The 72089-nt window shown below is 47.5% G+C and overlaps 1 protein-coding gene across 5 annotated transcripts; it reads right to left on the bottom strand.

Moving 5' to 3' along the window:
- Positions 1-11296: 11296 nt before the first annotated feature.
- On the bottom strand, positions 11297-30327 carry LOC119268014 (transcription factor HBP-1b(c38)-like). 5 transcript variants are annotated; one of them, XM_037549505.1, is made up of 9 exons: positions 30029-30327; positions 28517-28656; positions 26940-27017; positions 26801-26860; positions 26198-26275; positions 26063-26114; positions 25644-25915; positions 14628-14833; positions 11297-11825 (listed from the first exon to the last, which is right to left on the bottom strand). In XM_037549505.1, exons 2-9 carry the CDS (start codon positions 28574-28576, stop codon positions 11777-11779), a joined length of 855 nt encoding a protein of 284 aa, XP_037405402.1. In that variant the 5' UTR covers positions 28577-28656; positions 30029-30327; the 3' UTR covers positions 11297-11776. The 5 variants fall into 5 exon arrangements, with proteins under 5 accessions (XP_037405402.1, XP_037405400.1, XP_037405399.1 ...); XM_037549503.1 differs by having other exon boundaries at positions 14628-14879; positions 28517-28635; positions 30029-30326; XM_037549502.1 differs by having other exon boundaries at positions 14628-14879; positions 28517-28649; positions 30029-30326.
- Between the last annotated feature and the right edge of the window lie 41762 nt (positions 30328-72089).

Raw genomic sequence — 72089 nt, forward strand, 5'->3', positions numbered from 1 at the left:
CATGTGGATTGGCAGCCTCTGTTGGACCAAGCTAGGAAATCGGTGCCAGCTTCGCAGAGAGGACTTATTCAGAAGTCTGGAAGACTGATCTTAGCCAAAACTATGATCGCAGCTAGGCCAATCCACCAGCTCGTGGTCCTCGACGCGCCTAATTGGGTTCTCGACGAGATCGAGAAGTGGATGCGCTCTTTCTTTTGGGTCGGCAAGGAAAGAGTTAATGGTGGACAATGCCTTGTAGCCCGGGATACCATAGCCCGTCCCACTTGCCTTGGAGGGCTTGGAGTGAAAAACCTCCAGTTGTAAGCGCTGGCTTTACTTGTAAGGTAGGAATGGCTGCGGAGAGTGGACCACAGTAGGCTCTGGAAAGGTATCCCGGTGATTGAAGACAAGGAAGCCAAGATGGTATTCGACAGCTTGGTGAAAATTGAGGTGGGCAATGGAGAGAGGATCTTATTCTGGAAGGATAGATGGATACATGATTTCACGGTTGGGGAGATCGCTCCATCTATCCTTGAGCTGGTCAGCACCCGCGCTCGTAACACCAGGACTGTGCAACAGGCTCTCATCAACAACGCTTGGTCTCAGGACGTGCATGGCAACATCTCTTTTACGGCCCACATTCAAGTGGCTAGTCTTTGCCACGCGATCACGACTGTGGACAGGAACGAGGAGCAAACTGACATGTTTCACTGGCCTGCGGATGTTAAAGGTATCTACACGGCTAAATCGACCTACTCAAGATTGTGCATGGGATTAACCAGATCCCCAACGGCGCATGGCATCTGGAGGAGTTGGGCGCCGTTGCGTTGCAAAATCTTTGCTTGGATCACCGTGCAGTATCGATTGTGGACTTCGGATCGAAGGGCAAGGTACGGGTTACAGGATGATCCTTCACCTTGTTTCACCTGTTTACAGGAAGAGGATAACGTGGATCACATCCTCACGCAATGCCCGTATGCCAGAGAAGTGTGGCACAGGTGCTTCGAGGCCTTGCAGGTTAACATCCAGCCACCCATTCAGACAGACACATTCACAGATTGGTGGCTCGATAAGAGAAGAAACTGTTGGAAATATGCCCTAGAGGCAATAATAAATTGGTTATTATTATATTTCCTTGTTCATGATAATCGTTTATTATCCATGCTAGAATTGTATTGATAGGAAACTCAGATACATGTGTGGATACATAGACAACACCATGTCCCTAGTAAGCCTTTAGTTGACTAGCTCGTTCATCAATAGATGGTTACGGTTTCCTGACCATGGACATTGGATGTCGTTGATAACGGGATCACATCATTAGGAGAATGATGTGATGGACAAGACCCAATCCTAAGCCTAGCACAAGATCATGTAGTTCGTATGCTAAAGCTTTTCGAATGTCAAGTATCATTTCCTTAGACCATGAGATTGTGCAACTCCCGGATACCGTAGGAGTGCTTTGGGTGTGCCAAACGTCACAACGTAACTGGGTGGCTATAAAGGTACACTACAGGTATCTCCGAAAGTGTCTGTTGGGTTGGCACGAATCGAGACTGGGATTTGTCACTCCCTGTAAACGGAGAGGTATCTCTGGGCCCACTCGGTAGGACATCATCATAATGTGCACAATGTGATCAAGGAGTTGATCATGGGATGATGTGTTACGGAACGAGTAAAGAGACTTGCCGGTAATGAGATTGAACAAGGTATCGGGATACCGACGATCGAATCTCGGGCAAGTATCGTACCGCTAGACAAAGGGAATTGTATACGGGATTGATTAAGTCCTTGACATCGTGGTTCATCCGATGAGATCATCGTGGAACATGTGGGAGCCAACATGGGTATCCAGATCCCGCTGTTGGTTATTGACCGGAGAGTTATCCCGGTCATGTCTGCATGGTTCCCGAACCCGTAGGGTCTACACACTTAAGGTTTGATGACGCTAGGGTTATAGGGAATAGATATACGTGGTTACCGAATGTTGTTCGGAGTCCCGGATGAGATCCCGGACATCACGAGGAGTTCCGAAATGGTCCAGAGGTAAAGATTTATATATGGGAAGTCCTGTTTTGGTCGCCGGAAAAGTTTCGGGTTTATCGGTAATGTACCGGGACCACCGGGAGGGTCCCGGTGGTCCACCAAGTGGGGCCACCAGCCCCGGAGGGCTGCATGGGCTAAGTGTGGGAGGGGACCAGCCCCAGGTGGGCTGGTGCACCCCCCCCCCCCACCACCACCAAGGCCCAAGGCGCAAGGGAGAGTGGAAGGGGGCAAACCCTAGGCTCAGATGGGCCTAAGGCCCACCTAGTGGTGCGCCCCCCTCTCTCCCCCCTTGGCCGCCCCCCTAGATGGGATCTAGGGATGGCCGCCACCCCTAGGGGTGGAAACCTAGGTGGGGGCGCAGCCCCTCCCCTCCCCCTATATATATTTGAGGTTTTGGGCTGCCATAGACACGATTCAATCTCCTTCTTGGCGCAGCCCTACCCCTCTCCCTCCTCGTCTTTTGCGGTGCTTGGCGAAGCCCTGCTGGAGTACCACGCTCCTCCACCACCACCACGCCGTCGTGCTGCTCCTGGATGGAGTCTTCCCCAACCTCTCCTTCTCCCCTTGCTGGATCAAGGCGTAGGAGACGTCACCGGGCTGTACGTGTGTTGAACACGGAGGTGCCGTCCGTTAGGCACTAGGATCATCGGTGATTTGGATCACGACGAGTACGGCTCCATCAACCCCGTTCACTTGAACGCTTCCGCTTAGCGATCTACAAGGGTATGTAGATGCACTCTCCTTCCCCTCGTTGCTAGATTACTCCATAGATTGATCTTGGTGATGCGTAGAAAATTTTGAATTTCTGCTACGTTCCCCAACAGTGGCATCATGAGCTAGGTCTATGCGTAGTTACTATGCACGAGTAGAACACAAAGTAGTTGTGGGCGTTGATATTGTCAATTATCTTGCTGTTACTAGTCTTATCTTGATTCGGCGGCATCGTGGGATGAAGCGGCCCAGACCAACCTTACACGTACACTTACGTGAGACCGGTTCCACCGACTGACATGCACTAATTGCATAAGGTGGCTGGCGGGTGTCTGTCTCTCCCACTTTAGTCGGATCGGATTCGATGAAAAGGGTCCTTATGAAGGGTAAATAGCAATTGGCATATCACGTTGTGGTTTTTGCGTAGGTAAGAAACATTCTTGCTAGAAACCCATAGCAGCCATGTAAAACATGCAAACAACAATTAGAGGACGTCTAACTTGTTTTTGCAGGGTATGCTATGTGATGTGATATGGCCAAGAAGAATGTGATGAATGATATGTGATGTATGAGATTGATCATGTTCTTGTAATAGGAATCACGACTTGCATGTCGATGAGTATGACAACCGGCAGGAGCCATAGGAGTTGTCTTTATTTATTGTATGACCTGCGTGTCATTGAACAACGCCATGTAATTACTTTACTTTATTGCTAACCGGTAGCCATAGTAGTAGAAGTAATAAGTTGGCGAGACAACTTCATGGAGACACAATGATGGAGATCATGATGATGGAGATCATGGTGTCATGCCGGTGACGATGATGATCATGGAGCCCCGAAGATGGAGATCAAAAGGAGCAATATGATATTGGCCATATCATGTCACTATTTGATTGCATGTGATGTTTATCATGTTTATACATCTTATTTGCTTAGAACGACGATAGCTTAAATAAGATGATCCCTCACTAAAATTTCAAGAGAAGTGTTCTCCCTAACTGTGCACCATTGCGAAAGTTCGTCGTTTCGAAGCACCACATGATGATCGGGTGTGATAGATTCTTACGTTCGAATACAACGGGTGTTGACGAGCCTAGCATGTACAGACATGGCCTCGGAACACATGCGAAACACTTAGGTTAACTTGACGAACCTAGCATGTACAGACATGGCCTCGGAACACAAGAGACCAAAAGGTCGAGCATGAGTCGTATGGTAGATACGATCAACATGAAGATGTTCACCGATGATGACTAGTCCGTCTCACGTGATGATCGGACACGGCTTAGTTGACTCGGATCATGTAATCACTTAGATGACTAGAGGGATGTCTATCTGAGTGGGAGTTCATAAGATGAACTTAATTATCCTGAACATAGTCAAAAGGTCTTCGCAAATTATGTCGTAGCTCGCGCTTCAGTTCTAATGTTTAGATATGTTCCTAGAGAAAATTTAGTTGAAAGATGATAGTAGCAATTATGCGGACTAGGTCCGTAAACTGAGGATTGTCCTCATTGCTTCATAGAAGGCTTATGTCCTTAATGCACCGCTCAGTGTGCTGAACCTCGAACGTCGTTTGTGGATGTTGCGAACATTTGACATACACGTTTTGATGACTACATGATAGTTCAGTGCGTAATGCTAAATGGTTTAGAATTGAGGCACCAAAGACGTTTTTTGAAACATCGCAGAACATATGAGATGTTTCGAGGGCTGAAATTGGGATTTCAGGCTCGTGCCCACGTCAAGAGGTATAAGACCTCCGACGATTTTCTTAGCCTGCAAACTAAGGGAGAAAAAGTTCAATTGTTGAGCTTGTGCTCAGATTGTCTGAGTACAACAATCATTTGAATTGAGTGGGAGTTGATCTTCCAGATGAGATAGTGATGTGTCTCCGAAGTCATTACCACCAAGCTGCTAGAGCTTCGTGATGAACTATAATATATCAGGGACATATATGATGACCCTTGAGATATTCGCGATGTTTGACACCGTGAAAGTAGAAATCAAAAGGGAGCATCAATCGTTGATGGTTAGTAAAACCACTAGTTTCAAGAAGGGCAAGGGCAAGAAAGGGATACTTCATGGAACAACAAATCAGTTGCTGTTCTAGTGAAGAAACCCAAAGTTGAACCCAAGCCCGAGACTAAGTGCTTCTGTAATAAGGGGAATAGTCACTGAAGCAGAACCATCCTAGATACTTGGTAGATGAGAAGGCTGGCAAGGTCGACAGAAGTATATTGGATATGCATTATAATGTGTACTTTACTAGTACTCCTAGTAGCACCAGGGTATTAGATACCGGTTCGGTTGCTAAATGTTAGTAAACTCGAAATAAAAAGTTGCGGAGTAAAGGGAGACTAGCTAAAGGTGAGCTGGCGATATGTGTTGGAAGTTTTTCCCAAGCTTGATGTGATCAAGCATCGCACGCTCCCTCTACCATCGAGATTGGTGTTTGCGTTGAGCATAGACTTGATTGGATTATGTCTGTCACAATACGGTTATTCATTTAAGGAGAATAATGATTACTCTGTTTATTTGAATAATACCTTCAATGGTCTTGCACCTAAAATGAATGGTTTATTGAATCTCGATCGTAGTGATACACATGTTCATGCCAAAAGATATAAGATAGTAATGATAGTACCACCTACTTGTGGCACTGCCACGTAAGTCATATCGGTATAAAACGCATGAAGAAGCTCCATGTTGATGGATCTTTGGGCTCACTCGTTTTGAAAAGTTTGAGACATGCGAACCATGTCTATTGGTGTATATGCATGAAGAAACTCCATGCAAATGGACCGTTTGGACTCACTTGATTTTGAATCACTTGAGACATGCAAATCATACCACATGGGCAAGATGACTGAAAGCCTCGTTTTCAGTAAAATGGAACTAGAAAGCAACTTGTTGGAAGTAATACATTTTGATGTGTGCAGTCCAATGAGTGCTGAGGTGTGTAGTGGATATCGTTATGTTCTTACTTTACAGATGATTTGAGTAGATGTTGAGTATATTTACTTGATGAAACACAAGTCTGAATTATTGAATGGTTCAAGTAATTTCAGAGTGAAGTTGAAGATCTTCGTGACAAGAGGATAAAATGTCTATGATATGATCATAGAAATGAATATCTGAGTTACGAGTTTGGCACACAATTAAGACACTGTGGAAATTGTTTCACAACTAATACCGCCTGGAACACCATAGTGTGATGGTGTGTCCGAACATCGTAGTTGCACCCTATTGGATATGGTGCGTACCATGATGTCTCTTATCGAATTACCACTATCGTTCATGGGTTAGGCATTAGAGACAACCGCACTCACTTTGATAGGGCACCATGTAATTCCGTTGAGACGAAACCGTTTGAACTATGGTTTGGAGAAACCTGAGTTGTCGTTTCTTAAAAGTTTGGGGCTGCGACGCTTATGTGAAAAGTTTCAGGCTGATAAGCTCGAACCCAAAGCGGATAAATGCATCTTCATAGGACACCCAAAACAGTTGGGTATACCTCCTGTCTCAGATCCGAAAGCAATAAGGGATTGTTTCTGGAATTGGGTCTTTTCTCGAGGAAAAGTTTCTCTCGAAAGAATTGAGTGGGAGGATGGTGGAGACTTGATGAGGTTATTGAACCGTCTCTTCAACTAGTGTGTGGCAGGGGACAGGGAGTTGTTCCTGTGGCACCTACACCAATTGAAGTGGAAGCTTATGATAGTGATCATGAAACTTCAGATCAAGTCACTACCAAACCTTGTGGGATGACAAGGATGCGTACTACTTCAGAGTGGTACGTAATCATGTCTTGGAAGTCATGTTGCTAGACAACAATGAACCTACGAGCTATGGAGAAGCGATGGTGGGCCTGGATTCCAAAATGGCTCGAGGCCATATAATTCGAGAGAGGATCCATATATGAAAACAAAGTGTAGACTTTGGAAGAACTACCTGATGGTCGTAAGGCTGTTAGGTACATATGGATTTTAAAAGGAAGACGGACAATGATGGTAAGTATCACCATTAAGAAAGCTCGACTTGTCGTTAAGATGTTTTCTGACAAGTTCAAGGAGTTGACTACGATGAGACTTTCTCACTCGTAGCGATGCTAAGAGTCTGTTGGAATTATATTAGCGGTTACTGCATTATTTATGAAATCTTGCAGATAGGATGTCAAAACATTGTTTCCTCGACGATTTTCTTGAGGAAAGGTTGTATGTGATACAACCGCAAGGTTTTGTCAATCCTGAAAGATGCTAATAAGTATGCAAAGCTCCAGCAATCCTTCTAAGGACTGGAGTAAGCATCTCAGAGTTGGAATGTATGCTTTGATAAGATGATCAAAGATTTTGGGTGTATACAAAGTTTATGAGAAACTTGTATTTCCAAAGAAGTGAGTGGGAGCACTATAGAATTTCTGATGAATATATGTTGTTGACATATTGTTGATCAGAAATGACGTAGAATTTCTGGAAAGCATATAGGGTTATTTGGAAAGTGTTTTTCAATGGAAAGCCTGGATTAAGCTACTTGAACATTGAGCATCAAGATCTATAAGGATAGATCAAGACGCTTAATGGTACTTTCAAATGAGCACATACCTTGACATGATCTTGAAGGTGTTCAAGATGGATCAGTCAAAGAAGGAGTTCCTGCCTGAGTTGTAAGGTATGAAGTTAAGACTTAAAGCTCGATCACGGCAGAAGAAAGAGGAAGGACGAAGGTCGTCCCCTATGCTTTTGTCATAGGCTCTATACGGTATGCCATGCTGAGTACCGCACCTGATGTGTGCCTTGCCATATGTCTGGCAAGAGGGTACAAAGGTGATTTAGGAGTAGATCACCAGATAGCGGTCTAAATTATCCTTAGAGGAATAAGGATATGTTTCTCGGTTATGGAGGTGATAAAGAGTTCGACGTAAAGAGTTACGTCGATGCAAGCTTAACACCTATCCGGATAGCTCTGACTAGAGATACCGGATACGTATAATGGAGCAACAATTTAGAATAGCTCCAAGTAGAACAGTTATTTTAAATGGCACCAAATATAGCGTAGTAGTTGCGTCTACAAGATGACATAGAAATTTGCGAAGTACATACGGGTCTGAATGCTGCAGACCCGTTGACTGAAACCTCTCTCACAAGCATAACATGATCAAACCCAGAACTCTTTGGGTGTTAGTCACATGGGGATGTGACCTTGAGTGGTAATCACATATCGATGTGAACTGGATTATTGACTCTAGTGCAAGTGGGAGACTGTTGGAAATATGCCCTAGAGGCACTAATAGATTAGTTATTATTATGTTTCCTTGTTCATGATAATCGTTTATTATCCATGCTAGAATTGTATTGATAGGAAACTCAGATACATGTGTGGATACATAGACAACACCATGTCCCTAGTAAGCCTCTAGTTGACTAGCTCGTTGATCAATAGATGGTTACAGTTTCCTGACCATGGACATTGGATGTCGTTGATAACGGGATCACATCATTAGGAGAATGATGTGATGGACAAGACCCAATCCTAAGCCTAGCACAAGATCATGTAGTTCGTATGCTAAAGCTTTTCGAATGTCAAGTATCATTTCCTTAGACCATGAGATTGTGCAACTCTCGGATACCGTAGGAGTGCTTTGGGTGTGCCAAACGTCACAACGTAACTTGGTGGCTATAAAGGTACACTACAGGTATCTCTGAAAGTGTCTGTTGGGTTGGCACGAATCGAGACTGGGATTTGTCACTCCGTGTAAACGGAGAGGTATCTCTGGGCCCACTCGGTAGGACATCATCATGATGTGCACAATGTGATCAAGGTGCCGAACCCGTAGGGTCTACACACTTAAGGTTCGATGACGCTAGGGTTATAGGGAATAGATATACGTGGTTACCGAATGTTGTTCAGAGTCCCGAATGAGATCCCGGACGTCACGAGGAGTTCCGGAATGGTCCGGAGGTAAAGATTTATATATGGGAAGTCCTGTTTTGGTCGCCGGAAAAGTTTCGGGTTTATCGGTAATGTACCGGGACCACCAGGAGGGTCCCGGTGGTCCACCAAGTGGGGCCACCAGCCCCGGAGGGCTGCATGGGCTAAGTGTGGGAGGGGACCAGCCCCAGGTGGACTGGTGCCCCCCCCCCACCAAGGCCCAAGGCGCAAGGGAGAGTGGAAGGGGGCAAACCCTAGGCTCAGATGGGCCTAAGGCCCACCTAGTGGTGCGCCCCCCTCTCTCCCCCCTTGGCCGCCCCCCTAGATGGGATCTAGGTCTGGCCGCCACCCCTAGGGGTGGAAACCTAGGTGGGGGCGCAGCCCCTCCCCTCCCCCTATATATACTTGAGGTTTTGGGCTGCCATAGACACGATTCAATCTCCTTCTTGGCGCAGCCCTACCCCTCTCCCTCCTCGTCTCTTGCGGTGCTTGGCGAAGCCCTGCTAGAGTACCACGCTCCTCCACCACCACCACGCCGTCGTGCTGCTGCTGGATGGAGTCTTCCCCAACCTCTCCTTCTCCCCTTGCTGGATCAAGGCGTAGGAGACGTCACCGGGCTGTACGTGTGTTGAACACGGAGGTGCCGTCCGTTCGGCACTAGGATCATCGGTGATTTGGATCACGACGAGTACGACTCCATCAACCCCGTTCACTTGAACGCTTCCGCTTAGCGATCTACAAGGGTATGTAGATGCACTATCCTTCCCCTCCTTGCTAGATTACTCCATAGATTGATCTTGGTGATGCGTAGAAAATTTTGAATTTCTGCTACGTTCCCCAACAAAAACTTCACAGGCAGAACAAAGCATGGTTTCGATTCTTTCATGATTGCGACCGCTTGGTTGTTGTGGAAGCAACGGAATGCCAGGGTGTTCCCTAGATTGCACGAGCATAGGCCTCCACCGCAGCTAGCAGACCAGGTGCTGCTTGAGGTGAAGGATTGGAGGCTAGCTGGCTTTGGTGTTGGAGGTTTAGACCCTTTTGTGAGAGAGTGACCTAGCGTGTTGTAGCTGGTGTGGGTGTGGGGTTTCTACCCGTCAGGATGTTCGCATCTCGGCTTGGTATCTTGTGATTATAACTTTCTGTCTTCTATAAAAATATGGTACGCCATTAGCGTACTCTAGAAAAAACATTTTTTGTATAAACTCGATCAAAATTTACAAAGTTTGACTTGTGACAAAACTAACATACAAAGTAAATAAATACGGGACCAACTAGGGGCAGACGTGACTCTAACTCTCGAATAGATCGGATCTCGTAGACAGGCAACAGGAGGCGACCACGGCTTCCCTTTGAGTGTTGCCAGTGCCACCGCTGGTTCCCTCTCCCTCTGTCAGCTGCTCCACCGGCGGGAGGAATGGGAACCTTGGAGTTATGCATCGGGTGGGTTCTCGGTAGGGTTAGGGTCAAGGGAAAAATTGTCGAGGCCGTTGCGGCGGCGGCACGTCTAAATAAGTTCCCCGGGCTCCATTCACGGTCAGGCAGGGCTCTTGCCTTCATCTAGGAGCCGGTGGGATGGGGGATCCCGGATCTCGTCGAGGTCGCGGGCTTTGGTGTGTGGAGGTCGACCAGCACTGGCCGGTTCGGTCCTCAGATGGGTGGTGGTTGTGTGGAAACGGAGATCCTTCTTCCTCCTCGACGGTACGATCTTCTGTTGGTGTTCATCCTCTTTCTTTGTGCTGCTGCAGGAGGAATGTCCTACTTTGCCCGGACGGTTGGCCCGACCGCGGTGTCAGAACCAAATCCTAGTTCTCTTCCATCTGGAAGGGGCACATATAGCGGTACTCAAAACCACAGATGACGAAGGCCAGTGCAGGCGTGTCAAATGCACATGTATGTCCTTGTCTCATCGGCGTCGGAGCCAAGAAAAGGGCGAGCGACGTGGTGACGATTATGTCATGGTTGAAGATGGACCTGCTTGGTCTCATTGCAGATTCTTGTGTGGCAATGTGGCACTGTCTTCTCACAAGGTTCTTCAGGGATGACGATACAAAGCTCCAAAGATCTTTGTGTTTTACTGGTTGTTTGTTTGAGGATGCTCTTTGTTTTTCTGGTCTTTTGTGAGTGTCAGGGTGTAGCTCCAAGGATCTTTGTGTTTTACTGGTTGTTTGTTTTGGGATGCTCTTTGTTTTTCTGGTCTTTTGTGAGTGTCACGGTGTGCTTGTACGAGTCTAACGACTTTGTATTTATTTTATGATCTTTATACAAGCATACTTTCTCAAAAAAAGTAAACAAAAACGGAGGGAGTGCTACACTCCGTCTGGAAATAACGTGTTTTCCAACATTTGGTTGACCAACAATATGTGCAGCAAAACAAAAACAAAAAATATTCAGTGCTTTAAAATACAAAAAAAAAACATCTGTATCAAACTTTCATGACATAATACACATACATGTAAATCAACATCGCAACTTGCATTTTCGGATGAAAGCTGCCTGTTAAGCCCTGTCCTAACAGAGCACACGCTCAAAAAGTGGATGCGAGGAATAATTCCAATCTCACCATAATCCACAAGTCTATACATAATGGTACAAATAGAAACATACAGTATCAATCACCGCACTCAAAATTAAGGCAACCAAATGGTAATATACAGTCGTTAGATGATTAGCCTGGCATTGTACAACATGATGTCAAATGTACCCAGCAGTCAATAAAACCGATTAGCAACAAAAGAGTTGTAAATGCACATCTAAAGGGATGGCTCTCTGCAAATTAGGATCTTAAAGATTACTTGGCAACCATTGGATGCCAATTTTACAGCGGTTAACGGTACAACAAGGATCCGGCCCTAATGCACTCAACTTCACTATATGGCTAAGCTACCTGAACACAACATCTCTTTGGATTATAGTATGTGCAAGTTTCTCTGAATCAAGTCTGTTGCATGACTGCCACCACCATCACCCCCAAACTCCGAAAATGTATTGCAGTCAAATCGCACGCGCTTGTTATTCCTTCGGTCGAGCAAGCCAGAGAGAACTTAGGGCACGAAGCCGGGATGAGTAATCACTTATCACAAGAAGTGCACGGGCAGACTGCCTTGTGGTCAGGATCCTTTGCATCTGCTGAAGAGTCTGCTGCCGCAGGTTGTCAGCCTTGATAGTATTAAAACAAGAAAGGATGTCATAAACACACCGGTCATAAAAGCATATAGTTAAACAGGACTTTGCAGATCATTTTGAATTGAGAAAAGTCTATTTTTCGTCCCTCAACTCTTCGCAAATTGCAGACTTCGTCCCTCGGCTCTCAAACCAGACATCTTGCGCCCTTAACTCTTTAAACCAGACAACTTTGGTCCCTCTCCAGAACCGAAGCGGTTTGTTTCATAACATGGTGCGGCTTTGACCGGGCCGTGTCCACATAGCAATATATCTACTTCCTCCCATCTATCTCCAGTGCGGACATTTAGTCGACCATTTGGCGTGAGTTGTCTGCCGCAGCCAGCAGCATGCCTTCCACAACGTACACAGCCACAGAAAGCTAGAAGCTAACCAAAGGGGTAATTTTGACAGCAGCTTTTGTAAAAGCTACAGCTTTCACGTCGAAGCCAGCCTACCCCAACTTCTCCGGCTTCTCAACCGGCCGTTTTCAGCTGTCCCCTAGAAGTTGGATAGTATTTACCCATCTTTGCCACTCCCAAGTGAACGTAACCCTTCAATCTGTTCCTCTCAGCAGCCTCGGAGGAACGAAGGGGACCCCCTAGTCGCACTCCGGCACGACCGAGCAGCCGCCAGCCCCATGCAGGAGCTAGGGTTGGCCGCCGCCAGCCGCTGCAGCCGGACTCCGGTGACCCTCCAACCCCCGCCTACGCCCGGAGCAGCGCTCCACTGCCGGCCCAAGTACACTCTCGTCCCCTCCCTCCTTCCTCCCTCTTCTATCCCCGTTCCCCGCGGCCCTGGTCCAGCCGGCCGTCCGGCATCGCCGGCGCACCGGCCCTCCTTTCTCCTCCCCCCTACTCCCTCCTCCCTCCACCCTTCTCCTCCCTCTCCTTGAATCAGCCAGATCTGGCCTGACCCTTACCTTGCTCGCTGCAGGCCGTTCCTCCGGTGCAGACGGCCACATCTGGGCTGACCCTCTTCCATCCTCACTCCTTTCGCATCCTCCTCCCCTCCCCTGTTATGTTAATTATTTTTGCCTAATTTTGTGTATGCACTGTTGTTCAAAACAAATTGATGGGAGTTGTATTGGATGAGTAATTGCTGTATACTTGATATTTTGAGGGTGTGATGATGATGGTTTGACAGTACTTGCTGCATATTGTTGTATATTGCTGTACAGTGGATGATATTTTGATAGTATTGCTGCATATTGTTGTACATTGGATGATTTTTTGAGATTATGTAAGTGGATTGTTCTTGATTTTTTTTTTGTCATATCGCTTGATTGAAGTATACTGAGAAGGCGGTGTGGGATGATGCACATCTGAAGAAACTCATCGAAATCTTGAAAGTGGTTGAAAATGCGAATAGACCCTTTAGGTCATTTAGATAAGGGTTGGATAACGTTTTGGAGAAATGGGAAGCAAGAACGGAAAAGAAGTATCCCAAGGATAAATTCAAGAACAAATGGGATGCAATAAAAAATGAGTATGTTCTTTCAAGGAGTTGAACAATGAAGCAACTAGGCTTGGATGGATGATGAAAAGAGAACTGCTTATTGCTCTAAGGAATGGTGGGATGAAGTAAGAGTATCAACAAAGGTTCATTTTGCATGGTTTTATATGATTGCACTACCTAACTTGTACATTTATTTTCAGATATGCCAGAAGAAGACAGGAAAGAAATGCATCATTTCAAGTTCAAACGACAGGGGCCGAAGCACCTTGAAGTACACATCATATTTGACAAAGTAAATGTCACAGGGGCTAGTGCTTCTTGTGCTGGAGATATACCCTCTGATGAATCAAGTGATGATAATGCGGTTCCTATGGAGAAACCCGATGATAGTGCTGAAATGACGTTGGCATCTTTGAAAACACCAAAAGCAAGCAAGAAGCGCAAGCAAACCTCTAATGCAAACGAGGAGAAGGATGGGAAGAGTCCCTTCTTACAATTGTACAAGCAGATATGTGAGAAGATAGAAAGTGGACTGCAGAAGATAACCTCTAGTGTTGAAGCATCATCCGCTCCTCCTCCCTACCATTTCAGAGATCATAAAGATAACGGTGGCTGAGGCTACCGAGCACCTCCAGCTTGGCACTGAACTCGCGATTGCCACCACCAGTGGCATGGTCCGCGGAGAGGTGCTTCACGGCTTGTGCACGTCCACGGCATGAACTCTGCGTTGACCATGCCGGCCCCCGTGACGCGTACTGCGCCACAATCGAGCATCGGCAACACGGACAAAGCTAGCGAACCTAGGCGCCTCCGCCACAGCTACGACGGCGACCATCTTCGACGTGACGAGAGGCCAAGCCCTGGGCCCGGCGGCCGTCGTTGACGACCAGCCAAGACGTGTAGGTCAGGCCAGTGGTGCTGGTGGCGTGCTTCTAGCTGATGTTGCCTAGTCGGACGACGAGGTGGTGCCGGTGGCGAAAGTGCATGCGTGTGAGTTGCTTGATCAAATGCCCACTAGAGATGGGAGGAAGATATATGATTAATAGAAGAGAAATTTTGCCACGTCAGCGAAGACCGGTCACAACAGGGTCAAGTCAGCAGCTATACCGGGTCGGCTGAGACGAGGGAGTAAACTTGTCTGGTTTGAAGAGTTAACGGTGCAGAGTACGGTTTTGACGCTGAGGGGCCAAATGTAGACTTCCGGAAGAGTTGTGGGATGAAAAATCAACTTTTCTCTTTTGAATTATATAGCCTACAGAGATCTATATACTCCTGCCCAGCTCCTCCGGTATCATATCATAGTACTCTCTACTAACCATACATTCGGAGTAAAGTAAATACCTGGCGAAGGAAATTTTCAAGGGTTCCAAGCTTTCCCATGGCCATGGCCATTTGCCCCATGTAGTTTGCCACATTTCCTGTTGATCCAGATCCAGAAGAGCCGATAGACCCAGCCAACGTTTCTGCCAAAGACTGCTGAAGAGCCTCCATTCCTTGTGAAAGAGCATCCTCAGCTTGTTGTGATGATTGCTGAAGGTTGCATATCCCTGACAGCTGCTGCTCAGTTAGGGGTTCAAGTTGGGTCGAAAGAAGCTGCAGTTTCTTAGTTTATTAGTAACTCATCAATAAATACATCAGCATTTCAAACAAATAAAGGAGACAAAGGAAGTATCAAAGAGATGCAAAACAAGACGCATGATATTGCGTTCTCAAAATCCATAATTTGCCTACATCCCCATATATTATTTAGTGTAACCTGATAACATACAGCACAGAGAAAGATGCATAGATACTCCCTAACAACAACAACAACAAAGCCTTTAGTCCCAAACAAGTTGGGGTAGGCGCATAGATACTCCCTCTGTTCTAAAATAAATGCCCTTCTAGAGTTGGGCACAAGAATTAAGAGTAAGGTGTCTATATTGCCCTCCATTTATTTTCATGTTTATCGCTTTCTTCTCACCAAGGCATTAAAATGCCCCAATTTTCCTCCTCAAATTAAGGCACGCAAGCATGAGTTAATTAGTTCCCGTTTTTATGACACTGATAAAGGGTAAGGGCGTGTACAATAGACCTATACAAGCTGTATTTAACAGGAGCCACATAAGAATTTTGATGATGTGGCGGAAAGAGAAAAGGGAGAAAGAGTGTCACAGCCAAACGAGTTTTTACAGACAAGACTGAGTTTTTTCTATTGTCTGAATGTTCTTTCTATCTTTTAATCAAAATTACCTATGAGTAGAAAGACAACTAACAGACGGATCATTGTATAGGCTATCAATACAACATGGTCCATATTTGACATGGAGGGGTATATTATGGACAGCACCTGTCTGTACTATTGTACAGGGGCGGACGCACGTTATAGGTTGTGGGGGCAACTGCCCCCACTCGTTTTTTTCATCCGCGTATGCATTTTTTTTGAGACACTCATCCGCGTATGCATAGTCTTCCATATACGTGTGTGCCCCCACTAGGCCGAAATACTTTGCCCCCACTTGGCACAATTTCTTTTGTATTTTCAGAAGCCCACGTACTTTAAACTATGAAGAAGCAGCCCGCTATTTGCTGTAGCATGTAGCCCGCAGCCTGCGTTTGCATCGTTTCCTGGCTAACTCGATCGCAGTGGCCTTGCGGCTAGGTGCCTCGCCCCAGATTTCAGCGTACACACACGCACCTGACGCACGCACGAGACGGCCGAAGCCCTAATCTCTTACCCGAAGCGATCATGCAGCCGCCGGCTCACTGTGACGTTGCCTACAGGCAATCGCAGCCTTGCCGTCGTCTGTCCCTCTCGACCTTGCACAAAAAGATGCCACAAAACAGCCCCGTTTATTCTGCAACTCCGTAATTCTACATGACACGAAGGTATGCCATATAAGTCATCTAGGGTTTTTTCTTTGCAATTTTTTTTGTTTGTGATTTCGGGTGAAGAGATGGCTCCGCTCCCACCCCCTAGCCCCGCCGAGCCCTCCCCTGCCTGCCACCGACGCTCCCCGCCGGTCGCCCGCCCCTAGCCCCCTCCCCCAGCCATGGAAGCCCCTGGTGCCGCCCCTGCTGACCGCCGGGCGACCCTCTCCGGCGAGCGCGTGTCCTCCAGTGACCGCTGGCTTAGCTCAGAGAGCGAGTCCTCGGCGCGCTCCTACAAGGACGTCGCACTCACCCCGCCGGCCTCTGCTGCGTCGCCGGCAGCGAGGGCCCCTGGCCGCACCTCGCCGGCCGCCCACGTGCCCGCCAGGCAACGCCTCGGCCCCCGCTCGGAGGTCCACCGTGTCACCGGCGGAGCCGTGCTCGACACTGATGGGTTCCAGCAGCCGCGGCGCGAAACCGCCGCCCAGGCCAGGACGGCACCCCCAGCCCCTCGCCTCCACGCCGCGCAGCCCGTCTCCGGAGGAGATTGTTGGGTTGTGCTTTCGCTGCCTCGACCACCGCCACCGGGTACGCGACCGCACCAACGACGTCCGGTGCAGGCGCTGCCTCACCTCAGGCCACGAGTCTCGCGACTGCGACTTCCGGCGCAACGACGACGCGCGGCCTCGCCGTGACGCCCCTGGCAGAGACGGCCCGGCCCTGGCCCTCCTGCGCTTCGTCGCGCCACCACCCCACCGGCACCTCCTGCGCTCCTGCCGCCAGCCCCCGTTCCCCAGTCACGCCGCGACGTGCCCGCGCGGGTCATCATGGCGCAGTCCACGGAGATGGAGGAGGCTGAGCGGGCCCTTGGCCGCGCCATGGTGGCCTCCATCACCGGCAACAGGCCGTAGGTGGCCGCGGCCGAGGTGGCCGAGCTGCTCTACCGCTCCCTCGAGCTCTCCGAGGGCGACTTCACCGTGCACGAGCACCACCCCGAGGACTTCCTCATCCTCTTCTCCTCCCTGGACACCATGCGTCCTCTCAATGGCAAGCACTTCATCAACTCGCCACGGTTCGCGCTGTCGCTGCAGCCATGGTGCAAGCTTGCGCATGCTAGCGCCGGCGGGTTTGAACACCATGTCGAGCTCAAGCTCCGCGGCATCCCCGCCCAAGCATGGCATCTCTCCACCGCCGAGCACATCCTCGGGGAGAGTTGCTGGATCGAGAGGCTGCATCCTCGCACGCGCTCTCGTGAGGACCTAGTCGTCTTCCGCCTGTCCGGCCGCGTGCACGACCCAGCCGACATCCGCCGTGTCACCATTTTGGAGATCTTGAACTGCTTCCAGCCCGCGTCCCCTGGAGGCGCCGGAGGTCAGGACGCTCACATACCCCGTCTCCATCGCGCTCGCACGCACTGCCCCGCTCCGGGTGCCCCCGCCCGATGTCCAGGCCAATGACGACCCCGGCCGAGGTGGCGCCGGCAATGGGCATGGCCAAGGCCAGGGCCCCGGTCATGGACGAGCGCGACGCCGTGGCCGAAAGCGTAGGCAGACTGACGCAGCACCGGGCGGCCCGGCCGACGGCATGGCCATGGACGCGCTTGCATGGCGCGCCTGCGACCGCTCGAGGCGGACCGACGGGTTGAACACGGCGACCTCCTGGCCCCGGCAGGCGACGGCGGCGGCGATGCCGCCCGCCCGACCGTCGAGAGATGGCATGCTGTCGTGGCCGGGTCAGCAGGGACCCGCCCGTTCTCGTCACCGTGCTAAAAGAGGAAAAGGGGGAAAAGAAAGGGCCCGCAGCAGCGGGCTTTGGCGGCAGATCCTACGCGAGCGGCTGTCGCATCCGATGACGACGCAAGGAAGGTTGCGCAGATGCCAGCTGGCGAGCTCCCACTGGTCATTGGTGCGCCAGAAGGCCCTGGAATTTCAAACTCGGGCTCCCCCCACGATCCCGAGGACGATCCCGTGGGTCCCACCCCTGCCGCTGCTGACCCAACATCGTGTCGGGATCTTGCCCTTTTGAGCCCGGTCCCAGACTCGCAGCCTGTGGTACCAGAGGCTTCAGAACTGCCAGGATCACCTGCCGCCTTGTCGGGGCAAAGTGGCGTCTCGCCTACTCTTGTCGCACTGGTGGGCCCAGGAATCCCCGTTGACCGGTCATCGCTGCCCCTCGACCCCGCTCAAACGGTTTCGGCGGGAGGAGGCGCACCGGTTGTCGCCCCACCCGCTATCGCGCCCACGTCCGAGGCCTCTTCCAAAGCTGCCCCCACCCCCCTCATCGCCTGGCTGCTGCTGGGCCAAATGGGCCTGGGCCGCTCGCTGCAGAGCCCGCATCTCCAACTACGCTGCTCCTTGTGGCCGCTGCCGGACCACCCGCCACTGGATCGCCAAAGGCCGGGGCCCAGAGCCCAATTTCCATACTGCAGCGGCCCCAGGGTTCCTTCACGCCCGCGCCCAACGCTGATCATCGCTCGCCCGTCCCCGGACCCCGCTCCTCGGCATCTAGACGGTTTGCATCGCCGCCAATCACGATGCGACGATCGCGCAGCCGTGCGACCACGCAGCAGGCTTGGACGCTCGGCGAGTTTTTGGCCGCGGCCACGAAGCACATCAGCGCGTCGTTGCCGACTCCCGGGAAGAGGCCGCGTCGTCCCCTCAACTTCACCCCACAGCAAGGCCGTTCCGCGGCTGCGGCCACACCTGCGGCGGCGCCGCCGACGGCAGAACGAAGGGCCCATGTGCAGATCCTGCGCACCCTGGGGATAGTAGGCACCAACCAGAAGATCACGGCCATTGAGATGAAAGCCTACGACGACATGTTCGCGGCGCCAATCCCCCTGTCTGTGCTCAAGGCCATCGCCGCCCTGGTCGATCGGGAGATCCCAGCGTGCTTCGCCTCCCCCACGCGAGCAGCTGTTGCTTGCGAGAGCTAGGTCCGCCGGCCCAATCACCGTCGACCCCTTGTTCATGGATCATGGACTAAAAAACGCAGTTTGGAACGTTTGCGGCCTCAACTCACGCGCCCGGCATAGTGCAATCCGCTCTCTGCTGGGCACTACCGACGCCTCCATTGTATGTCTACAAGAAACTAAGATGGCTTTGATCTACTCGCCCATTGTGCTAGACATCCTCGGCTCCAAGTTCGACGATGTTATGGCGCTGCTAGAAGGAGGGCGCGAGAGGGTCGGCCAGGGGCCTTTTGCCCACGGCCGGGCAAGATGGAAGGGATTTCCTTCTTAATTCTTGCTTGATTAGATTGATACATCTCCTCTCTTTATATAGAGGTTTACTTGACTCCCAAGCAAGGCCTACTTGACCCCTAAGCAAGCGACCCTGATCTCTAATTAACCCTAAGACTAACGGGCTATACTGCCAGCCCAGGCCCATTAGGCCCATTACGTACTCTAACACTACACCCCACCTGGACATGCAGCTTGTCCTCGAGCTGCAGCCTAACCAACTTATAACCATGACTCGACGCAACACAAACCTGACACCTAAAAACAAGCCTTTTACATCTCGGCTTGTTTTATTACTCTCAACCTGAAATGGGCTGGGACGCTTTATTTTGGACCCCTTAACAAAAAGTGGACACCATCCGCACGTCAGACGTGCACGTGTACAGCCACCTGGATCCCATGGATACCACCTGGACAAAAGGAGTGCATGTGTACGGCCACCTGGAAGTGGTCGCAAGAGCGACCAGCAGAGACGCCCTCGCGGCTGCCGGCAGCGGAATGCAGTAGTGCTACGCGGTGTGCTCCTGTCGGTGACACCCTGCCTTCTCCCCATCCGACGGATGTTGGTCTGCACCGCACAGGGAAGAGTGGAGGGCTTGCGATGGAGAATGACGAGGGGTGCGCCCCCCCCCCCTTCCCCCAACCGCCGATGTCGCAGACTTTGAGGTCGCTGCCCGCAGGAAAAACAGCATGCCCGCCGCCTATGGGGGAAACCGCATGCCCAAGATCCCCGACGCAGCGGACGAGATCGAGGTCCTTTGCACAACGAAGGGCAATTTGGAGGAGCGGCAGCTGCAGACCATGCATCTCCCGCACATGCTGACGCGCTAGGAGGCCGCACGCAGCAGCCTGCAGCCTCACCGCCGCCGACACGTGGCAGGTAGTGATCTAAGCCGGAAGCGGTGACGGCGACGGCGGGAACTTGATCTGCTGGATGGGGACGCCCTGGGGAAGCGGTGATGGCGACGGCGGGAACTTGATCTGGTGGATCGGGACTCCCGCCGGCACGGTCGATGCGAGGCCGGAGCTGACCGGCGGTGGCTGCTACAGTGGAGCGTTGGGGGCGGCGGCTGCCGCTGCAGCCAGGGCGGGGCGGTGATGGCTGTGGATGGCAGCTGCAGCGGCTAGTGCAGCGGCCCGGCGAGCGCGGCGGAGACGCCTTGGGGCAGCAGCGGCGACGGAGGCCGCCAGGAGCGGCGGCTGCCACTGCAGCCAGGGCGGGGCGGTGGTGGCGGTGGATGGCAGCTGCAGCGGCCCGGCGAGCGCGGCAGAGGCCGCCTGGTGCAGCGGCTGCCAGGGCAGCGCAGTGGCAGCGATGGGCGGCGCAGCCGAGTGCGGCCCGTAGGACCCGGCCAAGAACAGGCGGATCTCCTGGACAGCCTGGGTTAGGTCCCGCAGCGCCCCGGACACCTCCGGGGTGAGGACGGCGGGGGCGAGCGCAAAGGAGGATCCCGGCGCGGGCAGGAGGGGCGACGATTGTGGTGGTCACCGAAGGCAACGAGATGACCAGCAACGGAAGAGACGGGTTGGGCAGCGGTGAAGACATGATCGAACCGAAGCTAACTGATACCAAACTGTTGTGGCGCTGCTAGGAGGGCGCGAGAGGGTCGGACGGGGGCCTTTGCCCATGGCCGGGCAAGATGGAAGGGATTTCCTTCTTAACTCTTGCTTGATTAGATTGATACATCTCTTCACTTTATATAGAGAGGTTTACTTGACTCCCAAGCAAAGCTTACTTGACCCCTAAGCAAGCGACCCTTATCTCTAATTAACCCTAAGACTAACGGGCTATACTGCCAGCCCAGGCCCATTAGGCCATTACGTACTCTAACAGACGACTACACTTACCTCCCGGCCGATAGTACACGAGGCGGCATCCTCCTCGCCTGGAAGAGCAGGGTTGTCACGATCTCTGACCCCCTGCTCACCTAGAACGCGCTCACGGCCAAGGTGTCCGTGGCCTCCGGGACGCCGTGGTGGCCGACGACGGTCTACGGACCCCAGGACGACACAGATAAAATCCTATTCCTCCGGGAGCTGCGCGATATACGGGCGGCCTGCCCCGGCCCATGGATGTTATGTGGTGATTTCAACCTCATATAATGCGACGAGGACAAGAACATGGGTGGCCTGCATCGGCGCATGATGGGAAGGTTTTGCCGCGCCATCAACGACCTCGCCTTGAAGGAGATATACCTCAACGGGCGTCGCTTCACGTGGTCAAATGAGCAATCGCCCCACACGCTGGTGCACCTTGACCGCGTTCTTTGCACCCCGAATTGGGAAGATGCGCACGGCGAATGCCACCTTCGATGCCTTGCTTCGGCTGTGTCGGACCACTGCCCGTTGCTGTTGGATTGCTCTCCCATGCCGGCGGCGCACAAACGCTTCCACTTCGAGGACTTTTGGCTTTGGTTAGACGGCTTCCAAGACACTGTTGCCGCTGCTTGGAGCTCGGTGCATGATGACGACCCCTTCCGGCGGCTGGTCAAGCGTCTCCAAGCTACTACTCGCCGCCTCTCGAGTTGGAGCGCCAAGTCCACGGGCAACATTCGGGAAAAACTTGCCATATCCCGCAAGCTGATCTTGCGCTTCGACAAAGCGCGGGAGGACCAGGTGCTCTCGCCACTGGAGCAGTGCCTACGCAAGCAGCTCAAGCTCGCCTACCTCGGCATGGCATCCATGGAGCGCACGATTGCTAGACAGTGTGCCCCGCATCGCGTCTCTCAAGGACAGCGACGCCAACACGAGCTTCTTCCACCGGCAATGCTCCTACCACGGCAAAAGAACCGCATATACAGCCTCGCCGTGGATGGGCAGGTGCTCATAGATCACGAGGAGATGGCCAACGCAGCGTTTTCGCATTTTGATGGCTTGCTGAGCACCGCTGTTGACCGGGAGCACACACTGGACCACAAGCTCGGTGACTATCGACCGATCTGCTTGATCCACGTAGTGGCCAAAATCTTCGGGAAGGTCCTGTCATTGCGCCTCGCTCCCAAGCTCGACACCCTTGTCAGCTGCAACCAAAACGCGTTCATTGCCGGACATAGCCTCCACGACAACTTCGTTCTAGTCCGGCAATTCCTCAAGATGTTGCACCAACTTGGTGCGCCCAGGATCATGCTCAAACTCGACCTCACACGCGCCTTTGACTCCATCTCCTGGCCCTTCCTCTTCGAGGTGTTGCGCCAGTATGGGTTTGGGGACCTATTCAAGGAGTGGCTGGCCATTCTGCTCTCCTCGGCGAGCACTCGTGTCATGCTCAATGGAGTTCCCGGCCCGCCAATTTGGCACCGCCGCAGACTAAGACAAGGCGACTCCACCTCCCCGCAACTCTTCGTGCTGGCGGTGGACAACACTTGGGAGGCTAATGCGTCGCGCCCTCCAGACAAGCATCCTCCAGCAGCTGCACCCCGACGAGCCCCGGCGATCTCTCTCTACGCCGACGATGTGATGCTCTTTTGCCATGCCACTCCCGAGGAGATAGCCGTTGTCAAAGGCATCCTGGACGTGTTCGGTGTGGCTTCTGGGCTTCGGGTGAATTACAAGAAGAGCTCTGCCGTGGTCCTTCATGCCGATGATTCCGTTGCGGGGCTGTTGGAGCTGCTTGGGTGCCCCGTCGTGGCCCTGCCGGTCACTTATCTGGGCATCCCGCTCACCACTCGCCGCCCCCCCCCCATGGCCCAGCTGCAACCCCTCGTCGACGCGGTAGCGGGCCGGCTTCCTTCCTGGAAGGCATGGCTGATGAACAAAGCTGGACGACTGGTGCTCGTCAAGTCAGTGCTTAGCGCGATACTGATTCATCAACTGCTCGCGCTAGCGCCTCCAAAGAAAACCCTGAAGCAACTAGATAAGATTCAGCGCGGCTTTCTTTGGGCCGGCCGCGCGGACGCCCACAGTGGACACTGCCACGTGAATTGGTGCCGGGTCTGCCGCCCGCTTGAATATGGCGGCCTTGGCGTCCGGGACCTTGAGCGCACTGGGCTATCGCTACGGCTGCGCTGGCTATGGCTTGCGCGTACGGACACAGATCGAGCATGACAGGGGCTTGACCTACAATTTACTCCGGAGGAGCGCGCACTCTTTTACGCCTCCACAACCATGACCATCAGGGACGGCAGGACCGCCCTTTTTGGGAGGATCGTTGGCTCGGCGGCCAATCCATCCGCGAGCTTGCGCCCATGCTTTTCCAGTGCAACCCCAAGCATCGCCGAAAGTCGAGAACGGTGGCGGAGGCCATGACCGACAATAGCTAGGCGTGCGACATCCATGGTCTGCTCGGCCTCCCAGAGATTGGACAGTACCTGAAGCTTTGGCACTTAGTACAGCATGTCGAACTGTCCAACGAGCCGGACAAGCTGCTCTAGAGCTGGACCGCCAATGGTGCTTACACCGCCCAGTCTTGCTACCGGGCAACCTTCCAGGGAGCGACGGGCTGCCACTCTTGGAAGCTCATTTGGAGGAGCTGGGCACCGCCAAAAGTGAAGTTTTTCCATTGGCTGGCATGTCAAGATTGCTGCTGGACCGTGGAGCGACTCGCACGTCGTGGCCTGCAGCACCACCCGCGGTGCCTTCTGTGCGACCAAGAACCGGAGACAATCAGGCACTTGATGCTCACGTGCCCATTCACTAAGCAGACATGGCATGAGGTCCTAGCTTGGCTGCGCTCATGATCTGGTGGCTGCGCGCGAAGGAATCCACACCGCCAGCTGTACGCAAGGCGCTGAAATCCATGGCACTTTTGGTGCCGTGGATGATTTGGAAGCATAGGAACGCGTGTGTTTTTGACCATGTGAGCCCATCGCTCAATGAGCTTGTTGACAGGATCAAGGACGAGACCCGATGATGGGCAAAGGTCGGGGCTCAAGGGCTCAGGGTTGTTTTGCCATCATCCTGGGATGTCCACTGAGCCCCTGTCGGCTGTGTAAACCTGCCTCCTAGGAGGATGTAAATTCCCTCTCTTTCCAATGCAATGAAACGCAAAGGCCATTTGCTTTTTCTCGAAGAAAAAAATTGTGTGTTTGCAATTTCTATGATAGAAACCATGTTATTCTCATCTATTTACGTGTATAGTTTACCGATTTGGATGATCAGATCAGTTCAGCTGCTCAAGCGATTCGGTTATGACATATAGATTTAAGTTTGCAACTTTCTACTTCGAATAAAATTGACATAGATTTAAGTTTGCAACTTTGTACTTCGAATAAAATTGCATAGTCTGGACTGACAAACTCCAATTTAATTCGGATTATCTATTATACTACTTCCTTTGTAAACAAAATATAAGACGTTTTTTAGATACTTGTTTACAAAGGAAGTATATTTGAATCCTAGCACACTTCAACTGGAGACCCAACTCCCCAACTTTAGTTTATTGGGACGTTTCCTTTGCCTTATTATTCCACGAATATGAGTATATGACCATACATTCTTACTCACCGTTTCACTATCACTTGTAAGAAGAACATTAAAAATTTCGACGCAGACCCCTATGTCGCTGCCTCCCCAGAGCGACTGCCCAAATCCGGTCTTCCTCCCCCTCCTCCCTGCCCTCTCTCTTCTCATCGCTGGCAACCCCCTCCGGCAAAAGCCCGTAGGGAGCCGGCGATGGCGAGCCTTTGTTTCCTTCGCCCAGGGGGCTGCCCACTCATGATTTGGTGGTAGTGTTTCGGTATACTAGCGTCGACATAGTTGTTCTTATTGTTCTTCTTACTTTTCTCTTTTGGTTTTCTTTCTCTTTTAGAAGACCGGGGCAACTCTGTATTTTTCCTTTTTCCTATCTATATGAAATGGCAGGAGCACCCTGCTTGCATCGTAAAAAAAAAATTCTCTTGCCCCCTCTCATATTTTTTCCTGGGTCTGCCCCTGCTATTGTATACTCCCTCCGTTCCTAAATATAAGTCTTTCTAGAGATTCCAATATGGACTACATACGGATGTATATAGACGTAGTTTAGAGTGTAGATTTACTCATTTTGCTCCGTATGTAGTCCATATTGGAATCTCTAAAAAGACTTATATTTAGGAACGGAGGGAGTACATGGCCTAATACAAACACAATGGTTCAAGTTGTAATTGCAGTGCAGAAGGACAAGTATTTGAGAGAAGTTGGATAGCCTATAAGGTCATCTGTTTTGAAACAGAGGGTTTGTACTGACAATTTTTTCATTCTAGACTAAGATATTCTAGAGCAACATTGGTCATGCTAGATGATTTTGATATTCCGAAGGACTAAAAAGCAAAGAACAAGGCTGCATTACACACCTTTAAAAGCTCAGAAGGTCGGAAACCTCCAAGCCATAGGAAACACCTCTCAGCTGGTGTCTTCCACATGCCTGATAACACATGAAAGACATCTGCTTTGGCTGCATTTCCTTTTTGCTTAAAAATCTCATGATAGTGTGACATGATCTTCTCAACAACACTACGCAGCTCAGTATCGCCTGCATGAGCATTAACTGCAGCTCTCAGCTCATTAACTTGTCGATTGTGTTCTTCCAACCACCGTGCGTACTCTGTGTCAAAAGCCAACGCCCCTGTAACAAAAGGCAGCATAGTTATAATATACAAAAATAAGAGAATGTGGCATGTATTTGTTGGATACGTCCATGGTGAAAATTAAGAAAATAGTTCATGTGGCATACAAAGATTACATATTGATCACTGGAGAGATCTGATATTACCATTTCCACTCATGGAATGGGACTGGTCTGCTGAACTAGATATAAAAATGCCCTGTGAAGGAAATTTCCATAAGCAAACTTCAAATGAAGCCTTGTAACCAGAACTCAAAAAAGTGACAAGCAATAAAAGCAAACTTGTTGACGAGCTCGTTGCAACTCCTGCTCTAGCTGGGTAAGCTTTAGCCTGCTGTTCTCCAATTGTTGAACATATGCCTACAAAAGAGAGCAACATTATGAAAACAATATACAATACACAGGCCACACCGCCACGATAAATCTATAGTAGAATTGTGAAAATGATGACTTTGTAGCAATGAATTAAATATTGTGATGTTCTCCATAAACGAACTTCCGTTTTGATTCTCAACAATGGAACAGTTCACCCGAAACCTCCGCAACATGCTCACCGAAAGCTCTTTGAACTCTTTTAACGGCTTACAGGCAAAACCACTAGACCTGCTTCTGTGCTTAATCTAATCTAAAAATTATACACAGGCCTACACGAGTTCATCCATCCTCTCTACATTTTTCCAGCAATATAATGTGTATACTGCCCTAGCGCCAACAATAACTGAGCCCCAATAGAAAAATAAATAAACCCAATAGCAAAATGCAGTTTAGTTATATGAGAGTGGCATAATTCAAGTACTAGTAGAATGCAATACCAAGTGAACCAAAAGTCTCACGAAAATAAAAGCACTGTCATTAGTAAAGAAGCTAAAAGTAACATCCAGGTACCTTTTTCCTCAAACGACTTTTCCTAGCAGCCTCACGATTTTGAGCAAGCCGACGCATTGTCTGCAACATAAGCTATTAGCAAAGTATTTCTTGCAAGTAGCAGGAGCGATAACGGAGAAAGCTACTTGAAAACTTTTACCTTTTGATCTCCGTTTTTGTCTCTGGATCTGTCACTAGAGTCAGAAACAACAGCAAGAGCAGCATTCCCTGGTTCAAGCTGCGGATGACAACATACTACTATCAGGCTTGCTTTATTCTTATTTTTAAACAATTAAATTCCCTCTCATAGATTCCTGAAAAACCTGATTCAAGCTGCGGATGACAACATAACTAAAAAAAGGGCAGCCCGGTGCATGTAGCTCCCGCTTGCGCAGGGTCCGGGGAAGGGTCCGACCACTTTGGGTCTATAGTACGCAGCCTTTCCCTCTGATTCAAGCTGCGGATGACAACATAACTATCAGCGTTATTCTTATTTTTAAACAATTAATTTCCCTCTCCTAGATTCCCAATGTTTCAGCATAAAATATGAATGAGATTTTCCACTACATAACTGAAAAGCAAAACTAGTTTACTTCTCTTTTATGCTTCTCCTGTTCATGAAAAACTAGTGGACTAGTTAAGGGTATTAGGGCATCTTCCTAGTCATATATGCAAAAAATGAATTTGGCCACTTAGCATAGCAGCTCCTGTTTTGTGTATCCTTTGGTTTACTATTGTTTTATCATCTATCAAGGACATGTATGTTCTGCATCGCAGACATAACGTATTTTGGGTGCCCATATTGTAACTGTCAAAATTACCATTTTCAACTACCACATAATCTACATAGACCTCAGCAGATGAGTTGAAAGATCTATGTTATACTCCCACCGTCCCAAAATAAGTGTCACTGATTTAGTAAAAGTTGTACTAAATCTTATTTTGGGGCGGAGGGAGTATGCGTTTCGTAATTGTACATGTGATACTCCTGAATCCTGATGGTCCAATTTCACAAGCTATCATAAAGACAGAATACAAATAAATGGTTGTTGAGGAACTAAGACAAGGTCAAGGGGTTTGAGGATCGTATCAAGCAGTGAGCCAACTTAACAAGTGTTATATTATATTTCCAAAAGAATATTGTGCTAGATATCTTAATAGGTAAAGCCGACTATTCATGTTTTTTCACTCCTAATTTCATGGATATCTATGTGAACTGTCCATTCACAACACATAGTTATATTGGATTATGAAATGTGAAGGTTCTGTTCTATTGTGTAGTAATCTAAACAGGACTGATGGATACCATACAAATTCTCCCATCTACCCAGTATTGTAAGAGCGGTTCTCTCATAACAAGATCTCAAAAAAAAAATCCAAGTAGCAGCATAGTGCAGATCACTATATACTGACTTTTTAGTTTACACATCTTCCACGAATTTAAACCATTGAATGAACGGCAAAGCTAATAGAAATATCTTACAGAACACCCACTACATTTGGTCAACCCCTCTTATTTCAACTTCTATAGCCACTATTGCTCACATGGTTTAATGTAATGGTTGATCTCATAACCACTGATTCTGTTTCCAAGTGAAAATGATAAACCTCACTATTGATATCATTGTTTACCATTATTATATGATCACTCATATACATTCAGTAAAATTAGTTGGGCTGTTCTCCACTCCATAGTCCATACAATAGCTGAGCTAATTAAGGTAAGAAAAGACTTACCATAAGATTTTCATCAGTATCATCTGTTGACGTTTCTGTTCTAGGGCTGGCCTCTGCCATTGCAGATTATTCCTAGTGCTCAATGTAACTCCCAGAGAGATTCCTTTGTTGTGACAAAGCTGCAGATATATGCCTAAACACTGATGAACAAACCATTTCAATGAGATATAATATGCAAAGATTAAAGACGCTGTAAGCCAGACATGATCAATCTGCCAATTTGTTACTAAATACTAAATATCTAGGTGGCATTGAGCAACAGACGATTAATTAATATGATGAACAGACTCAAATGGCAAGATTGGTAAACAACATGCATTTATATGGGAGAACATAGTTCAACAAGCAAAATTTATACGTGACGAATAAAGTTCTACATGCATACTCATGACTTCCACGCAGGCTTGAGATGTCAATTTCTGGAGTTACACAATTGCCACCAAGAAACGAATTGATGACTTAAATGCCAGGTAACGTGAATCTTATTCTTCATATTTCCGTTGGTGAATAGCTCAAACCAAACCCAAATAATATGATGAATATCACAACCCCCTCCAAATATAAGGCGGTTCCATTTATAGTTCCCACTGTTCACATGAACAAATCGGCCACTGTTCATGTTAGATTGGAAGTGTGGGATTGGAATCAACCACGTTTCAGTACAATATCTTGCGGTCATCATTTCCTAGCATAGAAATTAGTCAACATTCTGGTTTAAAAATTGCTGAAGCATATGTGGAATGGGCAACCTTCTCCATAAGTTCGGACTTGTGGGTGAACTGGTTGGTGCGTGAAACATATAATGGTATCAGAGTCAGAGGTCTCAAGTTCTGAGTTCTGACTAGAGCGTTTGCTCACCCCTATTCACAAACACGGAGGCGAGAGTGCTAGTAGTGCCCACGTTTGAGGCGAGAGTGCTTGCACGTGTGGGTTGTGTTGAAGTATATGTGCAATGCCCAACCTTCTCCATAAGTTCGGACTTTTGGATAACTGGCTGGAGCATGAATTCAATAGTGTATCAGAGCTGGAGCTAAGCTGGTGCAACAATCTGAGTAACTGGTTGGTGCATGAAACATAATAACAAAAATATCTTGTGGGCTGGCAATTATCTAGAATATTCATCATTTTGTTCTAAACAAGAACCGGATGATACAGAAAAATGTAATGCTAGGGCTTACCAATACCTCCGCAGCAAACAAAAAATGGAATCGACTAAAAGGAAGGATTACCAAAAGCGATGACAGCCACAAAGACTAGACGCTTATTTATCATGACCTAAAAAGAAAACTTTTTAACATCCCGATCACTTATAGTTCGCAACTCATGGTAGGCTACTAAGGCTAGGAATCGATTGCCTTCCTATCATTGCAATCTAGCGTAGTACATGAATGGAGCTAAGCTGGTGCAGCAATCTGGAAAACAACCAAAATGTAACCGTGTAAACTCGCTGCGAGCTAGCAGTAACTTCATCCCGCAGCAAAAACAAGGGAAAGATGAGGGTCCTCGAATCACCTCGATAGGAAGAGGGGCCTCTATCCGAACTACGGGGTAGTAGACTGCCGCCGTCGCCGATCCTTTTGCGGTCGCCGCTGCTGCGAGCTCCCCGAGCTACCGCCGCCGCCGCTCTTGGCCTACACGACGAGCCCGGCGAGCAGGACGCGGCTGCGGCTTCCTGCCGCCGTAGGTCCCGCCGCCGGGGACACCTCTTTGGTTGCGGCTGGGGAAGCGGAGGGCACGGGAGTTCGGGGGGCGGTGCTCCCCGGAAACGAACTGGAACGAACCCTAGTTTTTTTTTTCTCCCCCTTTCTCCTTTTTACGTGAGCATAAAAGGAAACACATATATTGCCCCTCCGGGCTCCTCGCAGGCAAAATGCGCAAATTTAACCTCACGCGGAATTATTTCACAAACTAAACCGTCCGTAAACACTCAGCTGACCCTTTTGTGCAGGGTCTGACACACGTTGCACTTTATTAAGCAGCGTCTTACTGACATGCGCTGCACGCCTGGCCAACGTGGCACCTTGGGATCAGACCCGGCCCAACATCTGCAGCGCCTAGTCGACAGGCGCTATGCTACCCATATATAGCGTCTATGTGTTAGGCGCCACGCTTGTCAAGTGCGGCGGATATGCATTATGACTGCACATTCATTTATCTAGCCAGTTGTGGGGCCCCTAACTCATCCCGACACACATCCATAACAGATTTGGCTTCTCCTCCCCCCTCTCCCCTCCCATTTCTCTTCTTCCTTCTCAAATTCTTCCCCAACTCCTGCAAATCTGAAGGTTTTGTCTATGGATTTGGACCCTAATTCCTCCCTCAATGTAATCTCCTCCTATCCCCTCGTTTTCATCCGAAAGAATGCTCTCATTTGCTCAATTCTTGCTAGGGTTAGTCAAACACTAGTTCTTCATGGATTTTGAAATTTGTATGAAAATATGAGATGATTGTTCGGCATTTTTCTAGGATTAGTCTTCTTAGTATGTTAGGGTTAGGGCTATGGTTCTTGTTATGTTGGGGTTAGGGTTAGGGCTAGGGATATGGTTCTGGTTAAGTTAGGGTTATGTTTATTGTTTGCTATCTATGTTAGGGCTTTGGATTTGTGTTAATCTTCAGATGAGTACTTACGGAATATATTTTGCATTGTGTTCTTTTAATTAACTAGCACATATGCTCGTGCGTTGTAATGGAAGAGATTGTTTCTTTGCGAGAAGCAACGGGAAAGATAATTGATGTGTCATCCAAAAAAAGTCTCCACAATCATAGGTGACAGAGCAAAGAGTCATGGTCTTCTCCCTAGACATGTTTGACACGTGAAATAGTGATAGTGGTGGGGTTGGTCGGCGTGGTGGCGAGCATCCAACTCATGCATTTTTTTCCTCCGGTCCGCATCCATCTCGGGGTTGTGCATGCCTTCTCATTTGGTGGCTGTGCGGTGCAAGATTGTCAGAATCGTGATTCTGTTATACGATTCTATGACTTTATGATCCAAACAAACCACTCTAATTCTACTATTTTAATTAATAGAATCTACGTTTTTACGATCCTGATAGTGAAGATTCTACGATTTGTGATTCTATCATCGAAGCTCTGATACAATTCAAAATCGCGATTCTGACAACCTCGGCGACCTTCATGACAGGTTGCTTCGACCACTCTCTACTACAACAGTGTAACTGGGTGGATTATTAATTGAAGCACGTAAATCTCATTTCATTAGCATAATCAGGCATGAATGTCCCTTCTTTATACAAGTTTATTTTCATTGATTATTTCAGTGCTCAAGTGCCCATAATTTTGCTCTAATCAAAGTCAAATAACATATTCTCTTTTATTAGCACGTGCCTACAATTTTTTCATTTATAGTTAACCGGCATAGAACGAACATGCACCGCTAACCAATGGTCAACGCTAGATTAGAAATATATTTTTGTTTTTTTAACATTCAAAATTGGCGAATATTCTTCAAAACATAAACAATTTTTAAATCCCAAACAATTTTGAACAAATGCAAACATTTTTTTTAATTTCCAATATTTTGGAAAAACACAAACAAAATTAGAAATATGAATATTTTTTAAATTCACAGACAATATGTTGAAAACATGGAAATTTTATAAAAACACAAATATTTTTGAAATTTTGATTTTTTAAAAGGGGAACATTCATAGCAATTTTAGAAAATGAATTCTTAAACGCGAACATTACTTTGGATTTGTGAACGTGTCACTAAAAAGGAATATTTTCAAATATGAAGCATTATATACAATGTAATTTTTATAAAACAAATTTCGAAGAATTTTTTATGAACACAATCATTTTTCTAAAAATGAGAACTTTTTTTATATGATAACATTTTTTGAATGCTGAGAAAATTTAACACAAGAATTTCTAAATGTTTTGAACATTTTTCAAAACAGGAGCAAAGTTTTGGAATTCTGACCATTTTTTGAATATTTGGACAAAATTTGAAATTCCAGATATTTTTGTAAATTTTTAGTTCACAAAAAATAATAAGGAAAACAGAAAAGAATATAAGAGAAAGAGAAAGGAACAGAAAAAAGAAAAATAGAAATAGAACAATGAAAAAGGGGAAACATGCCGACCCAGTCTTAGGTGCCCTGTGGGAAGCTTCAACTATTTATCGCTCCATGTGACAAATAAGGTCTTCCCAACTACGTGGGCAATAATAATTGGGTTGGCTTCGTTGGGCCGGACCGCGCGTGCGGCCCAATTGCGGAATTCTGCAGAAACATTTTTAAGTTTCTAGCGGATAGACGCACAAAAATTTAGTACCACATCATATGTATAAAAAATCGATGGTGAATGGATGAAAAAATTGAAGAAATGCACCTTACTTTATTAGTAGGTATAGATATAGATTTAGGGATGGGAAGAACTTGTGTTTATGTTCATCATGTGAGGTTAAATTGAGCCGGGCCTGGATGAGCTTGACATGGTGTTTGAGAGTAGTCCTGGTTATGAGGAGGTCTTGGAACAAGTGAGGAAAGATTTGAATTGAATGGACCCAAGTGACATTGTTGAGTTAAAGGGAAGGTATAATGTGGGGTTTGAAATGCACATTCGTTGAAAGGCAACGCGTGTGAACTCCGAGCAACGTTGGGTTGCATACAAGAAGACGATAGCCGAATATCTAGACAAGACTCTTGAGTTTTTTGCTACCAAGAAGGTTGAGGCTAGTTTGCACTTGGACTTGACCTTCTTGGTAGCAAATAACTCAAGAGTCCTCCACCCATGAACCAAGATGAAATGAGTGAACCTCTTTTGACCGAACAAGTGAGGCCAACATTGAGCCTGATTTCAAACAACCAAAATGAAGCTTTATAGGAGGAGAATGATGAGTATGAGGATGATGAGAATGAAGTTGATATCCATGGAAACAATGTTGGTGACTTGGACACATATCATGTGCAAGAGACCATGGACCCTTCCATCCCGTATTCCCATTGCTATGCATCGGAGTCGGACGATGATGGTCCCGATGAAGAAGTTGATGAGGAGGGGTTCACAACAAAGGAGGCCCAAGCTTTCAAGAAAGTACTATGGCATGATCATCGGATACCATTGTTCAAGGATCTTAGTATCACGGATGAAGCCGTGGTTGACGGTGGCAACAATGTATTTTCTGAAGTTAGGCCAACTTCTCACTGGGATTTGGAACACAAGAAGAACGGTATTTCTCCCAGGTCAAAGTTTGAAACCTTCTTGGAATTTAAGATGTGGCTCGGCGACTACTCGGTTACGCATTATCGTCCGCACAAGGTGGTTCACTCGGACGTGAAGGTGCATTACACCATTGCATGTGAGGAGGACGGATGTCCATGGATTGTGCTTGCAAGTCCATGGAAAGGAGGGCCCAATTGGCACATAGTGAGTTGTGTACCAAGTCACATGTGCCGAGGCAAGAGGGTTGATGGCAAGATTGTGTCACAAGACTACAGACAACTCACCTCCGAGTTCATCGCTTACAAGCTTTCCAACTCCCTCCCTCACTACCAACAATGAGCATCAGAGTGTCATGGACCTTGTGAAAGCCGTCTTTCACTACAAGGTCAAATATGTGAAGGCATGAAAGGCGAAGCAGGTCGCATTCAAGATGTTGTATGGTGATTAGGAGGAAGCATACAACCGAATCCCTAGGTTGTTGGGAGCTATGGTCGCCACTAAACCAGGCATGGTTCATGTGGTCGAGTCGTGTGGCCAAAAAACAATGATTCGCAATGGAAAGACAATATGAGTCTTTGACCGTGCATTTTGGGCATTCGAGCAATGCGTGAGGGCTTTCAAACACTGTTGGCCATATCAGATCACCATCCTGGAAGTATTAACATGGTGGACATTGACATTCCTGGGCATGCTCTGTTGCACCATCGATGGTGCATGAGGCATTTTTGTTCAAACTTCTATAGGGCATGTGGGCTCAAGGAACTGGTTGAGATCTTCAAGATTGTTGTCTCGCTTTCTCTGGTCGACGGTTCGCCTACTTGTACAACCAATTTCTCGCACACACAAAATCGGTGTCGGTGGTCTTGAGTTTCTCAATAGGCACATTCAAGAAAGAAGGAAGCGGGCACGATCTTTTGATGAAGATGGTCAGAGGTACGGTCAAATGACAAGGAACGGGGCATAATGTTTCAATAGGGTGCTCAAGGGTGTACGTGCATTGCTGGCAACATCAATAGTTCAATACACATTTGTCAAGATGAATGGGTACTTTCTAAAGTACTCAATTGAAATGTATAAGCAGATTGCGGGTGAGAACAAGCACAAGTACAAGTACAAGTTCCCACTTAAGGTTGATGAATGGTTGGAATTTCAATCACGGAAGGCGGACCCCCAACAAGCTATATTGTATAACAACGATGATTGGATGTACGATGTGAAAGAGCCATGAGGAACCATAAACGATGGTCAACAACACGGAGGTTGGGCTTTCAAGGTGTCGCTAACACGGTGCCATTGCTCTTGTGGGAGGCCGTTATTGCTTCATCTCTCATGCTCACACTTGTATACCACAGCTCGCATTAGGAATGTGGATGTTAATCACCTGCTCACCATGAGGCAATCCAGGTTCTCCATCATGGTCACCAAGAATACATGGGCTCCTAGATTTCACCCATACTATGACCAATCACAATGGTCGGAGTATCATGGAGTTCAACTATGGCCCAATCCGGTTTGGAAGGTCATTAAACGGGGAAGTCGTAAGAAAAAACATCTTAGAGGGGATATGGACGGATGGGGCCGTGGTGGTGGTCGAGAATTTGCCAACAATCAATTCCAAGAGCCTCACGAGAGAGCCCGTTGTGGAGAGTGCACCTATGTATCACCCAAATTATCTATGTATCAATCTCTTCGATGAATTAGTGCACCTATACAATTTACAATTGTACTAGATGTGTTGGGGACACAAGAGAACTCTGGTATCTGTTTGGAGGGTTGATTCATCCTACACCTCCTTAGGTCATCCAGTTGAGGAAGATTTGTTGTTGTCCTACGGAATTATGTGCTTGGAGGCCCAACATTATTGAAAAATAGTAAAACTCAGCTACCTACGAGCCAACACAGCGTTTTGAGACTCTCAACCATCAGATCCTGCTAACATACGATCTAGATCTGCTCGGGTGTGCTCAAATCGTCCACGCGCTGCAGACGCCATTTCACTGGCCGCTGCTCCGCTGAGCGAGCGTCTGTTTTTGTCCTTAATTGGGCTGTAAAGGCCCAAGTTCAGTAGAAGCACGCGGGTCTTCCATTGTGTTTGCAGCTCTATTTCCCCGACACCCCCATCCGAACTCCCTGTTTCCTATTCCTCGGACCGTGATGCGCCCCCGTCCTTTCGTCCGCTATGCGCCGCCGCCGTCCTCCCTCCTACCGGGGACGAGGATTGGCCACCCTTCCCCTCGCACGTGCCAGGTCATCCAGTGTGTTGCCACTTGCCAGCGCTATCCCTCAACTGCTCGTTTTTTGTCCCTTCGTCTGCGATGTAACGCCCCGAGACCGTTGTGCCAGGTGTCCTCCAGTTATTCGCTGTCGTTACCATGTCATTCGCTTGCGTGTTGCATCTTGTCATGTCATCATGTGCATTGCATCACCATGTTTTCAAAACTTGTATTCGTCCGGGTTCCCCCAGTTCCGTCCGTTGTCCGTTCTAAGCCCAGACAAACTTTCACGCACCCGCGACACGTCCGGAATATTATTTTAATAAGTGGCCAAAAAAATGTTCTTGGAATGGGTTGAAAGTTGGCGTGCTGTCTTATTTTAGTGTAGGTAGACCGCCTGTCAAATTTCATCACGTTTGGAGTCCATTTGATGCCCTAACGGATAACTATAGCGGCAATATAGCCGGTCTTTTCGTCGGACGTTTTCGGTCCCCGGAAACCGTGTCGGGCTGCATCTCTCCCCTCTTCTCTCAGACCAACCCTCTCTCCACAGTCCACTACCTACCGCCAGGCCTAACCGAAGCTCTCTCATCAGCCCTCGGACCTCCTCGCGCGTGTCCGAAAGCTGTCCCGGACCCGACCCGGATAGTCATCACCGTTGGGTCCGGATCATCCCCAAACATCTACAAAATGTCACTGTTTTCTTATTTGGACTCCCTAACTATTTTATACGCGATCGTCCGATTGCGATCGGAGGGACGAGATAGACTCTACCCTAATCCATTTGCAATATAAATAGTGGGCCACTTGTCCCATCCATCCTCCTGCCCGCCGCCACCTACCTGCCTTCTCTCCACCCCGGGGTCCTCCCAATCCAAATCCACCCGAGCGCCTCCACCTTGATTTCAGTGCCGCCCAATCAGAGCCCTCCCATGGCTCCCCTCGACTCCTCCCTCCTCCTGTCCGAGGAGCCAGCCCGCAGCCGCATCGAGCTCCTCCCCGTCCAGCAGATGAGCGCCGCCCCTCTCCTTCCCGTGGTCTCTCCCTCCTTCTGGTTCTTTCTCTGTCACTCTCTGAATTTCTCTCTTTCTCGATCTTCTCCAGGGAATCCCGACGCCGGCAAGCAGCAGCTCCCGCATCCCCGACTCCCTGCAGCCTCCCGTCTGCGCCGTTTCTTGCCGGTGAGACCCCGCCGCCGTGCGCCCTGATTGATGCCCTCTCTGACCTTCCCTGCTCTCCCTCTCTCCTCATTTGAACAGGAAGGAGCAGAACAACCCACATCCATGGCACCATCCTTGCCTCGTCTCGGCCCGGTGAATCTGAACGCCCAAGACCCCGTGCCAAGTCCCGCTGTCGACGCCTCTTACTTCGCGCCTGTAGCCACCAGAGCTCTTGCACCAGCCCTGCCGTCGCCGCTCCACGCCAAGTCCCTCGCCGCAGCCGCACGCCCGAACCGCTCGAGCCATGCTCGCGCTCGAGCACAGCCCCTGCACTGCCTCGCCTTGCGCGTCGTCTTAGCTGCGCCCGCACCCTATCCGTGCACCCACCACTGCAGCAGCCGAACCATGCACAACAGCACGCCCACCTCGTCCACGCGCCTTGCATATCTCTGTTGCAGCTCCCGCCTCGCCGTGCTTCGCCGCCATGGCCACAGGATCTTGCCTGCGCACAACCACACATGCGCACATGCATGCGCTCGCCCTCTAGAAGCTCCCTCCCCCTTTTCCGCACCCCCGTCGGAGATCTACAGCCGCCGTTGCCGTCGTCTTGTTCGCCATCGTCGACGGCGAGCTCCACCATGCACTCACTGCGAATACAAGGCCTGGCCTTTGTGTTACTTCAAAAGAGCTAGCGCCCTCTTTGGTTCAAGTGCCCAGCAGCAGTCCAGGTGGTTAGCCATGCGCGCTCGCTCCAGGGAGGTCGTGTGTTCGAGTCCTTGGCGCCCTAGTTTTTGCTCTGTTTCTTTTCTTTTCCTTTAGTGTTGCGCGCGCATACACACACTTAGCGCTCACTTGGGCCAAGTCCTCCTGGGCCGCTGCAATCCGGCCCGTTCTTATTTTTTCCCCAGTTTATATTTTGGCCTTTTCCAATGCATTCTAATTTACTGAAATGCCACTGTTTTGCATTGTTAATAACTAGATGTGCATGCATCCAGATTAAACAAACTATATGTGTAAAATGCTTAGAGTTTCATTTAGTTTTCATCATATGAAACTTTCATCCATGTTAAAATGTTTAAATTTGTTGTTTGTATTAATTTGCATAAATGTCATGCTAAAATGGTTTATTTCATAACTAATTAACCGTAGCTCCGAATTAAATAAATTATATATGTAAATGGGGTAGAAAAATGTCTAGTTTAACATGGTTCACTTTCTTTGCATGTTTAACAACTCTAAAATATGGCTTAGGGCAGAACAATACCAAATCTATAATATGCTCATGGGGTTTTACCGGAATTGTTGTTCGTTGCTTCCGGCCTCATTTAAACTTGACTAGATAGGTAGTTTTACTTTGCTTCACCCTCTTGCCATACTAACAACATTTAATCTTATTGGGTACATAAACGAGATCAAACTAAATAACTTGAATGTGGTGTTTCGTCAATATGCAACTCGTTGCATATTGAGCTTCATTAAATTTGTAGGATTGCTTGTGCACTTTGCCATGCCATGCCTCATTAAACCGGACATGCATCATACTTGTTGTGCATCATGCCATGATTTTGTGGTGGTTGTTTACTATGTTGTTTGCTCCTTTCCTGTGTTGCTTCTTCGGATTGGTTCCGATAACATCGTGTTGTGAGGATCCGTTCGACTTCGTCCGTTTGTCTTCATGGACTCGTTCTTCTTCCTTGCGGGATTTCAGGCAAGATGACCATACCCTCGAAATCACTTCTATCTTTGCTTGCTAGTTGCTCGCTCTTTTTGCTATGCCTATGTTGTGATACCTACCACTTGGTTATCATGACTCCCATATTATTAAGCCAAGCCTCTAACCCACCTTTTCCTAGCAAACCGTTGTTTGGCTATATTACCGCTTTGCCCAACCCCTCTTATATCGTTGTTAGTTGCAGGTGAAGATTGGAGCTTGTTCCATGTTTGGGACATGGATATTTTGCTGGGATATCACAATATCTCTTATTTAATTAGTGCATCTATATACTTGGTAAAGGGTGGAAGGCTCGGCCTTATGCCTGGTGTTTTGTTCCACTCTTGCCGCCCTAGTTTCCGACATATCGGTGTTAAGTTCCCGGATTTTGTGTTCCTTACGCGGTTGGGTTATAATGGGAACCCCTTGACAGTTGGCCTTGAATAAAACTCCTCCAGCAAGGCCCAACATTGGTTTTACCATTCGCCACCTAGCCTTTTCTTTTTCTTGGGTTCTGCAGACTCAAGGGTCATCTTTATTTAAACCCCCGGGCCAGTGCTCCTCTGAGTGTTGGTCCAACCTGTCAGCTGCCGGTGGCCACCAGGGGCAACTCTGGGCTGGCCTACCGGAACCTTGGACAATCCGGTGTGCCTTGAGAACGAGATATGTGCAGCTCCTAACGGGATTTGTTGGCACATTCGGGTGGCTTTGCTGGACTTGTTTTACCATTGTCGAGGATGTCTTGTAACCAGGATTCCGAGCCTGATCGGGTCTTCCCGCTAGAAGGAATATCCTTCGTTGACCGTGAGAGCTTGTGATGGGCTAAGTTGGGACACCCCTGCAAGGTTTTGAACTTTCGAAAGCCGTGCCCGCGGTTATGTGCAGATGGGAATTTGTTAATGTCTAGTTGTAGAAAACCTGAAGACGACCTTAATTAAAATACATCAACCGCGTGTGTAACCGTGATGGTCTCTTCTCGGCGGAGTCCGGGAAGTGAACACGATGTTGGAGTTATGCTTGACGTAGGTTGTTCTAGGATCACTTCTTGATCATAGTTGTTCGACCGTGCTTTTGCCTTCTCTTCTCGCTCTCATTTGCATATGTTTAGCCACCATATATGCTAGTCGCTTGCTGCAGCTCCACCTCATACCTTTTACCCTTCCTATAAGCTTAAATAGTCTTGATCACGAGGGTATAAGATTGCTGAGTCCCCGTGACTCACAGATACTTCCAAAACTAGTTTGCAGGTGCCGTTGAACCGTGCAGATGACGCAACCAAGCTCAATGAGGAGCTCGATGAAGATCTTGTCCTTTGTGTTGTTCCGTTTCTAGTTGATCAGTAGCGGAGCCCTGTTAGGGTCGATCGGGGATCTGTGTAGCTTTTGGGGTAGTCTTCTTTTATTTTGGGTTTCGTAGTCGGACCTTGATTGTATCTGGATGATGTAATGCTTTATTCATGTATTGTGTGAAGTGGCGATTGTAAGCCAACTATGTATCTCTTTCCCTTATGTATTACATGGGTTGTGTGAAGATTAGCTCACTTGCGACATTGCTTTCAATGCGGTTATGCCTCTAAGTTGTGCTTCGACACGTGGGAGATATAGCCGCATCGAGGGCGTTACAAGTTGGTATCAGAGCCTTCCCCGACCTTAGGAGCCCCCTGCTTGATCGAATCACTGGCGTTATTGAGTCTAGAAATGTTTTGAGTCATTTAGGATTATATATATCGGAGAGTTAGGACTTCTTTTTACTCCTCAGTCCCTTCGTCGCTCTGGTGAGGCATCCTGGCGTAGAGTTTTGACTCTTCTCTTCTCAAATTTCACTAAAAAAATTAGGATCACACGGGTATCTAGGAATCGTTCCGATGGTTTTGTGACGAGAACATTGTTCTTGGTGCCTCCTAACATTTAGGGGTTGTGGCAGTGTCCCGGGGATTTGAGCTCCGAGGTGTTGTTGTCACAATTTTATCGTTGCAGTTCTGGAATACCTGAGATTAGTTTCACCGACATCGAAAATCTCTTTTATGCAGTTGTTGGTGAGATAACCTCGATGTCACCCAGTACTGGGGCGGGAGTTCGGGATTATTGCCATAACTCGTATAACGGATGCTTTTCGAAGGTTGAGTAAACGATTTCCGAAGGTTTGTTGGTTATGTGTTGAAGGATGGATACAGCTGGATGTAGGATTTGCTAGTTTGGGTGAGATATTATGCTTCCCCTGTATCCCCAACACCTGATTGCATAACCGGGAAGTTTCGGGAGTTTATAAGTGGGAATTCAAGTAGCTCTTAGGATATCTTTCCGATAGGTGTATGATATGAAATTGGGGTTCGACGTCTAGTGGTCCGCCTATCCACGGTTGGTTTTACAGTGGTCTCGTTGTGTCTTAAAGAGTCCTTGGCTATGCCGACTTGAGGGCGCTTCGTATGTCATGTGCACTGCCTTGTACATGATGGTGTTGTACGATTGAGCCCGTGTAGGCCCCACCACAAAAACTTCGGACGAAATCTCTATCATATGTTTGTTCCGGCTTATTCTGCAAGCCAATCCTTTGTTTTGTTTTGAGTTGTGGTATTCGAGTTGCTTCAAAGTCAAATGTTGATTCCATCCCTTGTCTAAGTGGTGTTCTCATATTCCTATGTGAATACTAATCATTCTTGATCATCGAGATTGTCTTGCCAATCCTTTTCAACCGGTGTGCTTCTCTTCAAGCGGATCCGTCCATTTTCAACATCCGCAAGATCTAGTATCAGTTCTTCTCAACGGTGTTTGTTTCATCCGTCTCCAAGTTGCCTTTATTTTTCCCGCCCTCCCACCCTCTTTCCTTCAAGGATTCGGAATTCTTAACCAACTATTATGTTATTGATGAGAAGTCTCTCCATTCTTTCCCGTCAATGTTCTTACCCGGTGGTTCTCTTGAAGATGCTCTACTCGTTCATCATTCTTCATTCTTTTCTTCTCCGGTGGATTCAAATCAAGCTTTCGGTGTTGATCTCATATCCCTTTTTCCTCGTTTCAAATACCTTCTCATACCGGTGCACCTCATAATAATTCACTTCTCGCTATTCATTTGTTCGAGAGTGCTGAAGATATCTCAGAAGGCTCGTCTTGTCTTTCAAGATTAGTTCAAACTATTTCGAGGTTGTTATCTCATTCTAGCCATTTAAATCTTACCGGTGCATTCTCTCTTTTAAATCATTCTACGGTGTTTCTTTTGAGTGGGCCCTAACTCACAGGTATTTTCCCAGGATCTTACCTGACTCTTCTTATTCTCCCGAAGCTTTTCAAATTCATCTCAAAGTTTGACGCAAGAATGAATTTTCATTAGTCAGATGTACTTCTCCAAGATCTGTCAAATTCTTTTCATCGCCGGCTCAACCTCTTCGTTTTGATTCTTCCGGAGTGTCTAAATAATTCATGGTGGTGTTTCTCGTCGTCATTCTCGGAGATTTGAAGTCCGAAGAAGAGTTTCTCTCAAATCTTGGCCCGTTCTCTCAAGATTCGTGGTTCTAGCGTTATGCCATCCTCTCATAATTGTTTTCGATTGTGAGATTTCTTTTCACCCATCCGGAGTAATTCAGAGTATTTTTAGTTTGATTCTCCGGAGCCCATCATCTCATAATTATTCATTCGCAGCTTTCAGTTATCGTTCTCCTAATCTTACCGGTGCATCGATCATTTATCCTCTAATCAGTTCTTGATCTCTTCGTTCTCATGTAACTAAATCCCCTCAAGATTCTTCGTTCATTTGCTAATTCTTCCCGGTGTTTCTTTATCTTTTCTTCATTCATTTTCAATTCTTACGGTGGTTCGTGCAAGATTCCTCTTCTTTTGTTATCATATCAATTCATTCGTTGTTTCGATTCCACCGGTGTTTCGTTGAAGACCTTCTCAAGTTGGGGCGATATCTATCTTAATCCTTTCTTCGAGAATAAGTAGTATGCCAAATCCGTTGTTTGTCATCAATTTAAATTGGTGAAGGATACGCATAACTTAATCCTTATTCTTGTTCATCCAAGTGATTAATTCTTTATTCCGGAGGTCCATCAAAATTCTTGGTTTCAATTGTTTCATCTTCTCTTTTTCCCGGAGTTCCAACCTTTACAGTTTTTTTGACCACAGAGTTTCATCTAAATCGGTACAAGGATTCACCTTGTGTTCTCAACTTCTCTTTCTTTCCGTTTGATCATTCTTTTGTTTAACGGGGTTCTTCATGAAGGTTCTACATGATGGTTCATTAAGTATTTAATTCCTTCTCGAAGTTTTCATTGAGATTCTTTTCAGAGGAGCTCAAGCATTCTCCATCTTGCAATCCGGAGTGCAATTCTTTCACGCATATCTTTTGAGGTGGTGTTATGTCATTGTTGATAATTTCCCTTCGTGTTTCATGGATCACAAGGTTTTCAAGAGTGACATATCTAAATCCATCATTTTCTCTTTGCTCAACACATCCTTTCCAATCCATTAATCTCTTCATTGGAGTTATCTTGGGCTATATTTCACCTTAAGCTTTCCCTAAGGATCATTGCTAATTGTGGTTCTCATAAATGATCCAAGTTCTTCATTTATCCTCCCGGTGAAATAAGTTTCTCGTCTCCTCGTTGTTATCAATCCAATCTTTTCCGTGAGTGGCAAGTTGTCACCTCATAACGTTGGGATGCCTTCTATAAGACCATATCAAGCCTATTCTTTTCGTTGTTGGTGTTCCAACAACTCCGTTCGACTTTTCTCCGGAGGATGCCTTTTCAAGCTCTTTTGTGGCAGAAGTTGGCATTGTCTTCTCCATTCTTTTATTTCAATTATCTATCTTCTATCCTTTCGTTCCGGAGGCATAGTGTTGTTGCTCTCTTCAACCCTTCTTCTAGTTCTTGTTAGGACCGTGTTCTTTTCTTGGATTATACATTTAATCGGAGTGTCGTGTCCTCCATTCAAGTTATCTCATCTTATCAAGTTTTGCTCCCTTTTCAACCGGAGTGCCGTCTGAAATCGTTCTTACCCATTGTGCCATTCTTTCAATAGTTCCGGAGGTAGTGTGTTTTTTATTTCATCAAGTATCCTCTCATCTTGTAAAGTTCTTGTTAATTCCTTCCATTTTCAGTCGGAGTGCTATCCAAATTATATCATTCTTAATCCTTCTCTATCTTGACTTAACCAGAGTGGTTTCAATATATATCTTCCCTTCAACCTCAAGGTTTTTTGCAATGTTCTTTGTCCCTCTTTTCTAACAAAGTGTTTTCGACTTTGTTCACCTTCGTTGTATTCTTTTCTCGAATTTGTTCAACCTTGCCAGGTTCATGGTTTCACTCGTTTGTCAAAGAAGCAACTTAGCTTTACCTCTTCTCTCCTCTTCGGTTTCCCTCCGGTGCCATTCTAGATCTCGGGACGAGATCCTCTCGTAGTGGTGGAGTGTTGTAACGCCCCGAGACCGTTGTGCCAGGTGTCCTCCAGTTATTCGCTGTCGTTGCCATGTCATTCGCTTGCGTGTTGCATCTTGTCATGTCATCATGTGCATTGCATCACCATGTTTTCAAAACTTGCATTCGTCCGGGTTCCCCCAGTTCCGTCCGTTGTCCGTTCTGATCCCAGACACACTTTCACGCGCCCGCGGCACATCCGAAATATTATTTTAATAAGTGGCCAAAAAATGTTCTCGGAATGGGTTAAAAGTTGGCGTGCGGTCTTATTTTAGTGTAGGTAGACCGCCTGTCAAATTTCATCGCGTTCGGAGTCCATTTGATGCCCTAACGGATAACTATAGCGGCAATATACCCGGTCTTTTCGTCGGACGTTTTCGGTCTCCGGAAACCGTGCCGGGCTGCATCTCTCCTCTCTTCTCTCAGACCAACCCTCTCTCCACAGTCCACTACCTACCGCCAGGCCCAACCTAAGCTCTCTCATCAGCCCGCGGACCTCCTCGCGCGCGTCCGAAAGTTGTCCCGGACCCGACCCGGATAGTCATCACCGCTGGGTCCGGATCATCCCCAAACATCTACAAAATGTCATTGTTTTCTTATTTGGACTCCCTAACTATTTTATACGCGATCGTCCGATTGTGATCGGAGGGAGGAGATAGCCTCTACCCTAATCCCTTTGCAATATAAATAGTGGGCAACCCTTGTTTTTAGGCCACTTGTCCCATCCATCCTCCTGCCCGCTGCCACCAACCTGCCTTCTCTCCACCCCGGGGTCCTCCCGATCCAAATCCACCCGAGCGCCTCCACCTTGATTTTAGCGCCGCCCAATCAGAGCCCTCCCATGGCTCCCCTTGACTCCTCCCTCCTCCTGGCCGAGGAGCCAGCCCGCAGCCGCATCGAGCTCCTCCCCGAGCACCGCGCCCGCGTCCAGCAGATGAGCGCCACCCCTCTCCTTCCCGTGGTCTCTCCCTCCCTCTGGTTCTTTCTCTGTCACTCTCTGAATTTTTCTCTCTCTCGATCTTCTCCAGGGAATCCCGACACCGGCAAGCAGCAGCTCCCGCATCCCCGACTCCCTGCAGCCTCCCGTCTGCGCCGTTTCTTGCCGGTGAGACCCCGCCGCCGCGCGCCCTGATTGATGCCTTCTCTGACCTCCCCTACTCTCCCTCTCTCCTTGTTTGAATAGGAAGGAGCAGAACCACCCACATCCATGGCGCCATCCTTGCCTCGTCTCGGCCCGGTGAATCCGAACGCCCAAGACCCCATGCCAAGTCCCGCTCCTTTCCGGTGTTGCTTCTTCGGGTTGGTTCCGATAACGTCATGTTGTGAGGATCCGTTCGACTTCGTCCGTTTGTCTTCATGGACTCGTTCTTCTTCCTTGCGGGATTTCAGGCAAGATGAACATACCCTCAAAATCACTTCTATCTTTGCTTGCTAGTTGCTCGCTCTTTTTGCTATGCCTATGCTGCGATACCTACCACTTGCTTATCATGCCTCCCATATTGTTAAGCGAAGCCTCTAACCCACCTTTTCCTAGCAAACCGTTGTTTGGCTATGTTACCGCTTTGCTCAACCCCTCTTATAGCGTTGTTAGTTGCAGGTGAAGATTGGAGCTTGTTCCATGTTTGGAACATGGATATTTTGTTGGGATATCACAATATCTCTTATTTAATTAATGCATCTATATACTTGGTAATGGGTGGAAGGCTCGGCTCTTAGTTTTGTTCCACTCTTGCCGCCCTAGTTTCCGTCATATCGGTGTTATGTTCCCCGATTTTGCGTTCCATACGCGGTTGGGTTATAATGGGAACCCCTTGACAGTTCGCCTTGAATAAAATGTTGGGGAACATTGCAGAAAACAAAAAAATTCCTACGTTTCACCAAGATCAATCTATGGAGTCAACTAGCAACGAGAGGAGAGTGCATCTACATACCCTTCTAGATCGCGAGCGGAAGCGTTCAAGAGAACGGGGATGATGGAGTCGTACTCGTCGTGATCCAAATCACCGATGACCAAATGCCGAACGGATGGCACCTCCGCGTTCAACACACATATGGAGCGGATGATGTCTCCTCCTTCTTGATCCAGCAAGGGGGAAGGATAGATTGATGAAGATCCAGCAGCACGATGACGTGGTGGTGGATGCAGCAATGATCGCAGCAGGGCTTCGCCGAGCTTCTGCGAGAGGGAGAGGTGTAGCAGGGGAGAGGGAGGCGCCAACACTTGAGGTGCGGCTGCCCTCCCCCCTTTATATAGGCCCCTTGGGGGGGCGCCGACCCTGGAGATGGGATCTCCCAATGTGGGGCGGCGGCCAAGGGGGGTGGAGTGCCCCCCAAGGCAAGTGGAGGCGCCCCCACCCTAGGGTTTCCAACCCTAGGCGCAGGGGGGCCAAGGGGGGGGCGCACCAGCCCACTATGGGCTGGTTCCCCTCCCCACTTCAGCCCATGGGGCCCTCTAGGATGGGTTGCCCCACCCGGTGGACCCCCCGGACCCATCCGGTGGTCCCGGTACAATACCGGTGACCCCGAATCTTTCCCGATGGCCGAAACTACACTTCCTATATATAATTCTTCACCTCCGGACCATTCCGGAACTCCTCGTGACGTCCAGAATCTCATCCAGGACTCCAAACAACTTTCGGATTACTGCATACTCATATCTCTACAACCCTAGCGTCACCGAACCTTAAGTGTGTAGACCCTATGGGTTCGGGAGACACGTAGACATGACCGAGACGGCTCTCCGGCCAATAACCAACAACGGGATCTGGATACCCATGTTGGCTCCCACATGCTCCTCGATGATCTCATCGGATGAACCACGATGTCGAGGATTCAAGCAACCCCGTATACAATTCCCTTTGTCAGTCGGTACGTCACTTGCCCGAGACTCGATCATCGGTATCCCAATACCTTGTTCAGTCTCGTTACCAGCAAGTCACTTTACTCATATCGTAATGCATGATCCCGTGATCAACCACTTGATCACATTGAGCTCATTATGATGATGCATTACCGAGTGGGCCCAGAGATACCTCTCCGTCATACGGAGTGACAAATCCCAGTCTCGATTCGTGCCAACCGAACAGACACTTTTGAAAACACCTGTAATGTACCTTTATAGTCACCCAGTTACGTTGTGACGTTTGGTACACCCAAAGCACTCCTACAGTATCCGGGAGTTGCACAATCTCATGGTCTAAGGAAATGATACTTGACATTCAGAAAAGCTACAACCAACAAACTACACGATCTTTGAGCTAAGCTCCAGTTTGCGTCTTGTCCATCACATCATTCTCCTAATGATGTGATCCCGTTATCAATGACATCCCCATGTCCATAGCCAGGAAACCATGACTATCTATTGATCAACGAGCTAGTCAACTAGAGGCTCACTAGGGACACATTGTGGTCTATGTATTCACACATGTATTACAATTTCCGGATAATACAATTATAGCATGAATAATAGACAATTATCATGAACAAGGAAATATAATAATCATTTTATTATTGCCTCTAGGGCATATTTCCAACAGTCTCCCACTTGCACTAGAGTCAATCATCTAGTTACATTGTGATGAATCGAACACCCATGGATTTCTGGTGTTGATCATGTTTTGCTCTAGGGAGAGGTTTAGTCAACGGATCTGCGACATTCAGATCCGTATGTACTTTACAAATATCTATGTCTCCATCTTGAACATTTTCACGAATGGAGTTGAAGCGACGCTTAATGTGCCTGGTCTTCTTGTGAAACCTGGGCTCCTTGGCAAGTGCAATAGCTCCAGTGTTGTCACAGAAGAGTTTGATCAGCCCCGACGCATAGGGTATGACTCTAGGTCGGTGATGAACTCCTTCACCCAAATTGCTTCATGCACTGCCTCCGAGGCTGCCATGTACTCCGCTTCACATGTAGATCCCGCCACGACGCTCTGCTTGCAGCTGCACCAGCTTACTGCTCCACCATTCAACATATACACGTATCCGGTTTGTGACTTAGAGTCATCCAGATTTGTGTCGAAGCTAGCATCGACGTAACCCTTTACGATGAGCTCTTCATCACCTGCATAAATGAGAAACATGTCCTTAGTCCTTTTCAGGTACTTCAGGATATTCTTGACCGCTGTCCAGTGTTCCTTGCCGGGATTGCTTTGGTACCTTCCTACCAAACTTACGGCAAGGTTTACATCAGGTCTGGTACACAGCATGGCATACATAATAGACCCTATGGCTGAGGCATAGGGGATGACACTCATCTCTTCTATATCTTCTGCCGTGGTCGGACATTGAGCTGAGCTCAATTTCACACCTTGCAACACAGGCAAGAACCCTTCTTAGACTGATCCATATTGAACTTCTTCAATATCTTATCAAGGTATGTGCTTTGTGAAAGACCTATGAGGCATCTTGATCTATCTCTATAGATCTTGATGCCTAATATATAAGCAGCTTCTCCAAGGTCCTTCATTGAAAAACTCTTATTCAAGTAGGCCTTAATGCTGTCCAAAAGTTCTATATCATTTCCCATCAAAAGTATGTCATCTACATATAATATGAGAAATGCTACAGAGCTCCCACTCACTTTCTTGTAAACGCAGGCTTCTCCATAAGTCTACATAAACCCAAACGCTTTGATCATCTCATCAAAGCGAATGTTCCAACTCCGAGATGCTTGCACCAGCCCATAAATCGAGCGTTGGAGCTTGCACACCTTGTCAGCATTCTTGTGGACCTACGAAGTTCAGTAGGAGCTTGATCCGAAGTATCTTGATCATCATCATTAACTTCCTCTCTAATCGGTGCAGGCACCACAGGAACATTTTCCTGAGCTGCGCTACTCTCTGCTTCAAGAGGCAGTACTTCATCAAGCTCTACTTTCCTCCCACTTACTTCTTTCGAGAGAAACTCCTTCTCTAGAAAGGATCCATTCTTGGTAATGAAGATCTTGCCTTCGGATCTGAGGTAGAAGGTATACCCAATGGTTTCCTTAGGGTATCCTATGAAGACGCATTTTTTCGACTTGGGTTCGAGCTTTTCAGGTTGAAGTTTCTTGACATAAGCATCACATCCCCAAACTTTTAGAAACGACAGCTTAGGTTTCTTCCCAAACCATAATTCATACGGTGTCGTCTCAACGGATTTCGACGGAGCCCTATTTAAAGTGAATGCGGCAGTCTCTAAAGCATAGACCCAAAATGATAGCGGTAAATCGGTAAGAGACATCATAGATCGCACCATATCTAATAGAGTGCGATTACGACGTTCGGACACACCATTACGCTGAGGTGTTCCAGGCGGCGTGAGTTGTGAAACTATTCCACATTTTCTTAAGTGTGTGCCAAATTCGTGACTCAAGTATTCTCCCCCACGATCTGATCGCAAGAACTTGATTTTTCTGTCACGTTGATTCTCAACCTCACTGAAATTCCTTGAACTTTTCAAAGGTCTCAGACTTGTGTTTCATTAAGTAGACATACCCATATCTACTCAAGTCATCAGTGAGGGTGAGAACATAACAATAGCCACCGCGAGCCTCCACACTCATTGGACCGCACACATCAGTATGTATGATTTCCAATAAGTTGGTTGCTCGCTCCATTGTTCCTGAGAACGGAGTCTTGGTCATTTTACCCATGAGACATGGTTCGCACGTGTCAAATGATTTGTAATCAAGAGACTCTAAAAGTCCATCTGCATGGAGCTTCTTCATGCGTTTGACACCTATGTGACCAAGGCAGCAGTGCCACAAGTATGTGGGACTATCATTATCAACCTTACATCTTTTGGTATTCACACTATGAATATGTGTAGCATTACGCTCGAGATTCATTAAGAATAAACCATTCACCATCGGAGCATGACCATAAAACATATCTCTCATATAAATAGAACAACCATTATTCTCGGATTTAAATGAGTAGCCATCTCGAATTAAACGAGATCCTGATACAATGTTCATGCTCAAAGCTGGCACTAAATAACAATTATTGAGGTTTAAAACTAATCCCGTAGGTAAATGTAGAGGTAGCGTGCCGACGGCGATCACATCGACCTTGGAACCATTCCCGACACGCATCGTCACCTCGTCCTTTGCCAGTCTCCGCTTATTCCACAGCTCCTGCTTTGAGTTACAAATGTGAGCAACCGCACTGGTATCAAATACCCAGGAGCTACTACGAGTACTGGTAAGGTACACATCAATTACATGTATATCACATATACCTTTCGTGATGCCGGCCTTCTTGTACGCTAAGTATTTTGGGCAGTTCCGCTTCGAGTGACCACTTCCCTTGCAATAAAAACACTCAGTCTCGGGCTTGGGTCCATTCTTTGGCTTCTTCCCGGCAGCTTGCTTACCGGGCGCGGCAACTCCCTTGCCGTCCTTCTTGAAGTTCTTCTTACCCTTGCCTTTCTTGAACTTAGTGGTTTTATTCACCATCAACACTTGATGTTCCTTTCTGACTTCTACCTCTGCTGATTTCAGCATTGCAAATACTTCAGGAATGGTCTTTTCCATCCCCTGCATATTGAAGTTCATCACAAATCTCTTGTAGCTTGGTGGAAGCGAATGAAGGATTCTGTCAATGACCGCGTCATCCGGGAGATTAACTCCCAGCCAAGTCAAGCGGTTATGCAACCCAGGCATTGTGAGTATGTGCTCACTGACAGAACTATTTTCCTCCATCTTACAGCTGAAGAACTTGTCGGAGACTTCATATCTCTTGACCCGGGCATGAGCTTGGAAAACCATTTTCAGCTCTTCGAACATCTAATATGCTCCGTGTCGCTCAAAACGCTTTTGGAGCCCCGGTTCTAAGCTGTAAAGCATGCCACACTGAACGAGGGAGTAATCATTAGCACGTGTCTGCCAAGCGTTCATAACGTCTTGGTTCTGTGGGACGGGTGCGTCACCTAGCAGTGCTTCTAGGACATAATCTTTCTTTGCAGCTATGGGGATGATCCTCAGGTTTCGGACCCAGTCCGTATAATTGCTGCCATCGTCTTTCAACTTGGTTTTCTCTAGGAACGCGTTGAAGTTGAGGACAACGTTGGCCATTTGATCTACAAGACATATTGTAAAGATTTTAGACTAAGTTCATGATAATTAAGTTCATCTAATCAAATTATTCAATGAACTCCCACTCAGATAGACATCCCTCCAGTCATCTAAGTATAACATGATCCGAGTTAACTAGGCCGTGTTCGATCATCACGTGAGATAGACTAGTCAATATCGGTGAACATATTCATGTTGATCGTATCTTCTATACGACTCATGCTCGACCTTTCGGTCTTCTGTGTTCCGAGGCCATGTCTGTACATGCTAGGCTCGTCAAGTCAACCTAAGTGTTTGCATGTGTAAATCTGTCTTACACCCGTTGTATGTGAACGTTGGAATCTATCACACCCGATCATCACGTGGTGCTTCGAAACAACGAACTGTCGCAACGGCGCACAGTTAGGGGGAACACTTTCTTGAAATTATTATGAGGGATCATCTTATTTACTACCGTCGTTCTAAGTAAACAAGATGCAAAAACATGATAAACATCACATGCAATCAAATAATAATAGTGACATGATATGGCCAATATCATATAGCTCCTTTGATCTCCATCTTGGGGCTCCATGATCATCTTGTCACCGGCATGACACCATGATCTCCATCATCATGATCTCCATCATCGTGTCTCCATGAAGTTGCTCGCCAACTATTACTTCTACTACTATGGCTAACACGTTTAGCAATAAAGTAAAGTAACTTACATGGCGTTTCTCAATGACACGCAGGTCATACAAAAATAAAGACAACTCCTATGGCTCCTGCTGGTTGTCATACTCATCGACATGCAAGTCGTGATTCCTATTACAAGAACATGATCTCATACATCACATATATATCATTCATCATTCATCACAACTTTGTCCATATCACATCACAAAACACTTGCTGCAAAAACAAGTTAGACGTGCTCTAATTGTTGTTGCAAGTTTTTACGTGGCTGCTATAGGTTTCTAGCAAGAACGTTTCTTACCTACGCCAAAACCACAACGTGAATTGCCAATTTCTATTTACCCTTCATAAGGACCATGTTCATCGAATCCTATCCGACTAAAGTGGGAGAGACAGACACCCGCCAGCCACCTTATGCAACTAGTGCATGTCTGTCGGTGGAACCGGTCTCACGTAAGCGTATGTGTAAGGTTGGTCTGGGCCGCTTCATCCCATGATGCCGCCGAATCAAGATAAGACTAGTAACGGCAAGCAAATTGACAATATCGACGCCCACAACTACTTTGTGTTCTACTCGTGCATAGTAACTACGCATAGACCTAGCTCATGATGCCACTGTTGGGGAACGTTGCAGAAAACAAAAAAAATTCCTACATTTCACCAAGATCAATCTATGGAGTCAACTAGCAACGAGAGGAGAGTGCATCTACATACCCTTGTAGATCGCGAGCGGAAGCGTTCAAGAGAACGGGGATGATGGAGTCGTACTCGCCGTGATCCAAATCACCGATGACCAAGTGCCGAACGGACGACACCTCCGCGTTTAACACAGGTACGGAGCAGATGACGTCTCCTCCTTCTTGATCCAGCAAGGGGGAAGGAGAGGTTGATGAAGATCCAGCAGCACGACGACGTGGTGGTGGATGCAGCAATGATCGCAGCAGGGCTTCGCCGAGCTTCTGCGAGAGGGAGAGGTGTAGCAGGGGAGAGGGAGGCGCCAAGACTTGAGGTGCGGCTGCCCTCCCTCCCCCCTTTATATAGGCCCCCTGGGGGGGGCGCTGGCCCTGGAGATGGGATCTCCCAAGGTGGGGCGGCGGCCAAGGGGGGTGGAGTGCCCCCCAAGGCAAGTGGAGGCGCCCCCTAGGCGCAGGGGGGCCAGGGGGGGCGCACCAGCCCACTATGGGCTGGTTCCCCTCCCCACTTCAGCCCATGGGGCCCTTCGGGATGGGTTGCCCCACCCGGTGGACCCCCGGGACCCATCCAGTGGTCCCGGTACAATACCGGTGACCCCGAATCTTTCCCGATGGCCGAAACTACACTTCCTATATATAATTCTTCACCTCCGGACCATTCCGAAACACCTCATGACGTCCAGGATCTCATCCGGGACTCCGAACAACTTTCGGATTACTGCATACTCATATCTCTACAACCCTAGCGTCACCGAACCTTAAGTGTGTAGACCCTACGGGTTCGGGAGACACGTAGACATGACCGAGACGGCTCTCTGGCCAATAACCAATAGCGGGATCTGGATACCCATGTTGGCTCCCACATGCTCCTCGATGATCTCATCGGATGAACCATGATGTCGAGGATTCAAGCAACCCCGTATACAATTCCCTTTGTTAATCTGTACGTTACTTGCCCGAGACTCGATCGTCGGTATCCCAATACCTTGTTCAGTCTCGTTACCAGCAAGTCACTTTACTCGTACCGTAATGCATGATCCCGTGATCAACCACTTGATCACATTGAGCTCATTATGATGATGCATTACCGAGTGGGCCCAGAGATACCTCTCCGTCATACAGAGTGACAAATCCCAGTCTCGATTCGTGCCAACCCAACAGACACTTTCGGAAACACCTGTAATGTACCTTTATAGTCACCCAGTTACGTTGTGACGTTTGGTACACCCAAAGCACTCCTACGGTATCCGGGAGTTGCACAATCTCATGGTCTAAGGAAATGATACTTGACATTCAGAAAAGCTACAGCAAACAAACTACACGATCTTTGAGCTAAGCTTCGGATTGGGTCTTGTCCATCACATCATTCTCCTAATGATGTGATCCCGTTATCAATGACATCCCCATGTCCATAGCCAGGAAACCATGACTATCTATTGATCAACGAGCTAGTCAACTAGAGGCTCACTAGGGACACATTGTGGTCTATGTATTCACACATGTATTACGATTTCCGGATAATACAATTATAGCATGAATAATAGACTGAAAGGATCGATATGGTTGACTAGAGGGGGGGGTGAATAGGCAACTAATAATTTTTAGCTTTTCTTTAACAAGTTAAACTTTGCAACAAAATAGGTTGTCTATAAATGCAACTAGGTGAGCAACCTATATGATGCAACAAGGATAGGTACACAAGCAAGCAAGAGATATGAAACAAGTAAGCTTGCTTAAATAAAGGCACGAGATAACCAAGAGTGGAGACGGTGGAGACGAGGATGTGTTGCCGAAGTTCCTTCCCTTTGAGAGGAAGTACGTCTCCGTTGGAGCGGTGTGGAGGCACAATGCTCCCCAAGAAGCCACTAGGGCCACCGTATTCTCCTCACGCCCTCACACAATGCGAGATGCCGTGATTCCACTATTGGTGCACTTGAAGGCGGCTACCGAACCTTTACAAACAAGGTTGGGGCTCTCTCCACAACTTAATTGGAGGCTCCCAACAAAACCACGAAGCTTCACCACAATGGAATATGGCTCCGAGGTGACCTCAACTGTCTAGGGTGCTCAAACACCCAAGAGTAACAAAATCCACACAAGAAAGTATGGGGGAACCAAATATCCTTTGGTGGAAGTGTAGATCTAGGTCTCCTCCTTCAATCCCTAGCAAATCAACAAGTTTGAGTGGCTAGAGAGAGAGATCGGGCAAGAGAGCTTGAAGGGCATCAATGGTGGAGTGAGAGAGGTCAAAGGTAGGAGTGGTAGGTGGGAGAAGCTCCCTTATATAGTCACCCTCAATTTCCAACCGTTACTGTGATTTTAGCACTGCAGCGGTACAACCGGTCCTCGTCCCGGTACAACCGGGACTCACAATGTATCTGCAGAACCCTACCAAGCGGTACAACCGGACCAGGGGGGCGGTAGTACCGGCTAAGAAAAATAACCGGACTAACCGCCTGGCCACCGCACAAGCACCGCATCAAAACAAGAGCTTGACCGGTACTTGGGCGGTGCCTGGCCGGAACAACCGTATGGCCTTGAGCTCTTGGGTGGCTAAGTCCCTGAGCGGAAGAACCGCTCGGACCACTGGTGGTACCGGTCATCGTGGAACGACCGGACCAACCGGGCCACTACCGCCCAAGAACCGCATCAAACCAGAAGCGAGAGCGGTATTGGAGCGGTGCATGGACGGAACCACCGCCCCAGCTATTGCAGAGCATGGTGGCGGTACCACCGCCCGGAGGCAGCGGTACAACCGCTCGAGCACAGCTGGTGAGCGACAAGACCCAGCGGTACAACCACTCCAGAGAGCGGTACAACCGCTGGGCAGAAACAGTGAGCAGAAAAGAAAAGAGGGGAAGAGGCAAGGAAAACTCTCTCTCTCACACACACCTGAGGAAGGCAAAGAGAGGGTGAGAAAAGTGTACGTGAACTGATTCCCCCAGAGCTTCCTAATGAGGATTCCCTCTTGATAGTATGGGTACTCTACGACCAAAGAAAATAAAACCGTAGAGGACACGTCTTCGATCTTTTCCTTCGAGAGGTAATAGCAATCCGATGAAAGCCTAAGCATCGAGAACCTGAAACATAAAGCACACGTTTAGACCACCAAGGGTTGTCATCATCATCCAAAACACAAAGTTGGGAAATGCCCTTTCAATCTCCCCCTTTTTGGTGGATGATGACAACAACACGATTTGCAAGAGATAAGTCAATGAAAACTAGATGGAACTCCCCCTGAATGTGTGCCCCAACAAGTACTAGCTGTTAGAAAGCATGAGCACACTTTCAGGACTAGACCCCCCTAGATTTTATAGATTCATCACTCTGAGCTCAAACAGATAGACAATATAATACTTAGAGGCAATAATAACAATAAAGACCTATGATCAGAAAGGGAAATGGAGTAGCAAGTCTCACACACAGCACGGAACGAACCAAGTCCACAAACAAACACAAAACACGAGAACAAGAGAAAACAACCCAAGCAAATCCCCGAGTCCTATAGAACCCTCTCCCCATTTGGCATCAAGACAGCAAAAAGGAAAAGAGCAAAGCTAGCGACCCAAAGCTCAGGCGTCCTCCTCTGACTCCTCAGTCGCATCTGGATCTTCATCATCAGAGTCGTCATCATCGTCGTGATCAGATTCTTCCATGACATTGTCCGCTGCTGCAAACGAGGATGATGGTTGGGGAGGGGCTTCATCATCAGTCCAGGTGCTATGGGTAGAGATCCAACGCTCCTCTGGGGTGATGCTCTTCTCAGAGCCACTCTGAACCTGCATGTTGAGGTGCTTCATCATTGCAATTTGGCGACGCCGTGCAAGCTTCTCATTGACATGTGCCTCATACATCTTCTTCTGGATGTCAGCCTGTAGACAAAAGGTCTTCTTCACTTTGGTAGTAAGTTTGGCCACCCACGAAGGCTTGGCCCCTGGCTCCAGCTCAAAGTCCTCATCGTCAGAAGTAGCATAGACATCCTCAGGAGCATGTTCAGGGAAGCGAGGCTCGGCATGCTTCTTCTTCTTAAGGAGCTTGACCTCATGAACATTGAGGTTGTCTGGAGAAGTGAGGAGCTCTCCAGGACGACGAACAGCCCACACAGAGTTCAGAAAGCACATGACAAACGGAGCGTAGATTGGGACTTTACGGTAGATGACCATGTTGTACATCTCATGCCACAGCCAATTGGACACATCAAACATTGCCCCTGGCCCCACCATGGTCTTCATAGCAACCATCAAATCAACTAGATAGCCATGAATCTCATCTTGATTGCCCACCTTGGGCAAGAGCACATTGCGGAACACTCGGTGCATGATGTCATAGACCTTCTCCAAATCCTTGGATTCTCCAATAATCCCACGGCCCCTAATGTACAGAGGGGCAAGCTTCTCCTTAGGCATGGACTCAGGAAAATCATGAGGGCGAATGCCACCCCTTCCTTGCAGACCGGTATCCTCGTACCCAATAGCATTGCAGAAAGCCCTCCAGGGAACGTGAAACAATTCATCACGACACATGAATGTGAGAGTGCGCGCATCATCTTCTCCAAAATGAACCATGGCATAGAACTGATGGATAAGTTGAACATCAAAGTCACAGTTGACTGACATGATCTTGACAGGATCAAACTCCTCGCAGAGAGCTAGTGCCTCACCAAAATACTCCATGTTGTTTTTCCAATGATCAAAATCAATTGTCCACTGCTTGGCATATCTGTTCTTGTTGTGCTCAAAGAGTTCATGAACAATCCGCACTTGCATCTCATTCCGGAACTGAAAAGTGGTCCAACGGGGAGCAATGGGAACCTCATACGGATTCTTTGAGCGGTAGGCTTCCCAATCCTTGGCTTTCCAATGGTGCAACGGCATGACAACACGTTGCTTAGCAGCTGCAGACTTTTCACGGCGAGTGGGCTTGGTGGGAATCACAACTTCTTCATCATCTGACACAACCGGTCTCAAGGTCCTTCGTGCCCTCTTCTTGGTCTTGCGAGGAGCAGAGCGAGAACTAGAGCCACCTGAACACACACACGAAAAGAACACACAAAAAACCAACAAGGATGAGAGGATTGCACCCACTAGCAGAAAAGGAACAAGTTGCAACAACAGAGAAGATAGAACAATGCTTAGTGGTTGATATACTCCGGTTGTACCGGATCTTCCGTCGGTAGTACCGCTCCAGCGGTTGTACCGCCCGTAGGGGCGGTAGAACCGCTGACAGTGGCACTACCAGGGAAGATAGATGTAACCGAGTCATACGAATCACACAAGTAATATTCCGAATTCTAAGTGCTGCAAACAAGACAGGAGGCTAACAAAGAACTCTTCTAAGCCATAGAACGAACACTAAACGCGGAAAGATGGGTAAAGCCCTAGGCGAGGAATAACCCTAAACAAACATCTAGAGGCAAAGAACACGAGGCATTACCACCATCCATGGGAAGAGATCGGAAGGCCTCCACGGAGAGCCAAGGATCCGAAGCGCGAGATGCACTCCGGGGCAGGGGTAGAGATGGCCGGCGGCTAGGGCAAGAAAAAGAGGAACGAGGACGAAGGGAAAAAAGATAGCCCTTCAGCCCCGTCGAGTATATATAGGCCCGTACGCACGCCCCGGTAGAACCGCTTAGGGGAGCGGTTGTACCGCTCGTCTGGTACAGACCGGTGGATGGAGGCGGTACTTCCGGTGCCTGGAAGGCAGCGGTAGTACCGCACGGCAACAACCGGTAGTACCAGACGTGGGTTACCATGGGAGTGTGCGGTGGAACCTCCCAGGCACCGAATGGAAACCCTTGGGACAGCACAACCCGGTACCAATGGTAGAACCGCTCGTGGTACCGGTTGTACCGCCTGACCACCTAAGCCCAAGCCAAGATCAAATGAGTGCAATCCGAAGGGAGGAAGAAGGGGCACAAAAACAGGAGAGAAACAACACCCTAGGAGAACCTAACACAAAGAGCAAAAAGAGAAAGAGAGAAAACAACACGAGAGCAGCAAGGCTAACTTCGACTCCCCGAAGAGAGGACGGTGGCCGAGGCCACCTATGTTTGAGTCAATTGGTATGGCACCGCGAAGAATTATCCTTGGGTCCATGACCAAAACTCGTCTTTGAAGCACAAGTACCATCAAATATGGCTAATGTGAAAGACATAATCAATTTATGCATAATGGGGGGAGGGAGAGTTCATTGAGAGAACAACACTCCCCCTATGTCCATGCCTACACCTAAACTAGACAACAAGTTGAGCGTGGTAGGGTGTGCAAGGGTTCAAGCCACATTGCTCAAATCAATGATATTTAGCTCATGCCTTAACTCGCGAAATATTGCTTCATCCAAGGGCTTCGTGAAAATATCTGCAAGGTTGTCATGAGTGTTGACATAATTGAGCTCGATCTCTCCTCGTCTAATGTGATCCCGGATGAAGTGATACCGGATCTCAATATGCTTCATCTTGAAATGTTGCACCGGATTGAGAGAGATCTTGATGGCACTTTCATTGTCGCACCAAAGAGGCACTTTGTCACAAGTGACACCGTAATCCTTTAAAGTTTGCCTCATCCATAGGAGTTGAGCACAAAAACTACCAGCGGCAAAATACTCCGCCTCAGTGGACGAGAGAGACACACAACTTTGCTTTTTGGAAGACCAACTTACCAAAGAGCAACCAAGGAATTGGCACCCTCCGGAAGTGGACTTCCTATCCACTTTGTCTCCCACCCAATCGGAATCCGAGTACCCTACAAGCTTGAAGTTTGATCCTCTGGGGTACCATAGGCCAAACTTTAGGGTATGAGCCAAATATCAAAAGATTCGTTTGACCGCCACATAGTGACTTTCCTTAGGTGCGGCTTGAAACCGTGCACAAATTCCCACACTCAACATGATGTCCAGTCTAGATGCACAAAGGTAAAGCAAGGATCCAATCATGGAACGATATACCTTTTGATCCACCACTTTACCATTGGGATCTAAGTCAAGTTGGCACTTGGTGGGCATTGGAGTGGAAGCCGTCTTGACGTCACTTAGCTTGAATCTCTTGAGCATGTCTTGAGTGTATTTGGATTGATTGATGAAAGTTCCTTCTCTTCTTTGCTTCACTTCTAACCCTAGAAAGAACTTCAACTCTCCCATGGAGGACATCTCGAACTTTGAGGTCATGAGAGCGGCAAATTCCTCATTGAAAGCTTTGTTAGGAGAACCAAAGATAATATCATCAACATATAATTGGCACACAAACAACTCCCCTTTGACCTTCTTAGTAAAAAGAGTGGGGTCGATTAGCCCAACTTCAAAACCACGATCTTGTAACAACTCGGTAAGGTGGTCATACCACGCACGTGGGGCTTGTTTAAGGCCATAGAGCGCCTTATCGAGTTGATACACATGATCGGGAAAGTAGGGATCCTCGAACCCGGGGGGTTCTTGACGTAAACCAATTCATTAATGGGACCATTAAGAAAAGCACTCTTCACATCCATTTGTTGTAACTTAAAATTATGATGAGAAGCATATGCAATTAACAAGCGAATGGATTCAAGACGAGCAACGGGAGCAAAGGTTTCACCGTAGTCGATACCCTCGACTTGGGAGTAGCCTTGTGCTACCAAACGAGCCTTGTTGCGAATGATAATCCCATGGGCATCTTGCTTGTTCTTGAATATCCACTTGGTTCCAATGACATTGTGGTTCCCCGTTGGCCTTGGCACCAATCTCCACACTTTGTTGCGCTCGAAGTTGTTGAGTTTGTCGTGCATAGCATTGAGCCAATCCGGATCTTCTAGCGCCTCATAGACCTTGTGGGGTTCCACACAAGAGACAAACGCGTGATGCTCACAGTAATTTGCTAATTGTCTACGAGTGCTTACCCCCTTTCTTAAGCTTCCAAGCACATTCGTCATGAGATGATCCTTGGTGGAGAGCTTGGATGCAATCTTGGCGGCACGACGCTCTAATTCCTCCTCGGTGGTGAGTTGAGGAGCGGTTACTTGATCATCTTGAGCACCGTCATGAACTTGTTCTTGATCTTGAACTTGCTCGGGGGAGAGAACTTGACCATGGGCATCACTTGGTGTTTCAACACCGTCTTGAGTATGATCTTGCCCTTGGTCTTGTTCATGAGGTTGAGGGCCTTCACTTTGTTCTTCGGAAGCGTGTGGGCCTTGGGTTGGTGATGGCTCCACTTGAGTGGAGCATTGTCCTTCTCCTTCGGCCACAAGGGGTTCCTCAATGGGTAGGATAAAACCAACACCCATTCTTCTTATGGCTTGAGGAGGAATTTCATCACCTACATCACAAGTGCCACTTTGCTCCACTTGGGAGCCGTTATTCTCATCAAACTCCACGTTACACGTCTCCTCAATAAGTCCCGTGGATTTATTGAGGACACGGTAAGCATGAGAGTTTGTAGCATAACCAACAAATATTCCCTCATGAGCTCTAGCCTCAAATTTGGACAACCGAACACCTTTCTTGAGAATGAAGCACTTACACCCGAACACCCGGAAGTACTTGAGGTTGGGCTTGTTACCGGTGAGTATCTCATATGGAGTCTTCTTCAAGCCCTTGCGGAGGTAGAGCCGATTGGATGCATGACACGCGGTGTTGATGGCTTCGGCCCAAAAGTTGTACGGAGACTTGAACTCCGCCATCATGGTCCTTGCCGCATCCATCAACGTCCGGTTCTTCCTTTCCGCAACACCGTTTTGTTGAGGGGTGTATGGTGCGGAATATTGATGCTTGATTCCCTCATCACTAAGAAATTCATCCAAGGTGTAGTTCTTGAACTCGGTGCCGTTATCACTTCTTATTGTCAAGATCTTTGCATTGTGTTGACGTTGTGCTTCATTTGCAAAGTCAATGACGGTTTGTTGGGTCTCGCTCTTCCTCTTGAAGAAATACACCCATGTGTACCTTGAGTAGTCATCCACAATCACCAAGCAATACTTCCTACCTCCAAGACTATCGAAGGATGGAGGCCCAAAGAGATCCATGTGAAGGAGCTCCAAAGGCCTCTTTGAATAAATGATAGTCGTGGGAGGGTGAGCCTTCTCATGTAGCTTTCCTTCGATACAGGCATTGCAAGCGCGATCTTTAGCAAAACTAACATTCGTTAGTCCTCGGACATGGTCCCCCTCGAGGAGACTTTGCAAAGATCTCATATTGACATGGGCTAAACGGCGATGCCAAAGCCATCCCACATCAACTTTAGCCATTAGGCATGTCGCGGTCTTAGTGGGTCGCTCCGAAAAGTTAATCACATATAGACCATTCTCGACATGCCCAACAAAGGCTACTTTAAGATTCTTGCTCCACAAGAGGGCCACGGTATCGATATCAAAGAAAGTGGCAAAGCCCATGATTGCAAGTTGACGAACGGAAAGTAAATTGTATGCAAGGGACTCAACAAGCATGACCTTCTCGATCGTGAGATCATGAGAGATGACCACCTTGCCAAGTCCCAATACCTTAGAAGATGAGGCGTCACCCCACTCGACATTGGTGGGCATAGATGGAACCTTGTGCACGTCCACCACCAAGTCCTTGCTTCCGGTCATATGATTTGTAGCTCCGCTATCAAGCAACCATGATCCACCACCGGAAGCAAACACCTACAAGAGATCAATGCTTGGTTTTAGGTACCCATTTTGTAATGGGTCCTTTGATGTTAGTAACAAGGGTCTTAGGAACCCAAATAGACCATTCAATGTATTCATGAAGAGAACCAACAAATTTGGCATAAACATGCCCATCACTAGCACGGCATAACACATAAGAAGGATTAAAATCGCCGGCTTTGTTGGGAGGGGTGACATTGCCCTTCTTGACACTATTCTTCTTCTTCTTCTCCTCGGGGGCACTCTCTCCCTCCCTCACAAAGGTTTGCATGAGAGGAGGAGGCCGTTTGGTCTTGTCATTCTTCTTCTTGTTCTTGGAGTCGGGGACGTACCCAACCCCTTCCTTGGCCACACCTCCCTTTTGGTTGGTCAAGAGATCGTTGAGGTTCTTCTTGCCTTGTATGCAAGTCGCAAGACCTCTCTCAAGTTGCTCCTTCAACTTAGCATTTTCCTCAACAAGATGTATATGCTCACAACACGGGTTAGTAGCATTTGCATTATCAATTAAAACCATATGAGGAAAAGTTGCTTTCTCCTTAGTTAGCTTCACTTGGAGTTGATCATGAGACTCCTTGAGACTAGCGTGAATACCCTTCAAGGCCTTGTGGGCCTTGTAAAGTATATCAAACTCCTCTTTGAGTCTAGCAAGATCAACCCCGAGTTTGGCCTTCTCGGAATTTAGCACACGAGAAACAACGAGGGCATGATCATAATCTTTCTCTAACTTAGCATGATCTACGTTGTGTGACTCCTCAAGAGCCGAACGAAGACCACTCTCTTCCTCAAGAGCATTGGAGAGATCCGAAATCTCATCGGCATAGTCACCACTATGTCCTTCCATCTTAGAGATGGTGTCTTCATGAGCCTCGATCATGTCATTGGCCTCACCAAGTTGTTCCAAGAGAGCAATAAAGTGCTTCTTGGATTTTCCCTTGAGTTTGCCCATAAAGGCCTCAAACTCGTTAGCCTCCACATTAGCTCCCTCAAATTAATTAATGCTATCCGTTTGGGAAGGATGATTAATGATGGTAGTTTTGATGTTGGAGGTTACCTTGTTGGTGGCTTTAGCCATGAGGCACTTGGCGGTGATGCTCTCGTTGGGTGAGTCGAAGAGAGACACCCGTGACGTTGTTGCAATGGAAATGGAGGCCATGGCAACCGACTCATCATCTTCATCATCGCCATCGTCCTCATTGTACTCTTCTTGCACAACCAAGGCCTTGGGATGAGTCTTCTTGGTGAAGTTGTTCTTGTTAGGGAACGACTTGGCCTTGTCCTTTCGGATGAGTTTGCCACCATTGTCTTCCCTCTTCTCATACGGGCATTCCGCAACGAAATGACTCACGTTGCCGCAATTGTAGCAAGTCCTTACACGTTGCTTGCCCCTTGTACCACTCGAGTTGTTTTTGCTAAAGTTTGGCCTTGAGTTTTTCTTGCTCCAAAATTGCCTTGAAGCAAGTGCCATGTGTTCATGATATGCATACTTCGTATCTTCGGGGTTGCTCTCCTCTTCTTCCTCTTCTCCGTCTTCCACTATGAGCTTGGCCTTCAATGCAAGGTTAGGCTTCTTTGCCTGTTGAGAACGGAGCACCGCATTGTCGGCTGTCTTGTCCAAAATGTTCATGGCCACAAACTCATCCAACACTTCGCTTGAGGTCAAAGTGTGGAAGTCCGGTCTTTGACGAATGACGGAGGACATGGCCTTGTGATAGGGCATCATTGCCTTGAGGAATTTGTGCTTGATCCAATTGTCATCCGTGTCCTTGCTCCCGTGATCTCATAGTGAGACTGCGAGTTTGGTTACTCTACGATAGAGCTCACGAGGTTCTTCATCTTCCTTCATTGCAAACTCATCGGCCTCATCTTGTACCACTTCATAGTTGGAGCGTTGAATGCTTGCGCTTCCCCGGTAGAGAGACACGACACAATGCCATGCATCTTTTGCCAAGGCGAAAGGACGAAGATGAGGTAGGTCTTCGGGTGGAATAGCATCTTGAATGATGAAGAGAGCATTCTCATTGAATTGATTGTCCGCGGCTTCTCGAGGAGTGAAGTTGCTTGGATCATGTGGATAGAAACCTTCTTCAATGATTCTCCAAAGGTTAGTGTTCACATGATTTAAATGACGTTTAAAGCGATAAACCCAAGAATCAAAATCCTCATTTTTCACAATCTTAGGGGGAGGACCGGCATGATTCAAATGAGTGGAAGGAACCGGTCCACCATAAACAAGTGGTGGTTCCACATGGGCAAAGATGCCGGTGCCATTCTTGCCACTAGAAGAAGGAGCCTTTTCACTACTAGCTTCCCCCTTGTCGGGGATAGCATCCGTCACCTTGTTGGCGGGATCACCCACTTTCAACGGTGCGGTGGATAGTTTAAGCCCCTCAAGAAATTTAGTAAACATGCTTTCGACTTCGGTCGTCATGGAGGTTTTCAATGCCTCCAAGGCCACATTGAACTCCTCACGAGAGACCGAAGTTCCCCCATCTCCCGTAGACGAGATCGGATTCACATCGGAGTGTTCCTCCACACCGTCTACGGTATTAACCATACTCTTTGGACGGTAAAGTCCTTAATAAAGAGACGAGGCTCTGATACCAATTGAAAGGATCGATATGGTTGACTAGAGGGGGGGGTGAATAGGCAACTAAATTTTTTTAGCTTTTCTTTAACAAGTTAAACTTTGCAACAAAATATGTTGTCTAGAAATGCAACTAGGTGAGCAACCTATATGATGCAACGAGGATAGGTACACAAGCAAGCAAGAGATATGAAACAAGTAAGCTTGCTTAAATAAAGGCACGAGATAACCAAGAATGGAGACGGTGGAGACGAGGATGTGTTGCCAAAGTTCCTTCCCTTTGAGAGGAAGTACGTCTCCGTTGGAGCGGTGTGGAGGCACAATGCTCCCCAAGAAGCCACTAGGGCCACCGTATTCTCCTCACACCCTCACACAATGCGAGATGCCGTGATTCCACTATTGGTGCCCTTGAAGGCGGCTACCGAACCTTTACAAACAAGGTTGGGGCTCTCTCCACAACTTAATTGGAGGCTCCCAACCAAACCACGAAGCTTCACCACAATGGAATATGGCTCCGAGGTGACCTCAACCGTCTAGGGTGCTCAAACACCCAAGAGTAACAAAATCCACACAAGAAAGTATGGGGGAACCGAATATCCTTTGGTGGAAGTGTAGATCTAGGTCTCCTCCTTCAATCCCTAGCAAATCAACTAGTTTGAGTGGCTAGAGAGAGAGATCGGGCAAGAGAGCTTGAAGGGCATCAATGGTGGAGTGAGAGAGGTCAAAGGTAGGAGTGGTAGGTGGGAGAAGCTCCCTTATATAGTCACCCTCAATTTCCAACCGTTACTGTGATTTTAGCACTGTAGCGGTACAACTGGTCCTCGTCCCGGTACAACCGGGACTCACAGTGTATCTGCATAACCCTACCAAGCGGTACAACCGGACCAGGGGGGCGGTAGTACCGGCTAAGAAAAATAACCGGACTAACCGCCTGGCCACCGCACAAGCACCGCATCAAAACAAGAGCTTGACCGGTACTTGGGCGGTGCCTGGCCGGAACAACCGTATGGCCTTGAGCTCTTGGGTGGCTAAGTCCCTGAGCGGAAGAACCGCTCGGACCACCGGTGGTACCGGTCATCGTGGAACGACCGGACCAACCGGGCCACTACCGCCCAAGAACCGCATCAAACCAGAAGCGAGAGCGGTATTGGAGCGGTGCATGAACGGAACCACCGCCCCAGCTATTGCAGAGCATGGTGGCGGTACCACCACCCGGAGGCAGCGGTACAACCGCTCGAGCACAGCTGGTGAGCGACAAGACCCAGCAGTACAACCGCTCCACAGAGCGGTACAACCGTTGGGCAGAAACAGTGAGCAGAAAAGAAAAGAGGGGAAGAGGCAAGGAAAACTCTCTCTCTGTCACACACCTGAGGAAGGAAAAGAGAGGGTGAGAAAAGTGTACGTGAACTAATTCCCCCAGGGCTTCCTAATGAGGATTCCCTCTTGATAGTACGGGTACTCTACGACCAAAGAAAATAAAACCGTAGAGGACACGTCTTCGATCTTTTCCTTCGAGAGGTAATAGCAATCCGATGAAAGCCTAAGCATCGAGAACCTGAAACATAAAGCACACGTTTAGACCACCAAGGGTTGTCATCATCATCCAAAACACAAAGTTGGGAAATGCCCTTTCATAGACAATTATCATGAGCAAGGAAATATAATAATCATTTTATTATTGCCTCTAGGGCATATTTCCAACATAAAACTCCTCCAGCAAGGCCCAACATTGGTTTTACCATTCGCCACCTAGCCTTTTCTTTCCCTTGGGTTCTGCAGACTCAAGGGTCATCTTTATTTAAACCCCCAGGCCAGTGCTCCTCTGAGTGTTGGTCCAACCTGTCAGCTGCCGGTGGCCACCAGGGGCAACTCTGGGCTGGCCTACCGGAACCTTGGACAATCCAGTGTGCCCTAAGAACGAGATATGTGCAGCTCCTATCGGGATTTGTCGGCACATTCGGGTGGCTTTGTTGGACTTGTTTTACCATTGTCGAGGATGTCTTGTAACCGGGATTCCGAGCCTGATCGGGTCTTCCCGCTAGAAGGAATATCCTTCGTTGACCGTGAGAGCTTGTGATGGGCTAAGTTGGGACACCCCTGGAGGGTTTTGAACTTTCGAAAGCCGTGCCCGCGGTTATGGGCAGATGGGAATTTGTTAATGTCCGGTTGTAGAAAACCTAAAGATGACCTTAATTAAAATACATCAACCGCGGGTGTAACCGTGATGGTCTCTTCTCGGTGGAGTCCGGGAAGTGAACACGGTGTTGGAGTTATGCTTGACGTAGGTTGTTCTTGGATCACTTCTTGATCATAGTTGTTCGATTGTGCTTTTGCCTTCTCTTCTCGCTCTCATTTGCGTATGTTTAGCCACCATATATGCTAGTCGCTTGTTGCAGCTCCACCTCATACCTTTTACCCTTCCTATAAGCTTAAATAGTCTTGATCGCGAGGGTGTAAGATTGCTGAGTCCCCGTGACTCACAGATACTTCCAAAACCAGTTTGCAGGTGCCGTTGAACCGTGCAGATGACGCAACCAAGCTCAAGGAGAAGCTCGATGAAGATCTTGTCCTTTGTGTTGTTCCGTTTCCAGTTGATCAGCAACGGAGCCCAGTTGGGGTCAATCGGGGATTTGTGTAGCTTTTGGGGTAGTCTTCTTTTATTTTGGGTTCCGTAGTCGGACCTTGATTGTATCTGGATGATGTAATGCTTTATTCATGTATTGTGTGAAGTGGCGATTGTAAGCCAACTATGTATCTCTTTCCCTTATGTATTACATGGGTTGTGTGAAGATTACCTCACTTGCGACATTGCTTTCAATGAGGTTATGCCTCTAAGTCGTGCTTCGACACGTGGGAGATATAGCCGCATCGAGGGCGTTACATGCGACGCCACCGTTCGTTCATCAGTGATGCTTCGCTACCGCCCTCCGCCCCGTCGATGAGCTTCTGTTGCGCGATACCTCCGCATCGGTGCCCTCTACTCGCGATGTACTCTTCCTCTGCAGGCCCCTTCTTGGCTGTTTTTTAATTTGTGTCTTGCAGCGTCCTTGATGGCGGCTGCGGTGGCCGCCCATGCTGTCGGCGGCCATTACCGGCTGTACTCCTCCTGCATCGACATCCATGCCCTTGCAGTTTTACCGCGCCTCCATCCCTATTCCGTGACTGAAGCTGGAACTGTTATGTAATTGTCGTGATGAAGGTCCAATGGCTAACTAAGGTACGCCTCTATCATTCTTTTGTGAATACCTCTGGAACTGATCATTGAAAGACACTTTCGTCATCTAGGCTGTTATATGTGTTAAATTGATTATTAGCTTGTTTTGCCACTTTACTGTCTAATAAGAAAGCTAACTGACACTCAATATCTTTAGGTTGCAAAATAATTTTTGGTTGAAATCGCTTCCTAAGAGAGTAACATGTATGGCATTGATCACACAAAGGCGCAACAAGTCAGCAACGACCAGTACTCCAGTAGAGATTTTCCTGTGCTTAATTGGGTACTTATTTTATCAAACCATTGTTGGTATAGAAGAATAGTTTACCATGATTCAGTTTCCAAGGAGTCTCTGATCTGCAGTTGAAGTGATGAAGAAATTTTGGAACCTGGGATGTGTATCATGATTAACGAAAGGAGAAGATCTGCTAATATGGTAACAATACACCTCATTTAAATAGATTATGTTTTCTGTATTATGACCTCATGTCTCATTACCTGCAAGTACTTTTGTCAGCATGGTTATTTTTTCATCGGCTCAAGCTAGTCCGAAGAATTAGTAGTTCAGTACTATCTCTCAGTGTATATCTTTGATTACTTTTCAATAGCAATAAATTTTTACATTCTCATATCATATGTATGATGTTTGGTGTCTAAATTCTCTACTGGCGATTCTTCCCCTCTTTGCAGGAAGCGGTCTATATCTTCGATTACTTTTCAATAGCAAAAACTTTTTACATTCTCATATGTATGATGTTTGGTGTCTAAATTCTCTACTGGCGACTCTTCCCCTCTTTGCAGGAAGCATGAAATGCATTGAACGCCAACACAACAGAACCTGTATTCCATTGGGTTCATGATGGTTTAACAAGATAGATTATTTTCTAAAAGATTTGTGCTGAAGTTACAGGATTATGGATGCATGTTGTTTTCTTTCTTTGACAATAGAACATGATTTATCTTTATTTTTTCTCCTAAAGCCTGAGGCTTTGAGCCCCGGGCCGGGAAGCTATTTTTATTGTGAAAAGAGTCAGAAGTCAGCCCTTTGGCAAATGGAACACACGTAAATTGTTTCAAGATGGTATTATTTGGGAGACCAATAATATTATGTCAATTTGCATCGATCATTACCTGATAAACCCTTACTTGCCCCCGAATTAATCCCTCAAATTTAGGAATCATGTTACACAATGTGATCTCTTTATGGTTGGTGGAGCTTTGTCACAATCATTGTGAGATGAATTTGTGACTTCCAGTGCCAGAGATCACCTTTCTATTTATCACGAGTTAATAGAAAAAGGGTACAAAAATTTCAATATGGCATCCATGTTTCTTTTGAACCTGAAACAGTGGGAAAGGCTCCCACTGCAATTATATTAAATATGAGTTAATGTTTCACTGTACAAGCCATATAAACTATGGCATCCATGTTATTAATTCCATTCTTTCTTAATTTTCTTAAATCATTATATGTGTCCAATGTCATCTTTATAGTCATTTCTTCAATCGTACATTTTTAGGAGTTGTTGTTTAACACATTGCTTCTAATTTTGTGGTTGTTGATTGCAGAATGTCTGCTCGCTATGGATAAACAAGAATGCTATTTGTCCTTTCTAGGAGTACTTGGGTACCGGCACTCTATTGTCATAAATGTGATCCCTGGAGTTTATGAACATAAAAATATTCTGGCTGAAGATAGAACCAAGTTTGATTGTTTCAAGTGGTAAAAATAACCATTTTTCAGATATATTTTTATAATTCCTTTGGTCAGATGCCTATTGTTTTATTAAGATGTATTTAAAATGGCGGGCGCGGCAACGCGCGCTTTTATGGTCTAGTTACTCTTATAAAGGCTGCTGGAGTACCCGCCTCAGGGGGGCCTTCGAGGGCAAGGAGGCCATCTACACTTTTAGTTTCTAGGTTGCATGTCACGGGGGCCTCTCTGGGCTCTATGCGATGTTCGATCTACCCAGATGACTTGCACCCGGATGACACGCCTCGACTGCCCATGACAGATGGATACACTACAAAATTTGCTCTATTCAATGAAAAAACCCATGGTGATTGATGAGGACATGACTATCTTGGATACAACCAAAAATATTGCATACATGTATATTTGTGAGGTGATTTCTTATGCAAACTATGCAATAATTTATTTATGTCATCTAGGACAAAAATACTTCACAGACTTTTGTGCCATGTCTAATTGCAGGTGTATGGGACATTTGTGCAATCTACATATGAAGATAAGGGGGAAAAAGAAGTTTATGTGCTGTTCAAAAAGTCCTCTCACGTCACTTTTGGGCCAAAAGAAGATAGATTCTAGGTCTCTCACGTTCTGGATTCAGATTCAAACTACGCAAACATACCTGAATCAAAATGCCAATAACTCTTTCATACAGACTCCGAACTGGGTGATTCCTTTTTTTGTTGGAAATTAGATTTTGTGCACTTTCCAACACAATTGGATTCACCTTCAAATTCGTCCGGAGCGTTGAGTTATGGATGAAACAATTTGACATTGCAGCAGAATCCAAGTCAAACTACAAGTCCAAAGGTGTTGCATCACCTCCACTTGGGCCCATGAGCCTTGTACGACATAGGGTTGGTTTTAGGATGCCTTGGGACGTCCTCCCACCTCCTTGGCCGCCACCCCTTGCTCCTATATAAGTAGATCCGTCTAGTAGCTTTTTGCTGGGGGATTTGTTTAGTTAAAAGTTAGCCAGTGCAACTTCGTGTACTTCGTTTGTGTCCAATGACTAGACCAAGACCGCTTCCGGATCCCCACATTTATCAGTACTTCACATATATTCATAATATTTAGATTGGTTTATCATATTCTTGCTTGTTCTTCAATTGCATGCAGGAATAGACCTTCGTGGTCAGGCTGATCATGCTTCCAGCATCGTCGGTAACCTTAGGAGATTGGTTTAGCGATTGCTAAGGCGCAACGTCGTGCACGTTTGTAGTCGGATCGTCAAAGTCGGCTCCACCAAATTGATAGTTATCATCTCATCGAAAGATCAGGACCCTCGCCTCTATCAGTGATGAAACAAGAAATGATGCCTAAAATCATTTTCTGTGATGGTCCACCGTCACGAGGTGTTTTCCTCCCGGGGCAGCGCCCTCAACAACTTTGGCGACATTGAAACCTAAAATTCAGTGATGATTTTGGGCGTCACTAGGCATGTCCATTTTACGGGATGATTTGTAGTGTCACAGAAAATGTTTGGTGTCACAAACAATGTTAGGCGGGTTAACCAAATGGCTTGTTGGTGTTCAGAATGTAGTACCTTATAAATTCTACCATGGAAGAGTTTATAACATGTTAGAATAAATATTCATGGTTTAGGGTTGAGATGCTCGTATCAAAAACCATTGATTACTTTTCCATGCGTGCTGTCAGCACTACAAAAGGTCATAATTTCTTAATACTAATTATTAGAACATACATGTTCATCATCATCATCACATCAGTACCAACAGTAGCATAAAACATGAGCTACAGTGATGGAAAATCATTGAGGCAACACGACAGAGAGTGAGAACTACTCAACATCTGGTTCAGCAACGATGAAACCGATGAAGAGAAAGGTCCCTGCACGTCCATGGTGTAGCACGATGATCATCCTGTCTCCAATATCCTTGTCGTACACGTCAACTACTTTCCTCCACACATTAAGGACGGTGCTTCGATCTCCTTGTCCTGAAGCTGAGTATGAACTAGAACTGATGTTGACTCTAGGATGGAGAACAATGGTCAGCTCTCCATTTGCACCCTTCTCCTTAGGCACAACACGTTGTGGGAGTATCTGGTGGAATAACACAATTTGAGCACCTTAAGCAATCGACATAAGTACCTGGACTATCTTAAGATAATGAGAGTAGATACAATTCTAACCATGAGTTTGTTGTCAATGTTGGTCTTGTTCAAAGTGTGCATCAGGGGCACGTAGGAATGATCTCTTGGTCCAGCATTGTAACCGTCCGCGAGCATCCAAATTTGATCAACAAAGCCAACGACAAACCACATCCCTTCCCAGC

The sequence above is a fragment of the Triticum dicoccoides genome, chromosome 3A (assembly GCF_002162155.2).
Source record: "Triticum dicoccoides isolate Atlit2015 ecotype Zavitan chromosome 3A, WEW_v2.0, whole genome shotgun sequence".
Taxonomy (NCBI): Eukaryota; Viridiplantae; Streptophyta; class Magnoliopsida; order Poales; family Poaceae; genus Triticum; species Triticum dicoccoides.

Excerpts from the sequence above, each read along its gene's own strand:
- LOC119268014 (XM_037549503.1), bottom strand. The coding sequence starts at position 28,576 with ATGGCAGAGGCCAGCCCTAGAACAGAAACGTCAACAGATGATACTGAT. Across the intron at positions 14,880-25,643 it reads GACCTTCTGAGCTTTTAAAG|CTTCTTTCGACCCAACTTGA; the intron begins GTGTGTAATGCA and ends AAGAAACTGCAG. Across the intron at positions 11,826-14,627 it reads TTGAAAATTTCCTTCGCCAG|GCTGACAACCTGCGGCAGCA; the intron begins GTATTTACTTTA and ends AATACTATCAAG.